This window comes from Bactrocera tryoni, chromosome 3 (genome assembly GCF_016617805.1).
Source record: "Bactrocera tryoni isolate S06 chromosome 3, CSIRO_BtryS06_freeze2, whole genome shotgun sequence".
Taxonomy (NCBI): domain Eukaryota; kingdom Metazoa; phylum Arthropoda; class Insecta; order Diptera; family Tephritidae; genus Bactrocera; species Bactrocera tryoni.
Genome location: NC_052501.1, coordinates 57,531,064 through 57,583,868, shown reverse-complemented (window position 1 = coordinate 57,583,868; position 52,805 = coordinate 57,531,064). Strand labels below are relative to the sequence as shown.

Sequence of the window (52,805 nt, the reverse complement as noted above, 5' to 3'; positions counted from 1 at the left end):
TTTACGAGTATAGAGTTGTATTGAATTTTAGCATAAAGAGATAAAATGTATCCTATGTCCTTACCCTGCTTCTAAGCTACCTCCCCACCAATTTTAAGCCAAATCGGTGCAGCCGTTCTTGAGTTATAAACGACTTTCTTTTATATACCAACTTGTACCATACTTGTAAATGACAGAAAGAAAAAAACAACAAACACATGCGGGAGCTGTAGCACATGAAAATTTTCATTAGCTCTGCTGTGCTACCGCTCCCAATTTTTTGCTACCGCTACGCCAGAGCATAGCGCAAAATTTAATTTTTTGTTCCTGCTCCAGCTATAGTTTTTACCTAACAAAACTGGAGCAGAGTAGAGCACATACTTTTACATTGTTATGCTAAGGCTATGCTGTGGCTCCCGACAAAGTGAGAGAGGTAGCAAGAGTAAAATGAAATGTTACGAGATCTCTCGCGAGAGTAGCGTAGTTTTTCAAACGCTGGTTGCGACCCATTTCATTGGTGGTTTGAAAATAAATACAGATACCCCAAGAATGATAGAATACAAGATTACGACGACTGCCATTACGAAACGTCATAGTTCCGTGTTGAGAAGAACAAGAGTGAAAAACTGTCAAATGGCTTGCAAATTGTAAACAGAAAAGTAAACACTTTTGTAAATTCGCAAAATATTATTAATTCTTTCGATTTTAATGAAAAGTTTTAGTGAAGCGATTGAATATTGTTGAGTGAAAAGATTTGAATCATTTCTAAAGAAATATATCGGCCTATTGATAATAAAATTGTCTAGTAAGTTGTGATTCAAATGGAGAAGACGTTTCTTGTGTTGTATATAAATACATACATATATTATAAGTTCAGATGTATCAGATGTATGAAAATATGATAAAAGAATTGTGAAATTATTAATTTAGTATTAAATATATCAGTTCTTTTGCAAAATAACACCCATTTTTTGGCAACTTTTAAATCGGCCGGAAAACTGAAAAAACTCGTTTTCGATCCTTTAATTGCATAATAATTATTACAACAAGCCACTGCACATTTCATTTTAAAAAATTAATATATTTATGCTTAGAAATTTAAATAAATACAACAGTACACTTACACTGGTTTTCTTCATTTGAACAATTTCCACTCATGCTACTCTATTTATTGTGGATGTGCCTAAAACTAATTATATACATACATACATATTTTCTCGCAACAATCTCACGACTTCCGGTCTTTGACCAAGTATCCTCTGGGTAGACTAAGAACATCCGTTTGAAGGCGAGCTAAAGTGAGAAGGCGAAACATCCCCTCCGCAGGGTTGTGCGCTGAGTTTGAGACCCGCCACGTAAAAAAAAACCACCCCTAATGAAAGGAAGCAACAAGCCTCGGACGAGTGACCCCCCTTTTGATGACGACCATGCAAACGAAATAAGGACTACGAATTAAGGGCATGCACCTGGAATGTCCGGTCCCTTCATTGGGAAGGTAATTGATGACCTCGTGAAAATAAAGGCTGGCATAACCGCCGTCCAATAAATGCGATGGACGGGACAAGGACAGAGACGAGTAGGTCCTTGTGGCATTTACTACAGTGGCCATATGACGGCGCGCAAGTTTGATATGGGATTCGTGGTGGGAGAGAGACTCCGTCGCCAAATACTATCATGCACTCCGACGAAACATTCCCAAATGTGTTGAGGCTGATCGACTTCGCCGTGGCCCGAAATATGGTTATATGTAGTACTAGATTCCAGCACAAGAAAATACATCAAGCTACCTGGCTGTTTCCGGATCGAAAAGCCACCAACCAGATCGATCATGTTGTGATAGAAGGAAGACACGTCTCCAGTGTTTTAGATGTGCGTACGCTCCGAGGTCCTAACATCGACTCGGACCACTATCTTGTTGCAGCTAAGAGTGTCGTGTCGCAGCGGAGAGAAAACAGACTGCCTACCTCGCAACGTTACAATCGACGACAACACGTGCCGGATGGGATAGATACCGAGAGTTGAAGAGGGAAGCGAGACGCATTTGCAGACAGAAGAAGAAAGAGGCCGAAATGCGTGAGTACGAAGAGCTTGATAAGCTGGCCGACAGGGGTAATGCTCGAAAATTCTATGAAAAAATGCGGCAGCTTACGGAAGGTTTCAAGACCGGATCATACTCTTGTAGAACCCCCATTGGTGATCTAGTCACCGATGCCCAGAGCATACTTAAATTATGGAGGGAACACTTCTCCAGCCTGCTGAATTGCAGTGAACGTAAAATACCAGGAGAAGGCGAACCCGATTCCCCAATCGATGACGATGGAGCAGACGTGCCATTGCCCGACCATGAAGAAGTTCGAATAGCAATTACCCGTCTGAAGAACAACAAAGCGGCAAATGGATTGCCGGCCGAGCTATTCAAACACGGCGGCGAAGAGCAGATAAGGAGCATGCATCAGCTTCTTTGTAAAATATGGTCGGACGAAAGCGTGCCCAACGATTGGAATTTAAGTGTACAATGCCCAATCCATAAAAAGGGAGACCCCACAATCTGCGCCAACTTCCGTGGGATAAGCCTGCTCAACATCGGGTATAAGGTTCTATCGAGCGTATTGTGTGAAAGATTAAAGCCCACCGTCAACAAACTGATTGGACCTTATCAGTGTGGCTTTAGACCTGGCAAATCCACAACCGACCAGATATTCACCATACGCCAAATCTTGGAAAAGACCCGTGAAAAGAGAATCGACACACACCACCTCTTCGTCGATTTCAAAGCTGCTTTCGACAGCACGAAAAGGAGCTGCCTTTATACCGCGATGTCTGAATTTGGTATCCTCGCAAAACTAATACGGCTGTGTAAACTGACGCTGAGCAACACGAAAAGCTCCGTCAGGTACGGGAAGGACCTCTCCGAGCCGTTCGATACCAAGCGAGGTTTCGGACAAGGCGACTCCCTATCTTGCGACTTCTTCAACCTGCTGCTGGAAAAAAATAATTCGAGCTGCAGAACTTAATCGAGCAGGTACAATCTTTTATAATAGTGTACAGCTGCTGGCGTATGCCGATGCTTTCTCCAGACTGGACGAGGAAGCAATGCAAATGGGTCTGGCAGCGAATGAGGGCAAGAAGTCTCTCCTGTCTTCAAACAAACAGTCGTCGCACTTGCGACTTGGCTTTCACGTCACTGTTGGCAGTCATAACCTTGAAGTCGTAGATAATTTCGTCTATCTTGGAACCAGCGTAAACACTACCAACAATGTCAGCTTAGAAATCCAACGCAGAATAACTCTTACCAACAGGTGCTACTTCGGACTGGGTAGACAATTGAGAAGCAAAGTCCTCTCTCGACGAACAAAAACCAAACTCTATAAGTCACTCATAATTCCCGTACTGCTATGTGGTGCAGAGTCTTGGACGATGTCAACAACGGATGAGTCGACGTTGCGAGTTTTCGAAAGAAAAGTTCTGCGAAAGATTTATGGTCCTTTGCGCGTTGGCCACGGCGAATACCGCATTCGATGGAACGATGAGCTGTACGAGGTATTCGACGACATTGACATAGTCCAGCGAATTAAAAAACTGCGGCTACGCTGGCTAGGTCATGTTGTCCGGATGGACGAAAACACTCCAGCTCTAAAAGTATTCGACGCAGTACCCGCCGGGGGAAGCAGAGGAAGAGGAAGACCTCCACTCCGTTGAAAGGGCCAGGTGGAGAAGGACCTGACTTTGCTTGGAATATCCAATTGGCGCCACGTAGCGAAAAGAAGAAACGACTGTTAACTCGGCTATAATCGCGTAAGCGGTGTCTACGCCAATAAAGAAGAAGAAGCTATATAGTGCAGAGGCATTGACGATGACAACGTCTGATGAGTCGACGTTACGAGTTTCTGCGAGAAAGGTTCTGCGAAGGATTTATGGTTCTTTGCGCATTGGCCACGGCGAATATCGCATTTGATGTTTGATGGGCTGTATGAGATATAGGACGATATAGTTTAGCGAATTAAAAGACAGCGGCTGCGCTGGCTAGGTCATGTCATACAAGTACGTATGGACGAAAACAGTCCAAAGTATTCGACGCAATACCCGCCGGTGGAGGGACCTGGCTCCACTTGGAATCTCCAATTGACGCCACGTTGCGAAAAGAAGATACAATTGGCGCCTGTTGTTAACTCGGCTATAATCACGTAAGCGGTGTCTCCTCCAGTAAAGGAGAATTTGGACACCTGTTCACTAATAGTTTAGTTTAGATATGTCTGAAACCACTTAAGATGCAAGAACCAAATTCGCCTAGCGCAAATATTTTGAAAATTCCTACCGATCGTGTAAAAATGAAATCGGTTGGTAACTCCTCCCACTCCCCGTATAACGGTACTGTTAAAAACTACTAAATTCGCGATAAATCAGTAACAAACAGACACGTTAAATTTTACCCCCGAAATAGTAGGACAAGGCGTTAATTAAGTCGGGGTCAAAATTTGTCCATGGCGATGACCGCCCACTATTTGGTGAAAAGACATATTTCGAGATCCGCACAATCGATGTTAGCCGAATTCGGTATATAGTATTCCACTGATTTTTCTATATTACTGTGTAAAAATGAGTGAAATCGGACTACAACCACGTCTTCTTCCCATATAACATAATTTAAATTTAATTTCATTCTTGCACTTTCCTTTGTAGAAACCAAGAAGCAATTAATATAATGGGATAAAACTTTGTACGAAACTTTGAAGCATGCCACCTTATGAAAAAAAGTTGTATGAATAAATTCGAAACTGGTCAAGCCTCTGGTTACTGAATATGTGAACCACAGAGCCTATAGTTGACTTTTTACCGAAAATATCGGTTAATGTGTGAGATATATACTAACTGAAATTCAGAGAGAATCCTTTCCTGATCATGATAATTCTGTGTAGCAAAAAGAGGTTGAATCGGGTTAATACTTCCCTGAGTCCCCATATACCTAATACAAAGATTTTCGAACTTTCGGGTACTTTATACCGGATATATCGGCCAATATGTGAATAGTCTTAAGAAAACTGAGAGCGCATTTGTGCTTAGAATGAGTAAAATCGGATGAAAACTTGCTCTAGTCATCACATTACTAACAATAAAGGCAGATCCAGAGTAGAATATTTTTTTTGGCGGGGTGCTACCTATGGAGAGTTCTGCGTGGATCCGGGCTTGCTAACAAGCCTAGTGTAAAAAGTAAGTAAGTATTGCCCCGCCTTTAATCCTTGCAAGTTGCAAGAGTATGAAATGTTCGATTATACTCGAACTTATACGTCCCTTATTTCTTTTTGTTTTAATTTTTTCGTTTTATAGCAGTACAAATTTGGAAATGCATTCTCTTTAGTTTTAACCAACTTTATACTACCGCTTTTCTCATTTTCAGCTATTTGCTCGGAAATTGAATTGGTTTATAACTTTATTTGTGGTTCCAGATCATCATTCACAAAGATCATGTATTGTTGTTGCTTCTGGTTCCTGGATAAGAACGGTTCCATAGCAAAATCATAACACCGGCCGACAAATGAAAATTTTTTGAATGTTGTTTGTATTTGAGCCACATATATCTATAACCAATTTTTACTATTTTAAACACGAAAACACCCACATATTTGTCCTATCACATCCGATTTTTTTAAAAGAAGGAAAAAGCATTTTTTTCAAAATATAAAGAAAAAATCAATAATCAAATTACAAAAACATATATTTGAACATTTACAAAGAAAACATTTAGTCTAAACAATGCTTCAGGACTATTTGGAGTGACATCTTTTACGTTTCGCGACAAAATTACGTCTGAGTGTAGTTTTTTTGTGAGTATCTTCAGTAAAATCACGTGCCAGTGACCAGCAGTAATCAGTCATCATATTCACATTCCATCGACCTTGGTACCTTGTCTCCATAGTTTTTATGTCCTGGTGGAACCTTTCTCCCTGCTCTTCACTGTAATCACCAAGATTATCAGGAAAAAAGTCCACATGTGGATCTAGAAAGTGGAGTTTTATGCTCATATTACACCCCAATTTTCGATACTTATCTAATAAATTTGCAACCTTATTTTTATAATTGGGGTGTTTATTATTTCCTAGAAAATTTTTGACAACATCTTTGAACGCCAGCCAAGCTTCTGATTCAGTGTTATTCATTGTAGCATCAAATTTTTCATCAGCCATCAAAGATCTGATTTGCGGTCCATCGAACACTCCTTCTTTAATTTTTGCATCAGATAATATAGGAAATTTTTTACACAGGTATTCATAACTAGCATTGTTTTTATCTAATGCTTTAACGAACTGTTTCATCATACCGAGTTTGATATGAAGCGGAGGTAGTAAGATTTTTTCAGAACTAACTATATTTTTTCGTATAACGTTTTTTATTCCTACTTTGAGATTTTACGAGGAGTCTATTGTTTTTGTACGTAGTGCTTGTCTCGTGCTCTACTGTCCCACTCGCACAAGAAGCACGGAAATTTTGTATATCCTTACTGCTGGCCTAATATCATGGTTATAATTTTTAGATCCACAAAGCTGCCAACCGTGTTTTTCATATCCAAGTTTATCTAACAATGTTCCTAAATTTTCATAAGTCTCTTTCAAATGAACAGAATGAGCGACTGGAACAGAAGCATACTGATTAGTGAGTGTTGTGTAAAAGAACACCTTTTAGACTCCGCTTCGAAGAATCTATAAAAAGTCTCCAATTTCCAGAATTATATTTTACTCCTAAATTTCAATAAGATCGGGGATATTCTTACAATAAACTAATGATTCTTCCTGACTAAAGAAAGGTACAAATTCTGCTTCACATTTTCTATACCAAGCAAAATATGTATTTGGTGCTAACAGATGTTTTGCATGAAGTCTAGATCCAAGAAGTTGAGCAGATTTTTTAGAAAGATTTAGGTCTCTAACTAAATCAATTAATTCACCTTTCTGTGGTTGATTTAAAACTGGTTCATAAACTTCCGTCGACTCTTGACCCTGTAAATTTTGTTCTGATGATGTTGAACTAAGATCAGATATTGAGCTTGGAGGGGCACTGGCATGTCTGGACCATGTGGAATCGGCCGTGTAACTGAAGATACATTTGCGTAGACAATTTTATTTTTATTTGTAGCATTAAAACCTTTCACATTTGTACAGCAATATAACAATCATCAATATGATTTGTCTGCTCTCTCCATATCAAAGGTCTACCGAAAGGTAGATATTTGCGGTATGTCCACTGTCGTAATTGTTCAACACAAATACATAGTACAACCTACTTGCGGAGTCCACGGTTTTAGTTGTACTTTGAAGCCAAAATAACCATTATACGAATTTTCAACAAATTCAGTGATTTTCTGTTTTTGCTTTAAAGTCATAAAGTTTCCACAAATATAACAAAATGTATCCGCATTATTATGACACTTTCTTGAAGACATTCTGTTGTTTTAACAGTTTTTCAACAACAAATCTTGTATAAAATTTGTTGAACACTAAAAGTCAAACGTAAGAAATTAAAAAAAAAAGAAAAAACTTGATGTGATACGATAAAATGAGCTAAAATTTCGTGATCAGCACTACCAAACTAGTGGAAAAATATAATCAGAACTTGAACAAGGAAAATGATGTCGGCCGGTGTTCAGGCATCACAAAATTTGTGAGAAAATTGTGAGCATTTGTGCTATTGAAATATTGAAATCACCTCAGCATACGGAAAACCTCACAACAGTGATGGTGGTGATTTTTGCGAAAGTATGAGTATGGCTGTTAGTCTCAAAAATTCTACGTTAGCTTATTGTAGGAGAGCTTTATAAGTTCATTATTTATGACGTAAACTATTGGCTCTATTAAACACATACCATACCAACTGTCGTGATATTCAGTGGGGAAAGAAAATTTAAGTTAATCTACATTTCTCTGAAAAATATCGAAAAAAATATATTTTATTTAGTTTGTAAACTAAAAGCAACCCAATATTATAATTGTAACAACTGTAAGGAATCTTAGATAATTTTCTCTTTTATACAAACTTGGAGGATGGAGTCATATGTAGAAGTTCACGCAAGTGAGGAAAGTTCTCTGATCGCCATTCACTTGGGAGTGGCCAGAAACGATTCTTTTACATATGACTCAATCAGCTCACTACTTCCGGTCTTTGACCAAGTATTCTCTGGGTAGCCTAAGAACATCCGTTTGAAGGCGAGCTAAAGTGAGAAGGCGAAACATCCCCTCCGCAGGGTTGTGCGCTGAGTTTGAGACCCGCCACGTAAAAAATTCTACCAATAAAAATTAGCAAACAGCCTCGGATGAGAAACGACCATGGCAAACGAAATAAGGACTACGAATTGAGGGCATGCACCTGGAATGTCCGGTCCCTTAATTGGGAAGGTGCCGCTGCCCAGCTGGTTGATGTCCTCGTAAAAATAAAGGCTGACATCACCGCCGTCCAAGAAATGCGATGGACGGGACAAGGACAGAGACGAGTAGGTCCTTGTGACATTTACTACAGTGGCCATATAAAGGAGCGAAAGTTTGGTGTGGGATTCGTGGTGGGAGAGAGACTTCGTCGCCGAGTACTATCACTCACTGCGGTGAATGAACGTCTAGCCACAATCCGCATCAAAGCGAGGTTCTTCAAATATCGCTGATTTGCGCCCACGCCCCGACGGAAGAGAAGGACGATGTGACCAAAGATGCCTTTTATGAGTGCTTGGAGCGCACTTATGAGAGCTGCCCCCGCCACGATGTCAAAATCGTGCTTGGCGATTTTAACGCCAGGGTGGGCAAAGAAGGTATCTTTGGCACTACGGTCGGTAAATTCAGCTCCACGAGGAAACATCCCCAAATAGGTTGAGGCTGATCAACTTCGCCGGGGCCCGAAATATGGTTATCTGTAGTAATGGATTCCAGCATAAGAAAGTACATCAAGCTACCTGGCTGTCTCCGGATCGAAAAACGGCCAACCAGATCGACCATGTTGTGATAGACGGAAGACACGTTTCCAGTGTGTTCGCACCCGCCTCTGTGCAGCAAAAAACGCACGTCAACAAACACAAGGAAGGTTCGACGTCGAGAAGCTGCAATCACAACAGACAGCCGAACGATTTTCTACTCGGCTTGCACTCCTGCTCTCTGAGAGCACTCGTCAACAACTCGGTTTAAGGGAACTGTGGGACGGCATTTCAAACTCCTTACGTACAGCTGCAACCGAAACCATTGGTTTTCGGAAAGTGCAAAAGAACAGCTGGTACGACGAGGAGTGCCGTGTCGCAGCGGAGAGAAAAGAGGCTGCCTACCTCGCAACGTTACGATCGACCACTACACGTGCGGGATGGGATAGATACCGAGAGTTGAAGAGGGAAGCGAGACGCATTTGCAGACAGAAGAAGAAAAAGGCCGAAATGCGTGAGTACGAAGAGCTTGATAAGCTGGCCGACAGGGGTAATGCTCGAAAATTCTACGAAAAAATGCGGCGGCTTACAGAAGGTTTCAAGACCGGAGCATACTCTTGTAGAACCCCCAAAGGTGATCTAGCCACTGAAGCCCAGAGCATAGTTAAATTATGGAGGGAACACTTCTTCAGCCTGCTGAATGGCAATGAACGCACAACACCAGGAGAAGGAGAACCCGATTCCCCAATCGATGACGATGGAGCAGACGTTCCATTGCCCGACCGTGAAGAAGTTCGAATAGCAATCGCCCGCCTGAAGAACAACAAAGCGGCAGGGGCCGACGGATTGCCGGCCGAGCTATTCAAACACGGCGGCGAAGAACTGATAGGGAGCATGCATCAGCTTCTTTGTAAAATATGGTCGGACGAAAGCATGCCCAATGATTGGAATTTAACGTGCTATGCCCAATCCATAAAAAAGGAGACCCCACAATCTGCGCCAACTACCGTGGGATTAGCCTCCTCAACATCGCATATAAGGTTCTATCGAGCGTATTGTGTGAAATATTAAATCCCACCGTCAACAAACTGATTGGACCTTATCAGTGTGGCTTCAGACCTGGAAAATCAACAACCGACCAGATATTCACCATGCGCTAAATCTAGGAAAAGACCCGTGAAAGGAGAATCGACACACACCACCTCTTCGTCGATTTCAAAGCTGCTTTCGACAGCACGAAAAGGAGCTGCCTTTATGCCGCGATGATGATGATATTGATATCATCGGCCTTAACACCCGCACCGTTAGTTCTGCTTTCTCCTGGACAAGGAAGCAAAACAAATGGGTCTGGCAGTGAACGAGAGCGAGACGAAATATCTCCTGTCATCAAACAAACAGTTGGCACTCACGTCACTGTTGACAGTCATAACTTTGAAGTTGTAGATAATTTCGTCTATCTTGGAACCAGCGTGAACACCACCAACAATGTCAGCCTAGAAATCCAACGCAGGATAAATCTTGCCAACAGGTGCTACATCGGACTGAGTAGGCAATTGAGAAGCAAAGTCCTCTCTCGACAAACAAAAACCAAACTCTATAAGTCACTCATAATTCTCGTCCTGCTATATGGTGCAGAGTCTTGGACGATGTCAACAAGGGATGAGTCGACGTTGCGAGTTTTCGAGAGAAAAGTTCTGCGAAAGATTTATGGTCCTTTGCGCGTCGGCCACGGCGAATACCGCATTCGATGTAACGATGAACTGTATGAGATATACGACGACATCGACATAGTTCAGCGAATTAAAAGACAGCGGCTACGCTGGCTAGGTCATGTTGTCCGGATGGACGAAAACACTCCAGCTCTGAAAGTATTCGACGCAGTACCCGCCGGGGGAAGCAGAGGAAGAGGAAGACCTCCACTCCGGTGGAAGGACCAAGTGGAGAAGGACCTGGCTTCGCTTGGAATATCCAATTGGCGCCACGTAGCGAAAAGAAGAAACGACTGGCGCGCTGTTGTTAACTCGGCTATAATTGCGTAAGCGGTGTCTACGCCAATTAAGAAGAAGAAGATATAAACTGGACGATTTACCGTTAAATATGTAAAAGAACATACATATAAAACAATGCTTGCTTGTAAAAGAAAACACAACTGTCCAAAAAAGGTTTCTCCCAAAGCTTTTCAGTCCTAACACGTTCACATTGCTGGTCGTTGTGCCGAATGAACTGCTTGGCATGTGCAATCCCGAAAATATCCAACAAGAAAACGTCGGCAACAATACAATAGCGCTACTGAGAGAGAAATAAGCAAGGAGTAAATGGCCAAGCAGAGCGTTTGACAACAGCGCAGAACTCCTGACGAACACTGCAATATATTGTGTACTCAACAATAAATAATAGGTGAACTATACTTAACTAAACTCATATGGGAATGCTCTCTTATACACACAAATTGAGCTTTCTCTCTCTTCTTTACATCTTTGATTTGAGAAGTAGAGTTTTAGAAGAGTTCCGTCGATTAGCTATTACATATACACAATAACATGGAATTTGCGCAGTTCACTTCTTGGCCAAAGTTACTGAGGAATAGCATTGAGCAGTGAGAGTTCGTCATTACGATTCGAAGCTTAACGAACGAGTACGACTACCGGTCTCTTTGGCGCTTTAAGCTTTTGGACTTTAAAGCTATAGAATGCATTATAAAATATTTTTGTGACAGATATAAAAGTGCGGCCTACTCAAGCGGACCAGACTCTTACAAAGTAAAGCAAGCAATACGTTTACGTTGTAAACAACAAAACCTGATCTAAATTACAATGAAAAACACATACTTATGTGTACCGAAACAAAGTTGAGTTGGTAGCGCTCCATCCTGATTGCTGTCAAAGTCAAATGCATCTACAACCATCTGACAGTTGCCTACATAAGTATATCGGAACTTCAAAACAGTTCGTGGGCAGTGCTTGTGATTTGCGCTCGTAATGATCTGTGCAGGGTTAAAATTTATAATTTTTAGAATTTCTATATGCTGGTGGTTTTACAAAAATCCATTATAAGTTCGACATTAGAGGATAGATATCAACTCCGGGATACTGAATGTCTTTGTCAAGATCTCATATACATATATTAGGTGTGTTTTATTTTACCAGCAAATTAAGCTATTAGCTTATTTTGTGTGGAAGACTTAGCCAAATAATTATGTTGGCTTGTCATAAGCTATCATAGCTTGTATATTGAACTAGAGGCATTGCCAGTTCATCGCTTTTTTCATTCACAATAGCAAGGTTTTCCCCCCAAAAAAAAAAGTAGTTGGCAAGGCGAGAAACCTCATTTTGACAGATAAAAATGTAGACAAACCAAAATTACAGGTTTTTTGGATGAATATTAAGCTTAAATTAAGACAAATATGAACACTTGTTTTCAGTTTTTTGTATTCTAGACCTCAAATAACTAAAATAAATATATTTGTATAGCATATTAATATTCCGTTTACAAATTTGAAATTTCAAACCAAATTGTATATCAGCTGATTGTTCTTGTCCGCATTACCAACCCAATTCATTTTTAAGTGAATATACTATATACATATGTATATAACCATCACAAGCTAATAGCAAAATCATGGACAAATAAAACGCACTTACAGCCCTATTCTCATGCCCTCACAAAAGTCACCAACCTCACTACAGTGATGTTTCTCACTATAGTGAGGTTTACCTTACTCTGGCGAAAATTCAAAAGCTCAAATGCTCACTATTATCACAAATATCTGTGACGTGTGAAAGCAGCCATCATAATACAAAACATCTGTGTTTGGTTTGTTTTACATCAATATTTGACATTTTTTAAAAAATATTTGAGTGTTATAACTAGCATGGAGGAACTGTTCTTGTGTATGCGGCAATTGTTGAGGAGGAGGAATCGGGGGTAGGAGGAAAATTTTGAAGGGTTTACGAGACAAAGCGATCCTTTTACTATGCAAGACACAACATTTATAAATACATTGCGATTCCCAAAATCGTCATGTAAAGTACTTATAGGTGAATTGGTGCCGCATGATGTGCAGAAGTCGAGTATATGTTTTGATCTGCGTTTCCTGGCGTGTTTGTATTTTTACGGGCATGGCTCTTACCAAAAATGCGTTGGTAATAGTTATATGCCTTCTATAAGCCAGTCCTCTGTGTCAAGAGCTCTGCACTTTATTTCGAGATTAATTATGGATGTTAAGGGCAGTGAAATTTATTTCCCTTCAAGCGCGCAGGATGTTTCAGATACAAAGAGGGGGCAAGATAAATAAATAAAAATAAATATAAATAAATAAATAAATTTTATCTTAAAGATTTTGCACGAAATTTGGGATCAAGGGCACAATCGGCGCAATCGATTGTACCCATATTGGAATTGTTTCACCCTCAAGCACAGACGCATATATATCTTTATTATCCATTTGTGTTTTTGTTTGTTTATTTTTATTAAAACAGCTGTTTGACAGCAAAAAGCTTTTTACCTCACGTGGTGACTTTTTTAAGCTTTTTTCTTATGAGGTTTGAGCAAGAATAGCTTCACAAAATTTGCCTCACAAGAAATCTCTCAGAATAGGGCTGTTAAACAAAACACAAAATTTTGTAATTTTGGTTTGTTTTCATTTTCATCTGTCAATATGAACTTTATCGTTATTGCCAACTACTTTTTGTTGGAAAAATCATAGCTATTGTGAATGAAAAAAAGCGATGAACTGGCAATGCCTCTAGTTCAATATACAAGCTATGATAGCTTATGACAAGCCAACATAATTATGTCTTCCATCCAAAATAAGTTCATAGCTTAATTTGCTGGTCAAATAAAACACGTCTTTAATCAATTCAATGGCAGCTTTCATTTTAAAAGTTGCAGTGTGGGACCACTATCGGTGCTGCTACACTGCCACTGAAAGAAAGAGAAATCAGTTTGTATATAGGAAGTTGATTGTCAAATGTTGATAATGACGAAACTAATGGTGACCATTCTGCGAAAAGAGCTAATGTGTCAACGATGTTGGTGGTGTTGGGTCAGTTACCTTCTTGAAATATAATTCAGGTGAGTTGTTAGATATTTTCCATATAAAAACTATTATTTGTAAAATTCTGTATGAAGAAAAGCCCCAAAGGGCTTGTAAAATACAAGCACAAGTACTCAGAAATTTACTCGATTTAAAAATGTATACCTATAGGTATATACATACATATACAGTTATAAGATTCTGATAAATTGGATTTAGAACTCTAAATGATATGTACAAAAGTGTCCTAAGAAGCATCCAAGATATGTATATGAAATTTATTTGGAAATTAATAACAGTATTTGATACGCTTATACTTGAAATCGAAAAAACAGGTGGCATATGTATGTACATATGAAAATCAAATCACTGACACAATTACAGACATAATAGACAAGAAATGGGCCTTAGGCTTTCTATCCAACTAATTATTTTTATACTCTTGCAACCTATAGAATATTATATAGTTATATATAATTATATATATATACATATATATATATATATATAGTTTTGTTCACCTAACAGTTGTACATATCACATAAAACTAAGCGAGGTAGATATAGGGTTCTAAATATATGTACATATATAAAAATGATCAGGATGACGAGAAAAGTTGAAACCCGGTTGACTGTCTGTCTGTCCGTCCGTCCGCTTGTGCAAGCCATAATTTGAGTAACAATTGAAATACCTTGATAAAACTTTTATTTATTTTTATTTTATTTATAATAATTCATATAACAAAAAGAGTTTTATTATATAAATACATAAACGCAGCACTAGCTACGAGGCCTTCAGCCGATCTATTGATAAAACTTACTATGTGCGTTCCCCAGTACAAAAAAAATTACGAGTTCGTTGATAGGCGTAATCCGACCACTACCACGCCCACAAATCGCCATTAACCGAAAACATTTAAAGTGCCATAACTAAGCACACAATTAAGACATAAAATTCGTATTTGATAAAGAGGATCGCAGTAGCAAAGAACACTTGTGGACAAAAATTTTTGGAAAAGTGATTGTGGCCCCGCCCTCGCACAAATTTAATGTATATACATATGTATGTATCTCCTAAGCCTACAACCAAATTTGCTGAGGGCAAATCTTATAAGAACTTCTACCGATAGTGTGAAAATGGATGAAATCAGAGGATAACCCCCATGTAACGGTACTGTTAAAAACTACTAAAAGGGCGATAAATCAATAACTAAAAACGCCAGAGATATTACATTCTATCACCGAGATGGTATGAGAGAGCTTTATGGGAGTCGTTGAGAAAATCGGACGACGGGCGTGACACCGACCACTTTTCTACTCGACTTACACTTCTGCTCTCTGACAGCACTCGTCAACAGAGAAATTGGTTTTCGGGAAGTGTCACAGCGGAGAGAAAACACACTGCCCACCTAGCAACGTTACGACCGACCACAAAACGTGCAGAATGGGATAGATACCGAGAGTTGAAGAGGGAAACGAGACACATTGGCAGATAAAAAAAAGAGAGAGGCCGAGATTCGTCAGTATGAAGAGCTTGACAAGCTGGCCAACAGGGGTAATGCTCGAAAATTCAACTAGCAAATGCGACGACTAACAGAAGGTTTAAGACCGGAGCATACTCTTGTAGAATCCCCAGAGGTGGTCTAGTAACCAATGCCCAGAGCATATTAATATTATGAAGGGAACACTTCTCCAGACTGCTGAATGGTAGTGAAAGCTTAAATGTGAAACCGATTCCCCAATCGATGACAATGGAACAGACGATCCATTGCCCGACCATGAAGAGCTTCAAATAGCAATTACCCGTCAAAAAGAAGACAACAGAACAACAAAGCGGCGGGGCCGATGGATTGCCGTCCATGCTATTCAAACACGTCGGCGAAGAACTGATAGGGAGAATGCATCAGCTTCTTCATAAAATATGGTCGGACGAAAGCATGCCAAACAATTGGAGTTTAAGTGTGCTCTGCCTAATCCACAAAATGGGAGATCCCACAGTCTGCACCAACTACCGTGGGATAAGTCTCCTAAACAACGCATATAAGGTTCTATCAAGCGTATTGTCTGAAAGATTAAAGCCGATTGTCAATAAACTCATTCGAACTCATCAGTGTGGCTTTAGAGCTGGAAAATCAACAACCGAGATATTCACCAAACGCCAAATCTTGGGAAATACCCTTGAAATGAGAATCCACACTCACCACCTCTTCGTCGATTTCAAAGCTGCTTTTGACATCATGAAAAGCAGCTGCTTTTGTGCCGCGATGTCTGAATTTGGTATCCCCGCAAACCTAATACCAAAAGCTCCATCAGCCGTTCAATACCAAACGAGGTTTCAGACAAGGCGACTGCTATCTAGACATTAGTTCTGCTTTCCCTAAACTGGATAACAAAAGCAAAGCAAACGGGTCTGGCAGTGCACGAGGGAAGACAAAATGTATCCTGTCATCAAAAACACAGTTGTCGCACCCGCACTTCGAAGTTGTAGATAATTTCGGCTATCTAAGAACAGGTGCTACTTTGGACTGAGTAGACAATTGAGAAGTAAAGTCCTCTCTCGCCAAACAAAAATCAAACTCTATAAGTCACACATAATTCTCGTCCTGCTATATGGTGCAGAGGCATGGACGATGACAACATCTGATGAGTCGACGTTACGAGTTTTCGAGAGAAAAGTTCTGCGAAAGATTTACATATGGTCCTTTCCGCGTGTGAAATATACGACGACATTGACATAGTTCAGAGAATTAAAAGACAGCGGCTGCGCTTGCTAGGTCATGTCGTACGTATGGACGAAGACTGTCCAGCTCTGAGAGTATTCAACGGAATACCAGCAGGGCGAAGCAGAGGAAGAGGAAGATCTCCACTCCGTTGGAAAGACCTGGAGGAGAGGGACTTGGCTTCGGTTAGAGTTTCCAATTGGCGCCAAGTTGCGAAAAGAAGAAACGACTGGTGTGCTGCTGTTAACTCGGCAATAATCGCGTAAACGGTGTCTAAGGCAGTAAAGAAGAAACAGAGGAAGTTTTAAGTTTACTTTTGAGAGCACTTAATTTTCTTATTCATTACTTTTCGGTCGTCAGTATACAGTACATAGTCCTGCCAACAGATTCAAACAGTTAGATCAACCATTGACGACACTGGCCGAACCAAAAATATTTTAAGACTAATATATAAATAAGGCATTCGGCAGGTCATGTTCTCCAGCCGTTGATCGCGTGTCACAGAAAAAGCCGTTTGCTTCTGTTGAGTTTCAAGCGCTTTGTCAGAAGATGACCAGTCCATCAGGAAGCCTTCGATGTGAGGATCATCTGGAATAAGTCTTTACATTGACACCCTTAATATAATTTTCAGATTTCTTTCTGTCGAAAACTGTAGAAAATTGAAAAACCTAAAATAAATAAAACAAAAATTTTAAGCCGGTTTGTACTTTATTTCACTTCAGTGGTTTCGGACTCTAGACAGTACTTTTGATCGCCCGCTAAAAAATTGTGTTCATGTATGTGCATGTACCACTCCGCTAGCGAATAAGAAGATAATGAGCCTACGTAAAAGGGCAAACCACGAGTAATCTAGCGCAGACATTAATACAAGGTGCGTTCCAAAGTAAACTTTTTGAATCTAGGCCCCCTAGTTTTTTTTCGTTTTTTTTTTATAGAAGGGGGAAGCATTGAAAGCCGAAGTGCGGAACTTTAATCCGCTAAACCTAACCTACTCCCAACTCAAGACTCTCCCACGGAACCATAGGTATTACTTCGTGGGAGGGACAGGACGTTTATGTCTCCTCTATTGCGCAGACGCCTAGTCTGTTGAAAATATCTTAGTTTTGTCATTATGAATGCTGACACTTATCTAACAGCTTTCCATTTATCAGTCGACTGTCACATGAGTGTCGTTAGATTATCGACCGTAAAACTGCCCCCTGGTGGCGTCATCTAAGAATATGTCGACTGGTGCGTTCGAATCTGCTATCTTTATCGATTGTCCAGTGAGAACCTTTCTTCAAATGGAAGTGAAGTTATTTCGTTTTAAGTGTCAGTATGTTTGTGCTATCCGTGCGAAAATGAGCTTCAAACAAAGAGTCAACATTAAATTTTATTTTAAAATTGGTAAAACTTTTACCGAAACGTTTCAAATGATGAAACAAGTTTATGGCGATGATTGCCTATCCCGTAGCAGAGTGCATGAGTAGTTTCAACGTTTTCAAAGTGGTCGTGAGGACATAAATGACGATCAACATGTGGGCCAATCAAAATGCGTGATCACCGGAAATTCTATCAAAACTGTGCGTCACTGTCATTGAAATTCATAGAAATGGAATCGAACATCTCTATTCTATTCTACCTTGGAGTTTTGAAGCATTTGGTGCGTCGTATTCGACGTGTTCGGCTCGAATATCGTGAAAATGAAAGTTGGCGTTTGTTGCACGATAATGCGCCGTCTTATCGATCGACGCTTGTGACCGATTTTTGACCAAAAATCACATGTTAACTATTAACCACTCCCTGCACTCACCTGATATGGTACCGTGCGACTTCGTTATTTTTCATTTGCATTTGCCCATAAAAGGAAAGCGTTATGCCGACGTAGAGGTAATTCAAAAGGCTTGCATCGGTATACTGGCGGCCATACCGGCCGACGAGCTAAAACACTCGTTCGAAATGCTTTTGGACCGTGCAAAAGCTATATTGAAGCAGAAGAAGACTATTTTGAATAAAATAATTTGATTTCACCGAAAAACCATTTGTTCCGTTTTTTTTTAAGTTCTGTTTACTTTGGAAAGCAAATGAGTTGTTGTCATCTAACATTCCCTTCTCCTTGAACTCCATGCTCCGACATGGCCTCTTGTACGCAAACTTTCTTTGCGCGGCTAAATGACTATGGTAGGTAAATTGATATACACTACGGTGTCATGTTTTCATAGCTTTAAATGCAATAGGATTGCGTAAAAGACAAGAAATAAAGCACTTAATGTGATTATGCTCAAAAATGTTATGTTTTATCAAAAGAAAATAAGATATTTAGTTCATGTGCAGAGATGTTTATCGCGGACAAAAAATGTTATGTATAGTACATATTAACCTGAAATTGGGAATCCAACATGCGACCAAACGACGTAATTTGGGTTATATTTTTTTATGTTGATCGAGAAGTATTTAGGCTCGTTTTCCATTCAAAAACTTAGGAGTTTAATGGATCAGGTGGTGGGACGAATTATAGCAATTTTATTTTACTACCAGCAAAAACAATTTGATAAATTCACCGCTGTATTTTAAAGCTCTCACTGGTCATAATTGCAGATAATAGAGATAGATATAAGGTTATTTATATAGAAATGATCAGGGTGAGGAGAAAAGTTGAACTCCGGTTTAGTGGAGCGCCGTAAGGTTTATACCTCGGAATCCAGGGCCAGTCAATGAATCTTTACAAAACTTTGGAAATGTGTTTTTAATAATACTTATATAGAAAATGTTAAAAAAAATATTTTGTGCGGCTGTTGAGTGTTGTTAATGCGGGCCCTAACAGAATAGTACATGTGGCAACGTGCTAGGCTTAATACGTAGCTGTTGTTGTTCGCTCCAAAAAAAAATAATTTCTAATTATTGTTTATTTACAATTAATATATGCATATATTATTGTGCAGTGAGCGTGATAAAAATTAATAACTGAACAATACTGAGTTTTACAAAGTTTGAAAATAGTGGCAATAATAGAAACATTTGTTTTTTATTTATATTACATGCTTTTCAAAACAATAGTGAATACTCAATCGTATATTTTATAATAGATCGATTTTGAAAGTTAGAAAATTTAATAATATAAATCATTCATTATAATATAACGGTTAGTTATTAATAATAGTAATATTTGTTGTTACAGCCTCGTATAAAAATGGGTGAACCATCGAATAGTGATAATATAAGTAATGATTGCCTCATTTGTGACAAAATCGGATGTAGTTCTGAATTAATCTCTGAACTAGGAGATACTATAAAAGTCACTAGAGGAATATCAACACTGAAAGCTGCTTCTGCGGAAAGAGCGGATGGACTTTCTCAGTATTTAAAAACTCGCGAATTTGTATACGTGCATTCAGTATGCAGACAAAAATATATCAATAAAGGGTGTATTAATTCTTATTTAAAAAAAAAAAACACCACACCAGCATGCTCTCCACCTAAAAAAACTTCGAGCGGTTACTTCAATTGATTTTGATTGGAAAAATATGTGCTTTTTTTGTGAAAAAGAAGCGGATGAATTGAAGGAAAAAAGAAAATCCAAATCTTCAAGACACCAAATCAGCTACGTAACTACTTCTGATTTCAAGAAAATGATATTAAATTTGATAAGTGAAGAGAGAAGTGACAATATGCAATATCCATAAAAGAATTGTAGGCGTGCTAGATTTAGCAGCTCAGGAAGCTAAGTATCACGCGGATTGTTATATGCGTTTAAAAAATACCGTAAAACAGACCCAGAGAGACAAAAGAATTCATCCAGTCGCAATACAAGTAAATGCAGCAATGGAGCAGATTTTAAAATATATTGATGAAAACGATAACTGTCAGTTTTCACTGGCAGAATCAAAAAGTATTGTAACATTTGACCATATTCCTGACGATAAAACAATAAAAATGAGGTTGGCGAATCATTATGAGGATAATATTGTATTCTCCAGTAAATTTGGATCCAATACAATAATATGTTTTAAAAAACAACAAGACGAAATAAAAAAAAAATCGAGTCCGTGCAAGCTGCAACTTGTGTGAAAATTGAGATATCTTAATGAAAAATTGTATGCAGGTTTCTTAGCACAAAAGAAAGTTCGAGTTAGTGGATAGGCGTAATCGGACTACTGCCACGCCCACAAATCGCCATTAACCGAAATCCTATAAAGTGCTATAACTAAGCCCCAAATTAAGATATAAAACCAATATTTGGCACAGTGGATCGCAGTAGGAAGGGACACCTGTAGGAAAACATTTTGGAAGAGTGGGCGTGGGCCCGCCCTCTAATAAGTTTAATGTGCATATCTCTTAAACCGCTTAAGCTACAACAACCAAATTCTCTCAGCGCGAATAGTACAAAAACTGGATGAAACTGACTGGAGCTTTGTGGGAGCCGGTGTAAAAATTGGACGATGGGCGTAGCATCGCCCACTTTTTGGTAAAATCCCATATCTTGGGACCCGACTAATCGATTTCGACAAAATTTAGTACGTGTATTTTTTTATATTATTACGTCACTTTGTGAAAATGAGTGAAATAGGGCAATAACCACGCCTACTTCCCATTTAATTCAATTTTAAATTCCATTTGATTCGTTCAGTTTCTAGTACGCAAATCAAGAAGCAATAAATATAACGGGATTAAACTTTGCACGAATAATTAGTGTATGCCACCCTATGACCAAAAATTGTTCAAAGCCAACAAAAACTGTTCACGCCCCTAGGTACCAAATATTTAGACCCCGATACCTACAGTTGACTTTTGTTAGAAAATATCGGTCAATGCCTGAGGTATATAATTGAAATTCAGGGACAGTACTTCTCTGACAATGATATATCGGTGTGTCCAAAATGAGTTGAATCGGACCAATACTTCCCTTAGTCCCCATATATCTAATATAGAAGTAATCGAACTTTCTGGTGATTTTTTACCGCATATATCGGCCAATAAGTGTGTTATCTCAATGAAAATGAGCTAGCGTGTTTTAATCATAGCAGTGTATCTTTGTGCGAAAAAAATTTGAGCGAAACTTGACTTACCCCCCATATCAGTAATATCGAACATCCGACTGACTTTACTCTCTGTGATTAGTAAATAACTAATGTGTAGTATGTGACATGTTACCAACATGTAGTGTAGGGTTGAATATATAAAATTTGGTCGATACTCCCCGGTACCACCGTTAAGTATTACGTCGGGAGGATGGTTGAGAGACACCTATGCGTGCGTGATGGTCAAAATCATTCAGTTACAAATTGCATGTAGTTGGCTCTACCTTTGTTGGTCTAATAACCTCCCTCGTACATTGTTCGTCGCCAACCTTTCCCGTCACGCCAATGTTAGTGTGTTTGAGTCGTGGTTGTTTACATTATCAGCTCTATTCTCCGTTTGCTGCACGCTGGCACGTTGGGATTTTATAACCCTGCCTGCAACTTCGTAAGCAGTTTTCCACTTCTCTACTGATTCGACCATTTGGTTTACCAAGTTATCGGGAGTTGGGTCTTCACCGAACGCATTTTTTAAGTATTGCCTCTCATGATTATATTATATTTCGGCCAATAGAAGAATATGTGTTCCACATTTTCGACAGAATCGCCTCAGCAATAATCACATGTGTTATTATTTTCGTGTCCGAATCGTTTCAAATATGCTTTGAAGCAGCCATGTCCTGTGAGGATTTGAGTTAGGTGGAAATCTACCTCACCGTGCGGTCTATTTAGCCATGGTTCAACGTTGGGAATCAGTCGGAATGTCCACCGCCCGTTTCTGCTTTCCTCCCAGCTTTTTTGCCAGTGATTCACCGTCTATGCGGTAACTTGTCATTTGTAAAGCATTGAATCTCCTTGGCCAAGAGGTCTAAAGTGTGTAAGCGCGAAATTACTAGGGCAGCGTCTTCCGATACTGTGCGGAACGCAGAGCATACGCAAGTGACATACATATATCAAAAACGGCGATATGATTTTATTTCGAGGGTTTTTCCCCATATTGGGCGTCGAACAGCGCGACTGACTTTAGTGCACCAGCTAATAGTCGTCTTATAATGGGTTGTCAAAAAAGTCTTGAGGTATTTTTATTGAATTTTTTTTTATTGAAATTGAAATGAAGTTTTGATGACTCATGCCCAGCTCTTGACCGATGCTAAGGCTGCTACTATGCCGGTCTCTTTCGACCAATTCAGCGATTTTATCGCAATTTTCGACGACAGGCCTTCCGGAGCGTGGCGCATCTTCGACCACCTCTACACCAGAACGAAAACGTTGAAACCATCGTTGTGCGGTGGAAATGGAAACTATATCTGGTCCATAAACTGCACAAATTTTATTGGCGGCTTGAGATGCATTTTTGCCTTTATCGTAGTAGTACTGTAAAATATACCGTATTTTCTCTTTATTTTGCTCCATGTTTGTGACGCTTTAACTCACGAACGACTTAAAAGCAACGACAATCAATCAAACACGTGTTAGCGCGTGAAATGAGCTTCCCAAAAAGGTATAGCATGACCCGATGGGACGAACAAAACTAGAACTACGCGCTTTCAGCGCCAACTAGCGAAAATACCGCAAGACTTTTTGACAACGTATTATTTTGGCTTTGGCCTACAGTTATTGAGCATTAACCGGGTCAAGGCATCAAGAATAATTCCCAAGTATTTAATTGCCGGTTGTGTAGTGATGCTTACACCCTTTGTATTGAACGTGGCAACTTCACGGCCTTTTCTGCCAGTAATGAGTACCGCTTCGGTCTTGATCTCCGCTAGGTTCAGTCCGTTAGTTTCGAGCCAATTGCTTATTAACGCTATTGTGCTGTTGGTTATCGTAACTATATCGTGTATGTGTTTTGCTATAACCACAACAACGTTATCGTCTGCGGACCCAATGATGTTAACGTTTTTGGGTACCTGATGTTCCAGAGTAGTGGCCCAATTACATATCCCTGGGGTACTCCACCATGCAGAGGGGCCGGAAGTGGGACGGTTATGTCATTGGTATATTAGGTTTCGGCAGTAATATCAGATATTGCCTTTTCCATATGGTTGGAAAGCGGTCTTCTTGGATGCATATATTACTCGTATACATTGCTCGAAAAGGGCCTATGTTTTTAGCAATCGCTGTTTTTAGCGCTATATTCGGAATTCCATCTAATCCCGGGGCTTTAGATGGGTTTAATCGTTTGCATGCTTTTCGGACTTCTTCATTCGAAACAGCCGGTATAATCTGGGTATGTGGTACTCTCACGATCTCGTGATGGAGGGGGGGTCGGATGGGGAAGAGTACCGAAACTAGTCTCTCAATTGTTGGGGAGAAAGTTGGCATTTGTCCGCTAGTGCGAAGTTTCCCCATTACCGTTTTATAAGCGAGTCCCCAAGCGTTGTTTTCAATATCGTCGCACAGTTTAAGGATTTATTCCTGCTTACTTTGGTACAAGCGTCTTGCTTGCTGGCATTCCTTACGTAATCTTTTTTTTTTTTTATTAACTTTGCTATTATTTATTGAATCTACCCTACTTAAGAGCCTAACAATAAGTTTTCGAATCTTAAACTACTCACTTAATTTACACCCTTCATGGGTGATTATTATTTAAACTGGTTATATTACGTCTGGGCTGGTAAGTCGTTTCTACGTAATCTTGAGCTACTGTTCACACGCAATAACGATCTTGCTAGTTGGTTTGGGTGAACCGAAAGATTCAATGCATATTTCGCGCTTTGTTGCTCTATTTCAGTTCGTACGTCGGGAATTCTGAAGTCGCATTGGATGTTCTCATTTCGGATATACCACGGTGCTCCGGTGATTGTACGAAGAATTTTTGATTGCGCACGACGAAGAATTTCGATGTTGCTGCTACTCGCGTTGCCCCACAGCTCACACCCATAGGCCAGATTGGTTTTAAAACAGTGTTGTATATAATGACTTTATACTCCAGACTCAGGGCTGAGCGAGAGTTAATAAGCCAGTGCAAAGAACATGCCTTTAACTTAAGGTAAGTTCTTTTAGCCTCTATGTGGTTTCTCCAAGTAAGTCGCCTATCCAGATGGACCCCTAGGTAAGTAACATGATTGCTTTGTGGTATTTGTACGTTGTTCAGTGTCAAAGGCGAACAGCTGCTCTTGTTTAGGGTAAATGTAACGTGCTTACATTTTTGCTCGTTAACCTTTATACTCCAGTTTGCGAGCCAGTTGGCCACAGCTTCAATATGATTTCCTAGGAGCGCATTTGCATGAATTGGGCACTTGGAGCGACTGATTATTGCAGTGTCATCGGCAAAGGTAGACATAGTCAATCGGTCGCATACTGGGATATCTGAAGTGTATAAAACATATAACATTGGGCCAAGCACACTGCCTTGTGGTACACCAGCTTCAATCGTTTGGGCTTCAGATGTAGTGGTGTTACATCGAACTACAAAATTTCCATCATAAAGGTAGGACTTAAACAGTTCGTGGGTGTTTTGCGGGAGTAGCGTTTTTATTTTGTACATAAGACCATCTAACCATACTCGATCGAAAGCCTGCGGTACATCAAGAAATATTGCAGAACAATATTCCCCCTTTTCAAAGGCGGTTCGAATTTCAGATGTGATCCTATGTACTTGCTCGATCGTTCCATGCTTTTCCCTGAAGCCAAATTGATGAGATGGTATTATGTTGTGGGTTTCAAGATGTGGCTTAATGCGGAGCATAAGAAGTCTTTCAAATAATTTCGACATGCACGATAACAAGCTGATGGGTCTATAGGAGGATGGCTGCGTTTTGTCCTTTCCAGGCTTAGGTATCATCACTATAGTTGACTTTTTCCATTGTTGAGGAAAGTGAGCTTGTTTTGTGATTGCATTGAAAAACATACAGATACAGATTATAGCACAATTTAGTAGCTCAATAATCATTTTTGGAGTAATTAAGTCGTGCCCAGGAGCTTTTCTTGGTTTCAATTTCTCCATAATTATTTTTGATATCTCTTCAGGTACGAATTTCACTGGCTCAGATTCCATCAAATAAGGTACGGTTGGAAGTGTAAAGTCATTAGTTCCTGGGTTTGGCTGAAAGACATTTTTTAGATGAGTAGCGAAGGTTGCTGACTTTTCTGCATCACTCCGAGCCCATTTGCCATTATTGTCACGTATTGGCATTTCACATTCTATTGGCGAACTTAGGGTTTGATGTGCTTTCCACAACGGGTGCTTTGTACTAGTCGGTGACAGCTTTTGAAAATACTGGTACTGCGCACGCTGTTCCTCGCTTCTGAGGGCTCTCGTCAGTGCATGTGTGGCCGCTTTCAACAGTTGTTTTGAGGCTGGTGATCTATGAACCTGCCACTCCCTTCGTAGGCGTCGTTTTTGTAATACTAGTCGGTGACAGCTTTTGAATATACTGGTACTGCGCACGCTGTTCCTCGCTTCTGAGGGTTCTCGTTTGTTTTGAGGCTGGTGATCTATGAACCTGCCACTCCCTTCGTAGGCGTCGTTTTTGTAATACTAGTATTTCAATTTCCCTATTAGTTACGCTTTGCTTTTTGTTTTCCATATAACCTTTTTGAGGAGTTGAAATTTTGGCGGCTGTTATAATGGTTGATTCGAATGCTGCGATGGTGTTTTCAATATCGACCGGTGTATTTAAATTTGGTTCGAGTTCTATGTGTGTGCTGATGTATTTTTTGTACTTTAACCAGTTTGTAGCTTTTGACGTGAGCATATAGGGTAGCTCTTTATAATGTGACTGATGCCGCAAAGTGAAGAGAACTGGTGAGTGGTCTGATGAGAGGTCTGCTATTGTTTCAGCAGTAATAAGGCTATGAGGAATTTTCCTAGCTACTGCGAAGTCAATTAAATCTGGCAGCTTTTTCGGGTCTGTCGGCGAATATGTAGGCTTTCCAGGAGACACGTAGTCTAGTTTGTTTCCTTTACATATAAGGGCGTTATATAATTGCTTGCCTTTAGGATTACATAACCGGGAACTCCAGTGAGGGTGTTTCGCGTTATAATCACCTGCAGCAAGAAAGCACTCTCCCAGCGAGCTGAAGAAATCTATAAATTGTTTTTCTGTGATCGGGAACCGTGGGGGACAATAAACGGCGGACAAAGTAATGTCACCTTGCATATTGATGTTGCTTGCAAATAATTCTCAGCAATTCCAGTTAAATAATGGTGTTTAATGCGACTCCTGATTAAGATACCAGTTCCACCATGAGCCTTTCCATCTGGATGATTCGTACAATAGAAGGTATATCCCGATACATTAAAGTTGTATTTATTGGTTAGGTGAGTTTCTGCAAGAAGCATTATATCAATTTCCTTGTCGTTGAGAAATTTTGACAGTTCCAGTTTATGGCGAGGTATACCATTTGCATTCCATAAAACAATTTTAAGCGAGCTCATTATTTTGAATTTTGGTTAGCAAGCAGTTGCAGCAATGTGTTTTGATTTCGCATGAGTTCTTGCATTGTGTTCTGCATGAATGTTATGAAGTTCATCATGCTATGTTGCATTGACGCTATCATTGCTTCGATATTCGATTGATTACCTGATTGAACGTGGGGCTGCTGTTCTTGCGGCTCAATAGGACTCGCTGTTGCTGTTGTTGTGGGTTTTCCTAGGCCTGATTTTAGGACGTTTGCAAACGATACGCCCGTGACGGTTTTTGATGGAGCTGTCAGCGGATTCACATTGGAGGACACAAAGTTCGGTACATTATGATTGCGTTCGGAGACTACACGTTGGTTGATCCGATTTATTAGCTCCTTGTAGACTGGACATCCTCTGTAGTTTGCAGTGTGGTTTCCACCGCAGTTTCCACACTTTTTTGCATTTGGGTCTTTTTTGTTTGACGGGCAAGTGGAAGAATCATGTAACTTTTCACAAGCTACACATACTGCGCGAAGTGTGCAGTAAGACCTGGTGTGACCATACTCTTGGCAATTGGTGCATTGTACAGGGCCATTTCTTTTATGCGGTTCCTCCACAGAGATCCTACGATGTAGCAAATATTGTAGTTTGTAAATGGGGTGCACACAATTTTTTCCAAGTTGTTTGTTTTCTGGTTCTAACTCAACTTTGAACATAGGCTGTGGGATTTTCTTTTTATTAAAAATATTTACATTTTTAGGGTAAAAACCGTGATCTTTAAGTGCTTCGTGGATTTCCATGGGTTCAACACTTGGCCCAATACCTTTAATAACAACTTGCAGGCCTTTCGCACTTTTAAGTTGATAAGTGTAGAATTTAATCTTTTTCTCATTTAGGTATTTTGACAACGTACGAAAGTTCTGTTCGGAGTATATTTGAACTTTCGTTTCTCGAATGTTTCCCTTCGACAGCGGAACTATATGAAAGTTATTATTGCCGATAAGTTCAGTAAATATTTTAACGAGAGCGCCAGAGTTTTCCTCTCTTACGTATATTGGCGGTGGTTTAGTGTTAGTGACCTTTGTAAGACTTTCAAGAGTTTTGTTACTCTCACCGTCAACGTTGTCACCTAAAATCGCAAATCGATTTGTGCTTGATGGCTCAGATGCATTTCCACGGTTTATTTTTTGCTTAGCGTTTGTTGAGTTTTGCGGACTAAGCTTACGCTTGATGTTAATACATCGATCCATTGCGGTCTGTATAGCCACTTTTTTAGGTGTTTGGGTTTTCTTATCTTGCGCTTTGCTTTTGTTGCCGCAGTCAGAGCATGCACCGACCTTAACTTGTACAACATCATCAGGCATAACGAGCTCTGAAGTTGGAATCGTTGACATTGAGCAAGATCGGACTTTTAAATTTGTAGGGGGTTGAAGGGTGGACGATGAGTTTGATTTTACGCTTTCACTGTCACTCTGAGACCTGATCGAAAAGTATGCTTTGGCTCATAATGTTATCATTTAGTATGTTTTTTTATTTTTTTATTTTTTTTGTTTTTTATTTATTTTTTAAATTTTTTATATTTTTTATTTTATTTATTTATTTTTATTTATTTTTTTTATTTTATTTTTTATTATTATATTAAGAAACACTTTACGTGCAGTGTTTGTTTATGTTTAACGTTCACAGGTTACGTTAAGTTATAGGAACTGCCTTACTGACTGTAAATGTAGAAATGATCCTGACCACTTACAACTCTGCGTTGACAGATGGTTTGCCGTGTGACAGAAACAGCTGATAAGCACTTCAGATATGCGAAGGAGAATTTTTCCGCAAAAATTAATTGAGTGTTTTTTTTTTTTTTTGTTTTATAATTGTAAGTTTTTATAATCAAACATTTATGGATTCCAAACACCAATGCACCAAGCAAATTGTTGTACACGAGGTGCCAACGATGATGAGGATCTCCAGCGAATCTGCCTGCAAGCTTTCACAGCCTGGAATTCACGTAAGTTAACACAAATTGAGGAGCACACTCGATTGTTGACCGTACACTTTGACCGTTGTGAATCAAGTTAGATAACCTTACGTAATCTAGCGATTGTCTCGTTCCACCAATACACTAGGGAGTGGTGTTTGCGTCGAGATAGCTTGGACATTGAAGCGTCGCATGCGCTCTTAATCTATATACATATGTACATATACATATAAAAAAGAAAGTATGTCTGTATGTTCCGGGTAGGCTCCGAAACGGCTTGACCAATTCCAATGAAACTTTCACGAAATCTTTAGTTGACCTGACGAGCAACCCTGTAAAGTTTGGTGACGATCGGAGCAACTTTTTTTTTAACTGTCAAATACAGTTTTTATTTACTGATTTATGATGATATTCTATTGTTTTATAACCAAAATTTGTGTTGGCAGATGCGTTGTGGATGTATACATATGTCAATATGAAACATATTTAAGTACAGTGGAGTATATTGAAGTATACTGAAGTATATTAAAGTAAATAATTAAGGATTTTTAGGAATTCCAGGTAAGCTGTAGCGCCGCGAATGTATTCCTTTACTGATGCGTTTTCAATTGATTGGTACAACGGAAAATTGTACTTTTTTCACTAATCATGTTTCTTCATAGAATCATTGTAATGAATAAAAAATGGCACCCAAAAAAGCAAGTATTGGTAAAAAACCTCCAAATCAGAGAATGACAAGAAAAAAGAGCAAATGAAACAGCTGATGAAAGTGAGTTACGCCTTGAGAAAAATCGTAACAGAATATCCACAAGAAGAAATATAGAAACTAAAGAAGAGCATGAATCACGGCTTTAAAAAGATAGGGGAAAAAATATTCATCGCGAGCTACCGAGACAATCCAAAAACGTACGCAAAGACTTAATGCCAATCGTAACCGAACAGCTCAATTACGAAAAAAAAAATAGATTTAAATCTTGCGGCGTTCAACTACAATAAGGATGATGTGCTGTTCGAATGGTAAAGTTGTTTTGTCACCATTGGTAAAGCCACCTCTTTTTCAAAACATCTGAAAGTATAACTCATGCTTCCAAATGACGTTCTTTGGAGCAACCAACATAGTGAACAATGCCGGTTACATGCCCACTTTGAAAGTTCAAAGTCAAATTTACCACAGGACTGGATCATTGCTCCCAGTTCAAGATGAAGATCCAAAGTTTTTACAAATTTATTTCACCGTTAATGAAGCTGCAGGAGCTGATTGGCGTTGGGCAATCAGTACTGAAGTAAGACGAGAATGTATGTTTCATGAACACAACAGCCTCATACGTTCATTCAAAAAGGTCTAGACCAGATGCCGACAGATGATTATAGCAGACAAAACACCACCCGGGGAGCATAAGCGGCGATTCAATGCACCGGTAAAAGACGACGTTATCATCATAATCCATTTTCGAAATGAAAACCTTCGACGCGTTGCGGAAACGCACCGATCATATGATGCATTACAGTATCCAGTTCTTTTTCCACGTGGCGAAGATGGTTATCATTTTAATGTAATGCAGTCTCCGACTATCACTCAGAGCGAGCTGTCATCTCATTCCCGTGTGCATTTCGTTCTTTAGTTACTTGTGGTGTAATCCACGTGCTTTGATTTTATTGTTTCAAAATATATTTCAGTTTCAAGCGAATAAATAACTTAGCCGATTCCAACTTATCATTGTGCAACAATGGCCCCCGGGCCCACCCTCCTTGGGACGAATCGGTTTGCTCCGCTTGCCGATAGTTCCAGAATAAAAAAGAAAAAAGATAAAAGACTTAAACAAAAAATCGATATTACTGACATATTTGACTTTCCAACTCTACCTTCAATCAGTAGAAGTAATAATGACCCTAAATATATTACAATCGAATCTACCGAATCAAATAAATCAATTGCGCAATTTTCTTGCTTTGCTGTACACAAAGCCATACGCGCGGTGAGTAGCGAAATTATTTCAGTGAGTGAGCTCCGTGATGGTAAAATGTTATTATTGGTGAACAACAAAAAAAGTAGCCGATCGCTTCATTGCTTTAAAGCAACTTCCAGGAATCTGTAGCATCAAAGCTAAGTATCACGACAACCTGAACTTCACTAAAGGTACAGTATTCGCCCCCTTCCTACACAATGTAAGTGAAACCGAAATTGTTAGCGAGCTAAGTGCACAAGGTGTAGTTGCCGCTTTCAAATTTCAGAGGAAAGATGAAAACAACCAATTTACTCCAAATGGCGTTGTGTTGCTTACTTTCGATTTGTTCAACTTACCTGGACAAATTGATATTGCCTGGCGTAGAGTCAACGTCAGACAATATATACCAAATCCCATGCGTTGCAAAAATTGTCAATTGCTTGGACATACCATAAAGCACTGCAAAGGAAAAGCAGCTTGTAATATTTGTAGTCTTCCTCCCCACAACCCTCAAAAATGCACACGCACTTTCTGTGCCAACTGCCAGGCTGATCACGCAGCTTCTTTAAACAAGTGTCCAAAATATATGCAAGCAAAGCAAATACAAGCAATTAAAACAACAAAGAAATGCACCATGCGTGAAGCTATTAAAATTTATAACTCAACTATCTCTTTCCCCGAAAACTCGCCTTCTTTCTCAGCGACAGTCTCTCATCAGCAAAATAGCAAGCAAGAAACTCAGCACTTTAACTCAACCCCAATTCCCATACCTACCAATTCGCAATCAACTTCTTACGAACATGCTTCAAACGAACAACAATTATCAGAAAACAATATACAAACTCACATACATAATACACCCACCGCAATAGTTGAAGAACTCTCTTCTCAATTTCCCGATCCCAATTTACACGATCTCACAGCACCCGACTACTCTAAAGAACTTGAGCAAAGTTATCACGCTCTCATGCAACAACAAAAAACTCACTATCAACCAACAAGTAAAACAATTTCTGACTCAAACTCAAACTCACCCATAAACTTCTCAACTTACCTCTCAAACACCAACAACACAAGTAACACAGTTTATAACTCAAACAATATCTGTCTTTCTCATAGAGGCGATTCTCTTATGTCCTCAGAAGACGACGAGGCCATGTCTCATTTTGACAAATAACTCAACAAACGAAAATAACTCAAAAAAATAAATCAAATTTCCAAGCTAAACCTTTATTTCTTTTCTTACAATCATGTTTTCCATTTTACAATGGAACATGAATGGTTTCTACAACAATTACCATGAGCTTCAGCTCTTGGTGCAATCCCACTCACCCTCAGTAATTCTACTAAATGAAACGCATTTACCTTACAATGCGAATGCAGTTCACCCGAAGCGCTATTCAGGCATATTCCATAACTTGTCAAACATAACCTCAAGTAAACAAGGTGTCGCAGTGTTAGTTAAAAAAGGCTTGCCTTTTAAAAGAATAATGTTTCAATCCTCAATATCTGCTATTGCCATCGAGGTTGATTTAGGTTTTAAACTTAATATAATTTGCGCTTACATACCGCCGACACAAACCTTTTCAAACGCAGACATATTATACTTGCTGCAACAAGTCTCATCACCTGTTATACTCGCAGGTGATCTTAATGCTTGGAGTTCAATATGGGGATCTCCAAAAGAAAACACAAGAGGAAAACACATTGAAGATGCTTTGCTCACTTCCGACCTCATTTGCCTTAACGATGGTAGTGCAACCCACTTTTCAACTCATGGCACATTCTCGCATCTTGACCTCACCTTTTGCTCAGCATCCCTTGCCCCAAATTGCAGTTGGAGTTTGTCAAGCGACTTACACGGTAGCGATCACTATCCAATTATCTGCAAAATCAACACGCAGCGATATCGTTCCAAAATCAAACCAAAATTCATATTTAAAACTGACTTCGCTGACTGGCGTAAAATTTCAGATCTATGTGAAGAGGCAAATAACAAAATTCCCATCTCTAATAACAATAATAGAGAAGCTGCTCTTATTCAAAAAATTATTCGCTTCGCAGCAAATCTGTCTATACCACATACAAATGGTAGAAAATTCGAGCACAATGTACCATGTTGGAACGCCAACCTAGCGTCTCTTAGATCAAAGAAGCAACAGGCATGGCAGGAATACAAACGTTGTCAAACGCTTGAAAACTTAATAGACTACAAGAGATCGAACGCTAATTTTCGACGCATGGCTAAAGAAGCGAAACGACTCTGCTTCCAAAAGTTCACAGCGAATATCAATCCTGCTTCCTCCCCCAAAAAAATCTGGAATGAAATAAATTTATTGACAGGTGGTACTAAAAATTCGTATATCCCACGGATCAACACTCCTGTTGAACCGCTAATCATGTCTGAACAAATTTCGAATTTCTTTGCAAACCACTTCTCTGCCGCGAGTTCTGATGAACACTTTAGCTTTCAATTTCGTAATAGCAAAGCATCAATTCCAGACAGCTTCACTGATACAACATATGACCTTTCCTCAACTGCAAAAATGTTAGAATCGAGAATATCGCTTTCTAAATTTAAATATGCTCCTTCCTCAGTAAAAGGGAAAACGCCTGGGTTAGATAAAATATCTTACCCAATGATGGAAAACCTCCCGATTTCAATTAAGAAACGTCTAGTTGAACTGTATAATAACATCTTTTACACCGCTGTTTATCCACAATTCTGGAAAACATCAAATATAATCCCGATACTAAAACCCGGAAAATCATCAACTGATGTCAACAGTTATCGTCCTATCTCTCTTTTGAGTTGTCTCGGGAAAGTCTTCGAAAAGATCATTGGAACTCGTCTGGCGTGGTTCGCTAGAAGAAACAACTTAATTAGCCCCCGTCAAGTTGCTTACAAGAAAGGTCATGGTACCATGGACACTTTACTTTTATTCGATAATTTTGTGACCACTGCTTTGTCTAGCAAAAATCACGTATCGTTGTTGTCGTTAGATTTCCAAAAGGCATTTGATCGCATAGGAATGCACGTTATATTAAAACAACTACAAAAATGGAAGGTTGGCCCCAAGATTTTAAATATCATTAAATCTTTTCTTACTAACAGGAAACTATCAGTGACAGTTAATGGTTTCCTCTCACCAACGCGCAATTTATCAAACGGCACTCCTCAAGGTTCACCCCTTTCCGCCCTACTTTTTGTTATCGCATTCGATGAATTAAGCAACCTTTTATCCAAGCACAAGAAAATAGAGCATCAAATCTATGCAGATGATGTCCTCATCTTCTCAAAAGTCAACGATATCTCTGCTGTGCAAAACATTTTTAAAGATGTTCTAAACGACATTGCAGCATGGTCCACAACTTCGGGAGTACTCCTCTCACTAGAAAAAACCAACCTACTACATATATGTCGAAAGAGGACGCCGTGTAACATTATACTCAATGTTGAAAACCATACAATTAATACTAAAGATAGCTTAAATATACTAGGATTAATCGTAGACTCTAAATATTGCTTTAAGCAACATTGTAATTATATTAGAAGTTCCTTAATATCTAGATTAAACATTATTAAGTATCTTTCATGCAAACATAGCTATATACATCCTGCTACGCTTATCAATGTTGTCAGAGCTCTACTACTATCGAAGGTTGATTACGCCCTGCCGATCTATGGACACTGTGCAAAATCTACAATCTCCAGAATCTCAGCTCCCTATCATGCAGCTATCCGCCGAAGTCTCAAGGCTTTTCCAACTTCACCAACGAAATTTCTATTGGCCGAATCTGGCCTACCGAGCATATCCAACAGAGTGTCCGATACAACAAATCGTGTTCTTGGAAAACTACTTGAGGCTACAAACACAGCGTTAGCAAATGCATTCAACAACGTAATTTCACGTAAAAGGCAGCTGAGGATCCCATCAGCGTTATCGAGATCTCTTGTTTTCGTCAAGGAGAATTTCATATCTCTTTACCGAGAGAAAAGAGTTGTTGAAACTTTTCCCCCTTGGCTTATCAGTTCCACATCTTTTGAGGATTCATTACTCAGCTTACCTAGACAACATACCCCAAACACGGTCTATAGAGCATTATTCTCAGAGGCAGTCGAAACTTACAGCGCTACTGGATGGACTTTTATATTCACCGACGGGTCTAGGACATCAGACTATACTTCCTTGGCTGTAACAAACAAAGATGGAGATGCAATATGTCAGTGGCTTCTTTATCCCATGTGCACAATTTTTACTGCGAAAGCTTTAGCAATTGAGTTGGCGGTCGAGTACGCGAAAAAGAATAAAGGAAAATATATGATTTGCTCGGACTGCAAATCATGCATCACTGCAATCAAATCTCCTTCCAACACGAATAAAATAATTTCCTTCATTAGGAACTCAATAATCGCAGCACCACACAAAGTTAAGCTAATGTGGATCCCTGGTCATGTCGGAATCTTAGGAAACGAACGAGCTGACACCGCTGCCAAAAATGTGATAAAGTCTCCTGCACTATCTCTTAACCATCTGACCAAATCCGATCTGCACAACGCAATAAAAAACGAAAAACTTAAACTCGATTTAACTGATTGGGCAATCCAAGGTCACCACTACTGCAAACTAAACCCAAAGAGAGTTACACCTTCTTATCCAGCAAGTTTGCCAGCAAATGTTCTGAAGCCATACATTCGTCTTAGGCTGGGGCATACAATATTTACTCATTCTCATCTTTTAACTAGAGGTAATCCATTCTGCTGCCCTCTGTGTGGTGGGAGCAACACAGTACAACACATGATTGCCCAATGTCCGAACATCACGGAGTCCGACCGCACCGGCAACATTAACTTAACAAGAGCGTTATCTACACCTAGTCATGACAACATTATGCACGTATATAACTTTTTAAAACGCAACAATATTCTTAATCAAATTTAGCTTATTTAGGCATCCTCCTTAGAACAGTATAGCTTAACAGTATATATCTAATGTAATTAAAAATTTTGTTTTCCGATATTACCGAGCTAAAAGTTAACATTTTAGAACTAAAAGGACGACTGAAAGCCCAGTAGCTAGTGTCGCTTTTTAATTTATGCTGTAATTTATTATTGTATAAATTGTTATAAATAAATAAATAAAAATAAATAATGTAATGCAAATAAATTTAAATAATGAGTCAACAAAAGAAGTTTCTTGCATGAACTTTTATGCCTACCGCCTTACGATCCGACGGAATGAATTTAATCATTTGTTAAAATGCAGTAAACTATTAAATCTATTTGTGGTCGACATGTTCGCAGAAATTGAAAGTGAACGTGTTCTCTTTATTCGGTTGCATCAACGAAAGCTACGCGCCGAGGTATATATTCACTTACGTGATGCGATTAATAATGATGGAAATGCTGCAAATAAATGCAACGTACACCGGCAATCCTCGACAAATGAACGAGTACGCCCAAGATGCTATGTATGACTTACATGCGCAAGTACGGACGACCGGATCTCTTCATTACTTTCACGTGCAATCCAACTTGAAAAGACATCACTGACCTGTTAGACCCGGAACAAAATTCAACACATAGACACGATCTCCTTGCACGAGAATTCAAACAAAAATTGTCGAAGTTGATAGATTTAATCACCAAAAAATATATATGGCGAAACTCAATGTTGTATTCGGTTGATTGGCAAAAACGTGGCCTGCCACACGCTCATATTTTAATCTGGCTAAAACAAAAAATTTACCAACGAAAATCGATGATGTGATTTCCGCCGAGCTACCAAATCCCATAGAAGATCAAATTCTATTTGATACAGTACGGAAGCACATGATCAACGGGCCTTGCGGTGGACATAACCTGAATTTTCCATGTTTGAAAGATGGTAAGTGTACAAAGCGATATTCACGTGTGCTGAACCATGAAATTCAATCGGCAGGCGATGAATATCCTCTATAAAAGCGCAGAAAGCCAGGTGAAGGCTTAAATACCACACTTAAAATACCAAACGCAGTTGTTGATATCGACAACAGGTGGATTGTGTCCTACTCACCGCTGCTTTCAAAACATGTCTCAAAAGAAGTTTATGAGATGAAAGAATGGCGCAATTGTTCCAGAATATCCTGGTGTGTATTCTTCTCATGATCTGGGGCGTGTTTATACCGTTCATCCCAATAATGCTGAATGTTATTATTTAAGATTGTTATTGCATACAATTCTGGGCCCAAACTTCATTTACCGCGTTAAAAACTATCGATGAGAATGAATGCGAGACTTATCGGGAAGCGTGTTTCAGATTACGTCTACTTGAAAGTGATCAGCATTGGAATACAACATTCACTGAAGCTTCACTTACAAATTATCCGAAACAAATTCGAACTTTGTTTGCAATCATTTTAACAACATGCGCGCCGTCGAATCCAAAAGAGATGTGGAAAACGCATCGTGAAAGTCTCAGTGAAGATATTTTTAGACAATCGCGTGTAATTGATCCTAACCAAGAGTACTCTGACAACATTTTCAACCGAACTATTTTATTGTAAAATAAATTAAAATCTAGCCCGGCGAAGCGGGCTGGGTACGCTAGTACAGCTCATAATCGAGCGAGCAGTTTTGGGTTGCCAGTTACTTTTTTTAGGGTCGGTAAACCCTGTCGTGCGTATGCAGTATTTATCTCGAATATAATTGCATAGTGATCGCTAAAAGTGTAATGATCGCTGATTTCCCAGTAAAATCTGCGAACTAAACTCGAGTGTACAACCGTTAAATAAATCACCGATTGTCGGCCGCCTTTGTTAAATGTGCATTAATTGCCTACATTTAAAACATCTAAGAAGAAAAGGCTTATAGTAAGGCGAGGAGGTAAGTAGCATCTACATATGTATATACATACTTATATTAATATTATTGATAGTTGTTCAAACAAAACCATTTGCCCGATTTTGTATGGTTGACTTATTAGATTGATTAATTTGCTTTTTGGCAACTGACTGCGTTAATAAGTCATGTGCCGCTTGACATTGGTTTGCGTAAAGTGATAATTTCCTTTGTACCGGCTTTCAAGCAGAGCAAACATTTTGGAGTGTTGTTGCGCTCCCATTCGCCACGTCTCCTGCGGAGTCTGGACCTGTCCTCATTTGATGGAGTCACCTCTTGTAAGGTTGGTGTAGCAACTTTAAGCGTCTTTGTCGATCAGGCGATCGGGGGTCTTGTTGCTCCTTATAAACGGGCTATAATACTCCTTGTTACCAGATATGGTATGTGCTGCTTTACGTTTAGCTGACATTTCTCAGCTATTCCTTTAGCAGTCCGCTAGTGTAACTGTTGCTCGGAAATTCCTCAGCGTGAAATCCCCAGGAATTTCTCTTTGCGAGGATTGTGGATTGTGGGATCTAAGCAGGTATCAAAGGGAGAGCTAAGAAAATGCGCTCTTTGCGATTTCACTTTTGTGCGAACCATCTCCCAAATAAATAAATATTTATAGAGTGTTTTAAGACTTCCCGCTTTTTCTGCTCAGTTTTTTGTTTTACTTGAGCTGATGTGAGCACTGTGTCTGTTTCCGCGCGCTTAGGAAGTAATTTTGGATTAGACAAAAGTTAAAGTTGATTCTTTGAAAATATTGTTTTTTTTTGGTTGTTTTGTACTTAAGATACTTTATAAAACGAAAATGAAAGTAAAATATTCTTTTATTGGACTTAGAATTTTGCTACGAAAAAAAAAACGGCAGTTCTTTAATTTATAAGTGGACATATGTAAGAGCTTCTGTTGAAATTGAAACAAATAAGTAAATAAAAGTAAGGTGTTAGCTTTTTTCTTATATTCTGTACTACTTTACAGTATTCAGTTCTTATTTCTTTATTTAAAACTAGCTGTCCCCGCAGCCGTTGTCCTGCGTGAAATTATGTATGTGCTTTGAAATGAAAAGAAAGTTAAATTTATCATTTAATTTTTTTTTCAATGTAACGCAGCTTGATAAACAACATTTTTTGGTTTCTATTCCGATGTACAGAAAAGATGGTTTTCCAACTCGTGAGCATGCCACGTATGTATATCTGACCGTGTGAAAAACATAGCATTTCCAAATTTATGCTACACACTATGCGACTATCCTTGTGTCCTGTTGATTGTCATCTCAAGTGCAATTTTCACTGGAAACGAAATACGTTTGAACTGAAATGGCAAATCGTTAGAACTCAAATAAATACTTAGAATCAAGCATTTCCTTGTATTCGATAGCGCAGATTAGGGAACATAATAACGACGGTCAACTTTGAGTCCAAAGAATTTAGAAATTCCACTGTCTCCACTACAAGTCTCCCGGAATTTGACTCTGAATCTTCCAGTTTAAGTCAACAACATCGGTATTTTTGGTAGCTAACATTGCGCGTGCACTTAAGAAATCGTAGTTACGATAATTTGTCCAATGTCCGAAAATTCGTGATGAGGAAGATGGAATTGATATCAAACCACCGGAAGTATCAACCGGAATTGATCCATTTCTAATTTTTAGCGCAGACGATGTAAAATGTCTTCGGCAATGTCATCTTTGTTCGTATCCCATAATTGACGCGGATTTGAAGGCTGATATGTCGAAATGATCATAGTGAAAAGTGTGCGAACTTCATTTGCATTCGAAGTAGCTATCGAATCGTTCATCGTATGGTTCCATTGATTATCATGTTCCAGCAATTGTAATTGCTGGCATGCTTCTCAAGAAGTTGCACATACCGTACCATTCACAGTACGCAATGACTCAAATGAAATTGAACCATGTACATTTATCAATAGCAACCGAAGGTAGAAGCAGTCGTCGTTTTTCGGGTGGATTGTGTAAATTCGTAATTCGTTCGCATTAGTTAATAACACACCCGGATGTCCATCTACTGGTTGGCTTTGCTTTCTACGCAACTATTTCTTTGACGATGCATTCCAGTATAATATCAAGGTATTTCCGAATTGAGCAATGTTCTCGGAAACGGATCACTGACGGAAGTTGAGAAAAACTCGTCAATGTTAATTTTGTTGCTGGCGGTGTTTCCACTGGCTGTACTGCGAGACGCACAACAGCCGGAAAACGTTCATGAATTGCAAAGTAAATATCCTACAAAGCGCTTTATTGCAGTTCACGTATCGATCGTATCGTTCAAGACCAATAACCGCCATGTTGCTTTCCTTGGAGATGTACTTGAAAACGTATTTTATCGATTTTATAAAACTGCATTACTCAACATTGATATGAATTTTGAATGTGAATTAGACAATAATGGTGAATATAGTGCGATCCATGTGTTGTCAACTTCGATATTCACTATTCTAAATTGAATGCTAAATGTTCTGCTCACCGTCTGGTGAGCGATGCCGATAGCGTGGATATCCATCATTTCTAGTTTGTGTTTCCGAAAACAAAGCACGTGGATAGTGTTTGGTGCATTTATTGTCAGACATACAAACCGAAGTGGGATTATGGTGTCCGCAAGATCCATGAACCATATCGGTTTTCACCACTTCGTATAATACTGGATCTTTCTCTGCATCAGGAATTTCCGCAGAAATGATTTCATCAATTTGATCTGGTGTAACCACCATCCACCATCCAAAAAGGAATGTGTGCGTGCGGCAAACCTCTCTTTTGCCACTCAACAGAGTTGCTTCAAGATAAAGTCCATCAAACATCGTAACTGTTGTTTGAAAAGTCGTGTTGTGACATCGTGACGATCGCTTGCTGATTGACCGCGATCCATATTTCCACACGTATGTCACCGCATCCTGGGAGTACTTCTTGCCTTACCTTGGGCTGCCATACGTTGATGGCAAAAAGAACGCCGACCGATATTAGGGCTCTTCGCAATTGATCACTTTGTGTGAAAAACACGTAAAGTTTTCACTGAATAATTTTCAATAATTTTTCTTTTGAATAGCCGGAATAAAAAAGCAGGCGACCGAAACTGAACGATTCAAATAATTTACAAATCAAATTATTGAAAAACAAAACAAACAAAAATTGTATAGAAAAAATTTACTTTTTAGAATCATCCAATTTTCCGACTTTTCCTAAGGAAAAGTATAAGGTATTTTTATTTCTAAACCTTCCCCGATCCACAACGAACAACCTCTGAAAATGTCATCAAGATTGGTGCAGCCGTTCACTTAGCTTTACTAACGAACGAACAGTTATTCGTTTGTATGGGAAAAACAAAAGGGCTGTTTTCAGGGGTTTTCCGGCAATTATTCGAATTTTACTTGCCGTAGAAACCATCCTTGAGCCTCAACGAACATTTAGAAAAAAGAATTGGCCAAATTGGTCCAGGCGTTGTTGAGTTATGCGCTTACCAACACATTTTGCGATTCAGTTTTATATACATACATATGTACATAGTATGTATAAGAAAAAAAGAAAGTGAAATGTAATATTCAAGTTTTTCACTCAAGCTTACTAATATTTGGTTTCAATATTAAATAATGATACGTTGCTTTCGTTGTTTTCGGTTAAATCAGTATGGCAATCTAATACTATGTTCGGACCGACAACGAAAACATGTTTTCGTGGGAAAAACTGGTTTTCGCACGAAAACTTGTGTTTTCGTCCATGTAAAATCTGTCAAACGAAAACACAGTTTTCGCTGAAAACTTCTTGAAAACTTACATTCCACTCATTATAATCGGTGCCTGCTCTAGTTTAATCGATTTTTTTGGAAGACATATTTTGCCGGCCCTAAATTGTCACTTGATATTTGTTTACATTCCATATAAAATACAGCTGACAATTGATAATCATTTCGAAAATGGAAAAACAAAAGTACAAAAAAAGAAGTTGTTGGAGTGATAGGGCAGAAGCCCTGTTAATTGAATTGTGGCGGAACAAAGTAAGTGCTTTTCGCGGACCTAAGAAGAACAGCCATATAGTGGAGGAAATGGCAAGAGAGATGCAGCAACAAGGTGTGCATTTCACGGCGAGTCTTTCACAGAGATATAGGTATGTAATTAAATAAAATTAAGAAAAAATAGAGCTTTTACATATATATCATGTTTTACAGGAAAGAGAAGACAGCAGTCGGGTCAACTGGCGGTTCTCCCTCGCAGTGGCCACTTTACGAGAAAATGAGAGCCGTACTGTTGCCGTACGTCAGCTACAATGCCGAGAACTTAGTGGAGGAAAGTTTTCAAAGTAAGAAACATTTGTTTTGTAATTCAATATATTATTTATATTTACATATATGTATATATAAATTTTTAAAAAGGTTCTACCAACTCCGAACCACTCCAAATTTCGGTGGAAACGGCTGCGGTTGCTGCATCGCCATTGCCATCACCGATTTGCCTACCATCGCCCTCAGCTATGCCGATGTCGCCAAGCGATACTTCTTCGGTACCAGTACCGTCTCCCGAGCCGAGTGATGTTATCAATAAAAAAAGGAATAATTTTCAAAACATAATTTAAAAAAAAATTGAACAAATAGAAAAGCAGCTCAAAAAAGCAAATCAGCAATCCATTGAAACCAGCAAAGAAATTAAGGACTTGACAAAAAAATGGTTGAAAATGATAATAAAAAAACCGAAATGATGGAACAATTTATAAAAGATTCTAAAGAAACAAATGAACGATTGCTTCAATTTCTAAATAAATAAAAAAATTAATGAATATAAGTATTTTCTGTTTAACGTTGATATGTATTAGTTTTTATGTGGAAAATAAAATTGAATTTTGTTTGGTGTGTACAACTTTATCTTTGATTTAATGTATATGCAATTGTGTAAAATGTAGATATTCTGATACAATATGCACATGTAATTACCAAAATATGTACAAAGTGCTGTCCGAATCATTTCCCCATTAATTGGGTCGTCAGATGCATATGAAATATCACACGGATTCTGGCGTCTAGTCTCCAACTCTTCCAAAGCGCGTAACCATTTAGCGTTTAGCGTGTCGTTGTTATCATTTAAAAAATTGTGAAGGACGCAACATGCTTTTATTACAGAATTGGCATTCCGTAAAGAGTTGTCAATTCCTTTTCCGATGCGTCAAAAGCGGTCCTTGAGGTGTCCAAAAGCATTTTCGACAACTCTACGTGTTTTCGAAAGAGCGTAGTTGAATATCTTCTCACCATTATTTTGATTTACGCTAAATGGATACGGTTTCATTAGTTGTTTGCTAAATCGAAAAGCCGAATCCCCAATAATGAATACTGGCACATTTACGCCTGAAATTTCTCTAGACATTTCGCTTAGTAAAGGACAACTATCCATTTATTTTTTAAGTGATGACGTCTCATAAATTTGAGAGTCATTACATCGCCCGGGACTTCCTACGTTTATGTAAGTAAAACGGTATCTGAAAATATATTGTAAACATTACTTATGTACTTATACATATGCACATATATTGAGTTTTTAGACTTTACTTAACATCAACTAATGCCATTAAAACGGTGGAATACCATCCTTTATAATTATAATAATCAACAGCTTCGTCAGATGATGGATGAATCTCAATGTGGCATCCGTCTGTAAACAATTATTAGAACATTAGCGCAAATTTAAGATTTTATAACCAATATTACCAATTGCTCCTAAGCATTGTGGGAATCCAATTACCTCGAAACCAGTCACCAATTCGGTTATATTTTCTCTGTTTAGAGGCAACATTTTAAAACAGGATGGTTGCAGTAATCTCCAGATTTCGGTGCAAAATTCCAGTAAAATTTCGCAAACCGTAGATTTTCCTACACCGAACATGTTGGCGATACTACGATACTCTGCAGATGACCCTAAAGCAAATAATGTTATAGCCACTCTTTTCTCGATAGGAATAGCTTTTCGGTAATTTGTATCCATTTTTTGTAACGGGCGGAGGATGTCACATAATTTATCAAAGGAACTTGGGTTCATGCGAAAGTTCTCTTTAAAAAAAGCACAACCGTTTCGTTGGCAATCGTGTTCCCAAAACTGATTCTTACGTTGCTGGAATTAATAATATATAATTGAAAACTTTTGCATCAATAGGAACATATACACACTTTTGTCCAACATGAATTAATCGGCATCCCAAGGTCCTTTATTAATTCTAATACGATTAGATGTTGTTTCTTTAACTCGGCTATCTTTTTTGCCAAGGCATGGTGCTGAGTAGTAAGACATTCCAATAGTTCTCTTGAAGAATTGTCGATGAGCAGGATATTTATTTGGCTTCTCAAAGCCAATGCTTTCGCAATTAACATCTTTCTCTCAGAATTCTAAAAAAACACGATCTTTAGTAATAATTATAAGCAAATATTAAAGATTTCAAAACTTACCATTCTCGTTGCTCAAATGTAAACAAACAAATAAATTTGCGAGCTGTCAGTGAAAACTCAGCGAAAACACAAATTGTCGGTCCGAACGACTTACGTTCCACAATGTTTTCAATGTCGGTCCGAACATATTATAACATATTTTCCGAATTTAAATTCATAGAAAAGTCTCTATAAATTTCACCTACTTTTGCCTACCAACTGTTCTTATAAATTGGATGATGTATTTTTATTGAAGATTTGCTTTCCCTTTCTCTATCGCTGCTTGGTCGCTATCGCATTCCATGTGGTACATGAACCATAAATTTATGATCTACAAGGTGCGTTCCAAAGTAAACAGAACAACTGGTTTTTTCGACAAAATCAATTTATTTTATTCAAAATAGTCTCCTTCTGCTTCCATACAGCTTTTTGCACGGTCCAAAAGCATGTCGAATGAGTGTTTTAGCTCGTACGCCGGTGAAAACCTTTTGAACGGCCTCTACTTCTGCATAACGCTTTCCTTTCATGGGCAAATGCATTTTTTCGAAGAGGAAGAAGTCGCAAGGTGTCATATCAGGTGAATGCGAGGAGTGGTTAATGGTTAAAATGTGATTTTTGGTCAAACACACAGGCGTCGACCGATTTTGGTCGTCAGTCAATTTGTGCGAAACAAACCGTGCACACGGCTTTCGTAAGCCCAAATGTTCTGTCAAAATCCGATAAATCAATGTTTTGGAGATGTTCAATTCCATTTCCATGAATCTCCATGATGATTTCGGCTGATTTTTGAGGAATTCACGCACAGTTTCGATGGAATTTCCGGTGATCAAAGATTTTAATTGGTCCACATGTTGATCGTCATTTATGTCCTCACGACCACTTTGAAAACGTTGAAACCACTCGTGCACTCTGCTACGGGATAGGCAATCATCACCATAAACTTATTTAATCAATTGAATCGTTTCGGCTCTTTCTTCGAAGCTTATTTTCGCACCGATAACACAAACATACTGACACTTAAAACGCAGTAACTTCACTTCCAATCAATGAAATATCATGAAATTCTCACTGGACAATCAATAAAGACAGCAAATCCTAACGCACCAGTCGGCATATACATAGATGGCGCCATCAGGGGGCTCTAGATTCGAAAAGTCCAATTGCGTGAAAATCACAAACATAGTTGCCATTAAAGAGTTTTTGTTTTGACCTTTTGACTTTGGCAGCAATCACTGTAGAAAACCATTTGATTTATATTAGCGTTTAATTGCAGTAAATGAATAAATCCGCATGAAGCTATCTCGTTTCTACTTCTTCTAGTTATCGCTTCATGCTACATGAAGCAAGTTGGTTGATTTGTTGTACAGTCATGTGTGGGAAGATTGAACGTAAATAAAGGCCCTTTGTAGAATGTCATTTAAGTTCTCAACAAAAGTGAAGGAAGACACTACTGCAGATCGAAACAAAACACTTTTAGTTTCTTTGCATTTTAAGCTTGTTGTGCTAGATTGAGATGTTCAGTTTGCTCTAATTTAAGAGATTTAACTTCCTCATATTTTGCAATTTGTATTTTATATTGAAGGAAACCACACCTGTGGCAAGTGTCTTAGGATGATTGTATTTATGAAATCTAAAATTTCTTGTTCTCTCGCCTTAGAAAATTTTCTAAGCCCCTTTTTTCCCGCAAATCTCCACTGATACCACATCTTTCAAGTTTTGATTTAATCTTGCATTTCTGGCAAACTGAAATTCTATTACTACCAACCTCTAAAAAATAATAGTAGGAATTTAATTTACTTCGAATTTTTTTCACTTTTTACTCTTTTCATCGAATTCGTTCTTGAATCTCAATTAAGCCAGTTATGGGAACTTTGACTCCAGTACTACGCGTGAATATTGCTGTTCCTCGTAGTTATTCTATCAGCGCATCTTTTTCTACAAGATTCCAGAGGGCGTACAACAGGAATAGGCACAGCTTTTCCTGCGGTTAAAGTATAACCTACCGTGAGGGTTTTTCATTATTTTCGTGTCTTAGTCTTTGGCACCACTTTGTTTGCAATAAGTTCTGAATTTTTCTAAATTTTAATTTTGATTATTATTAGCCGATAAATGAGTTTAGAACTTACAACTTCGTTTTCCGAATCTGAGCTAGGCGCAATGCAATATGTTATATCAAAATTGGGTTCAAAAACCAAATCATCACTAGAAAAATCAACATTACTCACAATGCTAATATCTAATAGGCTGAGTAAATTATTAATTTCCATTTTATTAAGGAAATACTCTCAACAGCTCAACAGTATTTAAGGGGGTATTCTGGTCTAGAAACATGAATTTCAGGTAATTTTTAAAGTGTCGTAAAAAAAAGGCAATTAATATTTTTCTTATCCATTTTTTTATTAGTTATTTGTTAATTTTAGAAGAGCACAGAAAAAAATTAAAAACTGAAAAACGTAAAAAATTTCAAAAATTATGAGCTGACGAGGTGGCGGGTCTCTAAAAATTTCCACGTGACCATACCCATGATTTCAACCTTCCTAATTATCTGAAACCAAATAAAAAGATTATTAATCTAGAATAATATCGCAATGGCCGGAACTACGGAAAAGTGGGAAATTTTTTTCACAAAATGCCGACTGCCGGAAAAAAAAAGTTTTTTTGGATCACTTTTTCTGACTATTTCGAATTTTTTAAAAATAATAAAAATAAAAATTTGGGGATGGGGCTAGTTCCAACCATAGACAAGCCTATAAAGAAGACTCTATAAAAATTTCAAGTAAATCGGTTCAGTACAACCTGAGAAATCGTGGGTATCGTTCCGAAAAAGTCAGTTTTGAGAAAAACGCGCTTAAAGTTTCGCGTAAAGTCTTTTGTTCGATTAGTTCCGGCCGAACCAGTTTGGATGCCGGGTCAGAAAAATGCCTATATCTCCGAAAATAATTTGAATTTTAAAAAATCCTCTTGTACACATATTCTTGAATAGTTAAGCTTTGAAAATATAAAAAAAAATCTCGATTTTTTTAAATTTCTAGACCAGAATACCCCCTTAAGCACTGAACAGCTCCAATTCAAAAAAAAAAAAAGAAGAAATAAACACACACACACACAAAACTTATGTTGATTTAAAATACCGTTGTTAGCCGAATGAAAATTTAGCAAATAATTTTTAATAAGTTTTGTAAAACGACATATTTCACATGATTGATAGTTTTAATTTTACTATAAACACTTATGTCCATTTAACTTATGGAAATTTGAAAAATAGTTTTTAACATTAAGACTAAAGTAAACATAAAATGTTTGATAATATTCAATTTGCAGAATATCGGCAAATATTGTATTAAAATGTGTATTGCGAGAAATGAACTAGAATATGGCCTTAACTCGATTTTTACGTACATATGTAACTTAATTTAAGATATATATAATATATATAAACTTACGTATTATATATATATTGCCACAGATTTATAAGCAAATTCACCATGTGTGTGCTATAATTTTGAAATCAAGTTAAAGAGAAAAGCAAATCAACAGAAGCTATGGTAATTCAAAAATTAGCGACAATGCCCTAATATTAAAGTGAGTTGTGATGCCCTGAAGGTCAGATTGAAGGCTGCGTAATAGGCAAGCAATCAGAAAAGTGTTAAATTTCAATTTATGTACAAAAAAAAAACGAAATCAAAAATCAAATGTGTAGATAACGATTTGAAATGTAAGAACACAGATTAGTTTGGTGCATTGTTGTTTCGCACCCAATATCAAACAGTAAGTGTAACTCCCTCGGACCGTCAGATTGGAACGATATTGACCCTATAAAAACTATTTAATAGTGGGGAATTAGTGCAAAACACCCAGGTATGGTGTGTGAATTGAAATACATATACAACAAGTTGGCTGCTGAAGACCAACTATACAAACCGAATTTAAGTTTAATTTCAAATATATAGGCTGTTCACGATAAGGTGGTTATCGGGTTATGTGGTCATGTGATTAAGTAAACAACAACAAAATGCGGCATGACAAAATAACCAACTTTGACCAACCTAGGCCCTTGTTTACAGATTATGTCGTTGTTTGCTTATTTTCAGGGTTAGAAAGTCGTTGGAATTTTACTAAATGGCAGCACAAAAAATAAATAAAACTAAGCGAATGGCATTTCCATTTAGATTTTCTTATTGGAAAATCTGCTATTAACAGCTGTTCTTTGTTTACAATCAGCAAATTAAAACCGAAATAAAAAGCATCACAAATCATCAAAAATCATCAAAAACTAGTAAAACAAGTAAGGAAGGGCTAAGTTCGGGTGTCACCGAACATTTTATACTCTCGTACGATAAAGTGATAATCGAGATTTCATTATACGTCATTTACATATTTTTCATATACCGTATTTGTGTAAAGTTTTATTCCGCTAACATCATTGGTTCCTAATGTATATACTCGTATTATACAGAAAAGGCATCAAATGGAATTCAAAATAGCGTTATATCGGAAGAAGGCGTGGTTGTGAACCGATTTCACCCATATTTTGTGCATGTCATCAGGGTGTTAAGAAAATATTATATACCGAATTTCATTGAAATCGGTATAGTAGGTCCTGAGATATGGTTTTTGGTCCATAAGTGGGCGAGGCCACGCCCATTTTAAATTTTTAAAAACAGCCTGGGTGCAGCTTCCTTCTGCAATTTCTTCAGTAAAATTTAGTGTTTCTGACGCTGTTTGTTAGTCGGTTAACGCACTTTTAGTGATTTTCAACATAACCTTTGTAAGGGAGGTGGGCGTGGTTATTATCCGATTTCTTCCATTTTTGAACTGTATATGGAAATGCCTGAACGAAACGACTTTGTAGAGTTTGGTTGACATAGCTATAGTAGTTTCCGAGATATGTACAAAAAACTTTGTAGGGGGCGGGGCCACGCCCACTTTTCCAAAAAAATTGCGTCCAAATATGCCCCTCCCTAATGCGATCCTTTGTGCCAAATTTCACTTTAATATCTTTATTTATGGCTTAGTTATGACACTTTATAGGTTTTCGGTTTCCGCCATTTTGTGGGCGTGGCAGTGGGCCGATTTTGCCCATCTTCAAACTTAACCTTCTTATGGAGCCAAGGAATACGTGTACCAAGATCATCATGATATCTCAATTTTTACTCAAGTTACAGCTTGCACGGACGGACAGACGAACGGACGGACAGACAGACATCTGGATTTCGACTCTACTCGTCACCCTGATCACTTTGGTATATATAACCCTATATCTGACTCTTTTAGTTTTAGGACTTTCAAACAACCGTTATGCGAAAAAAACTATAATACTCTCCTTAGCAACATTGTTGCGAGAGTATAATTATCAAAAATCATCAAAGTATTTCTTTTGATTTAATTACATCTCCTTTAAATTCAGAAACCAGCAGCGAAAATCTACTATAGTAAGATGCTTGCAGTAACAAAAATTGAAGCGACGTGGAACATTTTAAAATGTAAGGTTCGGTATATAAAAAGCCAAATGAAATCGGCAGAACACTGGCTAATTCCACGGGCGCTGGAGTAGAGAATGGCGATGTGGAGCTGACTGTGATGGGTACATTTTATATATATTTTCATATCAACTTTGGAATTAAATTCTAATCAATGATTTGCTTTATTACAGATAAAGTGCTTAAAAGTTGTCCGCATTACAGACAATTAGCAGACATTTTTGCTACGGAGAGGGAAGCTGAGGTGGTGGTAATGAGCTCCTCTGCAATGAAACTCGACTCTGTGGAAAATGTTGTGGATAATTTGGAAGACCCCGAAGCGCAGGAAGAACTTGAAATTTCTGAATTGGCATCTACTTATCTGCGGCCAGCCCGTTTGCCAAAAAAATTAAGGCCAAACACCAAAACACTGCCATTGATAAACTGGCTACATTAGAAGCTGAACGAATGAGCTTTTGAGAAAAACAGCTTCAATTTGAAATTGAAAAATTCCATTGGATGAAAGAAGTTGAAGCAAACAATAATGAAAATGAAAAGAAAAAGATTGAATACGATTTCCAACTCAAAAAAATGGAGTTGGAGCAAAATGAAAGAATGAGAAAATTGGAAATAGAAATGAAAATAATAATAATCTATATAAATAAAAATGAATCGCCAAAATGTATTTACGCGCATAACTCAATAACGCCTGGACCAATTTGGCCAATTCTTTTGTTCGTGAAGTTCAAAGATGGTTTTTACGGCGAGAAAAATTCGAATAATTTCCGGAAAACCCCTAAAAACAACCTTTCATTCTTCTTTGGATGCGGATGGTGATTACACAAGCTCAAATTGATGAAATCATTTCAGCGGAAATTCCTGATTCAGAGATAGATCCAGAATTATACGAAGTGGTGGAAACCAATATGGTTCATGGACCTTGCGAACCTTACAATCCCACCTCGGTTTGTATGTTTGACAATAACTGCACGAAACACTATCCAAGTGCTTTTCTTTCGGAAATTCAAACTTGAAATGATTGATATCCACTGTATAGGCGTCGCTCACCAGACGACAATTCATTCAATTTAGAACAATGAATATTGAAGTTGACAACACATGGATCGTACCATATTCGCCACTTTTGTCTAATTCACATTCAAAACTCATGTCAGTGTTGAATATTGCAGATTGGTGAAATCGATCAAATACGTTTGCAAGTACGTCACCAAAGAAAGCAACATAGCGGTTATTGGCCTTGAACGATATAAGATCAGCAGTATCGAATGGGTGTGAACTGCAATAAAGCGCTTTGTAGGATATTTACTTTTGCAATTCATGAAAGTTTTCCGACTGTTGTGCGTCTCGCGGTTCAACTTCATTTCAGTCATTGCGTATTGTGAATGGTACAGTGTGTGCAACTTTTTGAGAAGCATGACAGCAGTTGCGTTTGCTGGAATATGCTTATCACTGGAAACAGACGAAGGACAATGCAATAGTTACTTCGCATGCCACTGAAGTTCGCATAGTTTTCGTGAAGATCATTTCGACATATCAGCCTTCAAATTCGCGTTAATTATGGGATACGAAAAAATGACATTGCCGATGACATTTTACATTGTATTCGCTAAGAATTGGAAATGAGCAAATTTCGGTTGATACTTCTAGTGGTTTGATATCAATTTCACATCCCTTTTGTCAATTCACTTCAACGGAAGATGAACTCATCACGAATGTTTATCCGCACATTGGCAAAATTATCGTAACTGCAATTGCTTGAGTGCACGCGCAATTTTAGTTGCCAAAATACCGATGTTAATTACTTAAACTGGAAGATTCAAAGTCAAATTTCGGGAGGTTTGCGCTCATATAAATCGATCGATCGTCTTGACAAGAAAGACGAAACCGTAAATTATCCAGTGGAATTTCCAAATTCTTTGGAGAGCCTTGGTATGCCCCAGCATCATTTGCGTCTCAAAGTTGGATCTGTCATTATTATGTTTCACAATCTTCATGCGCCGAAACTGTGTAATCGAACCCGACTGATTATGACGCAGTTATCGAATACGAGGGACAGCCATTTCATTTCAAAAGTATTCAATTTCCAGGGAAAATTGGCCAGATATATGTGGCGTGTTGACGAGTTGGAAACCAATCTTGTTTGTATATTTACGCACCAGAACGGAAATCAAAAAAATTATGTTTATTAAGCTGCGCTACATTAAAAAAATATAGAAAAATCGAAAATAAATCATTTTCGACGCAATATAATTTCAACTTTTTTTCATTTCAAAACACATAATTTCACGCAGGACAACGGCTGCGGGGTCAGCTAGTAATAATATAATATAATAACCAATAAACAAATAATTAATTTTTAGTTGCTTGGTATTAAAATAAAAAAATTAATTTTTATTGAAAAATTAAATTGTATAGTGCTTGTCTTTTTTAGTTCGGGGGTAGGTGCAACAATAGCATCTCCATCATATTGGCATTCATGGGCTTCGACACTTTGCCTTTAAAAGTGTGAAGAATCTCGCCCTTTCAAGAGTACTATGTTGTGCAGCACACAGTAGACAAGTACCCATTTGACTCTCTCGGTCTTTTATTTTTATCCGCATTTGTTTCAAACCACAAAACTTTTCTTTAAGAATCTCGAAACAATTTTCGACTCTAACAAGATACTGGCTGTGTACTTTGTTGAATTTAGCTTGTCTTTCAGAGTCCGCTAAAGAAGAATTGCTTTGGTATGGTGTTATTCAATGTTTTGTCAACTTATACGCAGAATCACCTGCAATCCACTCTTCTCCACTAAATAAGCTAGTTGTGTTTCTTCCAATATGAGATTTCCTAAACACTTTAGAATCGTGGTAGCTTTCGGGATTGATTGTGTAAAAATAAGCAAATAATCATACATGTAGTAATAATAAAATTCAACACTTTAGATTTGAACATTATACCGTTTATTTAATATAAAAAAAGAATCCATTGAAATACACATGTGTATAAAATAATTATTGGGAATGTCACTAGTTCAGAGCGCGGTGCGTTGCGTCGCTCACGGCTTTACAATCAGGAATGAATTATGAAAATTGAGTTTGATGGACGCTAAGCTTTACCGCCCACACGTATTCCACAGTTGGCATCCACTATTTGACCTACAGATAAGTGGTTGCCACTTATTTT

General features: G+C 38.3%; 2 protein-coding genes and 1 long non-coding RNA gene across 3 annotated transcripts; 2 read left to right on the top strand and 1 right to left on the bottom strand.

Annotated features, from left to right (window-relative positions):
- The first annotated feature begins 13,683 nt into the window (after positions 1–13,683).
- On the top strand, positions 13,684–20,377 carry LOC120771930. The gene is made up of 2 exons (XR_005705010.1): positions 13,684–13,939; positions 19,778–20,377. It is a non-coding gene; the product is annotated as an uncharacterized LOC120771930 (long non-coding RNA).
- Positions 20,378–41,610: 21,233 nt separating this feature from the next.
- On the top strand, positions 41,611–42,479 carry LOC120772799. Its single transcript, XM_040101582.1, has 3 exons — positions 41,611–41,861; positions 41,923–42,053; positions 42,127–42,479. Exons 1-3 carry the CDS (start codon positions 41,671–41,673, stop codon positions 42,324–42,326), a joined length of 522 nt encoding a protein of 173 aa, XP_039957516.1. The 5' UTR covers positions 41,611–41,670; the 3' UTR covers positions 42,327–42,479.
- Positions 42,480–43,117: 638 nt separating this feature from the next.
- On the bottom strand, positions 43,118–44,222 carry LOC120772798. The gene is made up of 5 exons (XM_040101581.1): positions 44,182–44,222; positions 43,906–44,121; positions 43,450–43,849; positions 43,291–43,393; positions 43,118–43,220 (listed from the first exon to the last, which is right to left on the bottom strand). The coding sequence occupies exons 1-5, from the start codon at positions 44,182–44,184 to the stop codon at positions 43,136–43,138; spliced, it is 807 nt and encodes a 268-aa protein (XP_039957515.1). The 5' UTR covers positions 44,185–44,222; the 3' UTR covers positions 43,118–43,135.
- Positions 44,223–52,805: the final 8,583 nt, after the last annotated feature.

Coding starts and splice junctions, on each gene's coding strand:
- LOC120772799 (XM_040101582.1), top strand. CDS start 41,671: ATGGAAAAACAAAAGTACAAAAAAAGAAGTTGTTGGAGTGATAGGGCA. Junction 41,862..41,922: donor AGTCTTTCACAGAGATATAG/GTATGTAATTAA, acceptor CATGTTTTACAG/GAAAGAGAAGACAGCAGTCG. Junction 42,054..42,126: donor AGTGGAGGAAAGTTTTCAAA/GTAAGAAACATT, acceptor ATTTTTAAAAAG/GTTCTACCAACTCCGAACCA.
- LOC120772798 (XM_040101581.1), bottom strand. Junction 43,850..43,905: donor TTAATTCATGTTGGACAAAA/GTGTGTATATGT, acceptor TATTAATTCCAG/CAACGTAAGAATCAGTTTTG. Junction 43,221..43,290: donor ATGGCATTAGTTGATGTTAA/GTAAAGTCTAAA, acceptor ATATATTTTCAG/ATACCGTTTTACTTACATAA.